This window comes from Dermacentor andersoni, chromosome 2 (genome assembly GCF_023375885.2).
Source record: "Dermacentor andersoni chromosome 2, qqDerAnde1_hic_scaffold, whole genome shotgun sequence".
In the NCBI taxonomy this organism is placed as follows: Eukaryota; Metazoa; Arthropoda; class Arachnida; order Ixodida; family Ixodidae; genus Dermacentor; species Dermacentor andersoni.
Window position 1 is genome coordinate 239,465,006 of NC_092815.1, and position 72,089 is coordinate 239,537,094.

Genomic DNA, 72,089 nt, shown 5'->3' on the forward strand with positions numbered 1-72,089 from the left:
ACCGATAAGATCAGGAAGAGACGTTCCCGTCGCTGACGCTCCTCAAGGAAGGTTGCTGCCTCTGCGATGCGCATGCCACTCCCTACAGCACCACCTCCTCCTCTGCCGCCCAGGCCAGGCACTGTGGAAAGGACCACGAAGAACAAGGCCACTGAGAAGACCGCATCTGCCGAATCTTGGCCGGCCCTATCCAAACGACAGCATTCACCAACAGAATCGCAGCAAACTTTTTCTGGAGAACCCCCGACATTTACTGTCAGTGATTTGTGCCACCAAGACAGGCAGGTGGCTCTAATGCTGCAATCACTAATTAATACAATCCGCATCGTACTTAAAAGCTGCAAACACCAGCAGCTCGAAGTGCTCTGCAAATACTGGATTCACTAAATCCAGTGCTTCCTAGCATTGTTTAAGCAACATGGCTTGAACAATAGTCCCCTTTCGCACTGAAGTTAAAAGTGCGTCAATCTTTCAATGGAAGGCCAAAGGTGTAACGACCCATATAGCAGACTTTTGCCAATTCACTTTTACAGATCACTTCCCCATACTGGTCATTTGCGAACCAAATACATCAACTCCACTCAGACTGTCCGGTTACGAATCCTTTGTCTCGTCCACATGCTGTGCGAGCACAAAAGAAATCATCTACATCCACACAGACTTTACATATGTCGCTAATGCGGTAGAGCTTCATGACGACAAACAATATGTCTGCCTGCATGTCAAAAAGAAGGCTGTGCTATTTACAATAATTGGAGCCTACATATTCCCAGCGGGTCTCTTTCACTGCAAACGACTTAATAAAATATTACTAATGACCAAGAAGAAGAAACTTTATTAAGAATATTCCGGCAGTTCTTGCTGTGGTGGCCTCAGGTGGCGGCTCGAAGTCCTTGGACTCGAGCGGCATCTTCGGCTTGCCGGACGGCTCAGAGCTGGTCTGCGAGCTCTGAACTTTTGATAGCCGACTCCCAGAGGCGGCGACGACTACGGAGAAGGTCCCCGGCGGCTCCCGCGTTCGGGGCGGCGTCGTGAAGAAGCGAGCTCGAGCCTTCCCGTACTCTGGCAACGGACGCGACTATGGACGCGTCGCGAACGGAGCTTGTTTGATTATCGTTGTTTCCGGCGCATTCCCAGATCATGTGTCGCAGCGTTGCTCTCTGCCCGCAAGTTTTACACGCGTCTGTTGGATATAAACACGGATAGCAGTGGTGTAAGATAGCGGGGCTAGGGTAGGTGTGTGTCTGGAGCAAGCGTAACGTTACGGCCTCGTTCCTCTTCAATTTATTGTGCGGTGTCGGGAATGTGCGTCTTTCGAGTCTGTAGTGTTAGGTGAGGTCTCTGAACATGGTTAGGCGATCGCCCCACGCCCAGTGGGTTTCTTGTTGCTGTATTTCTGTTGTAGTGTCCTGATCCGGCAGATCCGATGCCACGCTCTCGGGAGCGGAGGCGGCGGCCACATAATCAGCGGCGGCTCGGCGTGTGAGACCTCGGACCGTGGCGTGGGCCGTCTCATTGCCCGCGAGCGGAACATCGATGTGTGCCGGGGTCCAGAGGAGGAAGACCGTAAGAAAAGACGGCGGTTCCCGCCTCGGTTCGCGACCGCCTGATCATCCCGCCGCTTCCCAAGAACATGCACCCGACGCACCACGCCGAGAGACGCAACAAACGAGCAAGCGACCTTCACAAGAAGTTTGGTAACAGCAACGAGGCGGAGTATGTAGACGCTGCGCGATATGGAGGAGGCCTGGAGAAGCGCACACGTGGTCGCTGTTGTGGACCGCACGGATAAGTGCCTCGCGAGCGCCACGGTGACCACGGGACACACGGAGGCGGCCGAAGAAGCCGCGATAGCCCTAGCAATCGTCGCGGTGCCGAACGCTGTGATCGTGATCAGCGACTCGCAGGCGGCAATCCGCGGCTTCGCGTGCGGTCTTGTCTCGCGGGAAGCAGCCCGCATACTCCAAATTTTTGACGACGGTGACTCGTCATCGCCCTCGCAACCCCAAATTTCGCAACCCCCATGCTGAGTGTGGTACGTGATGCCGAGTGACTCGAGAATGCATCAACCTGCCTTTGACCTCGATTATCGCTTGTATTGCGCAACGTCGTGCGCCTCGATTAACTCGTTAAGTGAGTTGTGAACTCCGAGCTCTAGAAACTTGGTGCTCGCGTTGAGTGGAACGCCGACCGCCCTTTTGAAGCCTTTCTGATCATGCATTCGACCTTGCTTTCTTTTTGGCACCCTATCCACTTCAGGTAAGGGGCAACACATGTTATGCGGTTTATCATACCATTGCGTCTATTCGTGATGCGATGCAAGAGTCGGATCGTGTCATCTACCGAACGACGAAGTATTCGCACCGTCTCTCCGTTATGACCATTTGCCTGCAGGTGTAACCCTAGGATTCTAATTTTCTCTACGTGCGGTACGGGAGTACCATCTGCCAATGTAATGCGTATTTTGGAGTATTCCCGTTCCTCTTCGCGCAGGGTTTTACGACCATCTCCTTGTGGGTTTGTAGAGTAAGAGTTCGGACTTGGTAGCCGAGCACTCGAGGCCCGTTCCACGCAACTAATTCTGAACTGCATCTACTCCTGCCTGCAGCGTTCGCTCGACGTGACCGTCACATCCTCCCCCGGGAACCCAGAGGGTGATGTCATCCGCGTAGAGACTGTGATGTAATCCTTCTATTTCTGTTAATTTCTCGGGTAGACCGAGTAGAACTAAATTAAAGAGTAATGGTGATATGAAGGATCCTTGTGGCGTTCCGCACGGACCCGTCTCAAATTTCGGCGATTCCTCGTCGCCGACGACGACGCATGCGCGCCTGTCCGCGAGGAAATCTCTAACGTACTTATACATTCTTTGGCCTAGTCCTAATGTTCTAATTGTTTTTTAAGATCACTTCGTTGTCACGCCTAACGTTGTCAAAAGCCTTTTTAATATCCAAGCGTAGAATTGCCTTAGTGGAGTGGTAGTGTTGTCTACGATCTGGTGTTTAAGCTGAAGCAATACGTCCTGTGCGGAGAGGTTGCGGCGGAATCCTAGCATGGTGTGTGGGAACGCGTCATGATCTTCGAGAAACTCGGTCACGCGCGTGAGAACTGCGCGTTCCATGACTTTGCCGACGCAAGATTTAAGCGAAATCGGTCTTAGATTATCGAGCGTAACTTGCTTGCCAGGTTTAGAAATCATGATAACGCGGGCCCGTTTCCACGCTTCGGGAAGGGATCCCCCTTGCCAGCACTCATTGACGTAGGCCGCGAGTCGGGAGATTGACAAGTCGTCTAGGTTGCGGAGAGTCTTGTTGGTAACCCGGTCCTAATGACCAATGGCCCCTGGATTTCCACAGGTGACTTTAACGCGCATCACCAGCTATGGGTAAGAACTAAAATTGACTCCAGAGGCAGGAGTCTTGCCTCCTTTGCTGCCGACCATGACATGTGATGTGTCAATGACGGCAGCCCTACATTTCTGCGTGGCAAGACCTATAGTAGCGGCTCGAACTTTGGTGTCACGGCGCTTTGCCTCGAGCATGCAATGATTTGCGGACATAGAAACACATGGAAGCGACAGCATTCCAACATAAATAAAGATTAGTGGAGTTGAGCAACGCTCCTCTACAGTCTTGCGTGCAGTTGATTGGAGAAGGTTTAAGAAGCACATGGACGACGAATATCGGGAAGGCCTTTGACACGCTATCGAAGATGTAATCGCAGAAGCATTGAAAACATCCATCTGCTCGCTTAAAAGCATCACGTAACCGCGCAAACAACAAAGGACAAAGAAGGAAACACACAGGACAGGCGCGGATGTCCTGTGTGTTTCCTTCTTTGTCCTTTGCTGTTTGCGCGGTTACATGATGCATTCCAATATCGACCACCAACTAGCCCGCCTATCCCTGTTAAATATGTCGCTTACAAGGTCAGCAAGGCTAACAGAATTGGACGTAGAATTGGAGAGGCTGAGTGCGGCACGCCGACAGGCGGAGAGAAGGAATCGGCGCACGAAGTCCATTTTTGATCCGAGGGCTTCACGACGCATACAAAATAAAGTTCAGCGTCGTATGGATAAATTGGAAAACAAGCGATGGAAATCTTTCTGTCAGTAGCTCTCGCACATATTTTTTCCTGTCACAACTGCCAATGTCGTTAAATTGGTTCGAGAGCTTTGTCAAGCGGCCATATAGACTGCGTTTTCTTTCTTACCCCCAGTTTGTACTACACACTGTACTGCAAACTGAAACAAGGTTTTCATTGATTGATTGACATATGGAGAGCGGTTAGGGGTCTTCACTCATGCGCGCATCAAAGGAAGCGCTTTGCTGCTCTGGCCCTCTACAAACTCCGCTCGGAACTTTAAGTGGCTGAGGAGTTCTGTGCACAGGTTGCTGGGTCCGTGGTCATCATTACTGACGCAGCAGTGAATGACATCCCTGAGGCACGTTTACCAGAAATGAACGTGCTATTTTGCCTCGAAGAGCTCGACGCTGCGTTGGCGACCTGTAGGCGTTCTTCGTCACCAGAGCCAGATGGCATCATGTACGCTGCCCTATGCCTCTTTGGATATGAGGCACGTGGTGAGCTGCTCAACTACTACAGTGAATCTTGGTACAACGGCGTCTATCATAAACAACGGAAATAGAGCCGCTTGATCCCCATTTGTAAACGTGGAAAGTCTTCGCTTGATCTATCATCATACCGTCCGATTGTGATATCGAGCTGCGTCGGCAAAATGATGGAAAGAATGATTCTTGCTTGCTTGGAATGGTACCTAGAGCGATTCAACATCTATCGGGACGCCATGGCGGCCTTTCGTCGAGGTCGCTCGCCCATCTACAACGCCATTGACGTAGCAACCTGTGTCTGAGAACAAAAACGCCTCAAGCGCCTATGAGCGGCACTTTTTCTAGATATGAAATGGGCATACGACAACATCGTCCATGAGGCCATACTGAACTCACGTGAGGCTGTGGGTGTTTGTGGCCGGATGTAACCATGGATTCCGGACTATTTGACTGAGAGGTACTTTTTCTTACATACCGAAGATGGCTCAACTTCGGAAGATTACATCTGACGTGGTGTGCCGCAGGGTGGAGTGTTGAGCCCCATTCTGTTCAACCTCTTCGTGGTACGACTAGCGGAGTACTTACCGCGGACATTTCATGTCTCAATATGCGCCGACGACATTTGCATCTGGACCTCTGCGGTGACTGGCCCTCAGGTACGAGCCAGGCTTCAGCGGGCAGCAACCATGACGGTGTCTTACCTCCGTGAACAAGGCCTCAATAGGTCTACTGAAAAGTGCGCATTGGTTGGATTTATGCGCAAACAAACGTCATTGTATCCTGTTTCAATCAACGGTCAAGCTTTGTCCTACCTTAAGACGCATCGCTTTCTGGGTATCATCATTGACCGCAACATCTCGTGGAGGCCTCATTGCGTCTATCTGAACAAATTAGCTGCCATTGCTCAGGTCGTCAAATTTCTCTGTGGGAAAAACTGGGGTACACCAGTCCATTCTATGTTGCAGCTGCACAGGGTACTGTTTCTCGGACTACTACGTTACAGTCTACCAGTTTTGTCAAACACATGCAAGACGAACATCCGAGCTTTGGAGAGCATATAAGGTCAAGCCCTACGCACGTGTTTAGGACAGCCTCGGTGCGCCTCAACAGCAGCAACAATTGTCATCGTGGAAGACCATATGATCCAGACACACGTAGCTGACTACTCTCTCAGAGCGCGCATTCGGCATCTGTCAAGGATCCCCGAACACCACTTAGCGTTCCTACCAGCCAAGACACCTCAAGCGACCTTTTCAAGAGTGATTAGCGCTCATCAAGAGTGAATACCGTCATCTTATGCACCGGTGGCGAAGCCTTCATCTCCCCTGTGATGCCTGCAACAGCCTCAAGTTAATTTTGCTACTCCCGGAATTACAAAGAAGGCCAATCATCCATCACCGGCTCTGAAGCAATTGACAATCCAATTACTGCACCAGGCGTATCACGACCGCATACATATATGTACCGACGGTTCGACCTCACCTGCCAGCTCAACTGCCGCATTCATCGTTCCAGCTAAGCAGGTTACAGTTAGACTTAAATTGTCACACATGAATACATCTACGTCGGCAGAACTTGCAGCTCTCCATACCGCTATGACGTACGTCACCGAAGAGCCGACAGAGAAATGGGTCGTATTTGGTGACTCTGAGGCAGCTCTTCACAGTATCAACTCTGCATTACATCACAGAACCTACGTGCAGATATCTGACATCAGGGAAGTACACCACCATGCCCTGGAAACAGGGCACAACATTATCTTTCAATGGATTTCTGCTCATTGTAGCATCGTCGGCAAACACCTTGCTTACAAGCCTGCCCGGTCTGCCCACGACGACACCCAGACACGTCCAACACCTTTGGCGAGGTCAGACGCTGCCAGGGAACTTCGCCTACTTGCACACAAAAAGTCTCAAGATTTCTGGAGTTCAAGTGCCTTCAATTGCCGATTGTTTAAACTGGACCCCACGCTACGGCTACAACTGCTGTCTAGCCTTTCCCACGGCGATCGAAACAACCTTGCTGTGCCGCTTGTGGCTGGGAGTGGCGTTCACGAACACCTACTCCTATTGTATGGGAATGGCCGAGAGCCCGGTGTGCGACTCCTGTGGATGCGAGGAAACCATCGAGCACCTATGGTGTACTTGCCCTCGCTACGACGTATAACGCCTCTTTCGGCGGACAACTTTAAACCGACTGGGCTCAAGACCGTCCTGCGAGTCAAAGATACTCGGACCGTGGCCACACCCGTCACTGGAACGAAAAGTGATTCGTGCACTAGTACTCTACATGAAGTGCACGGGCTTAAGAGAACGTTTATAGTGTCCCTGTGAATCCTCCCACACGCACTTAGTGCTTACTCTCTACCCTTTTTCCTCTTTCTATTTTTCTATTCCCCTTGCCCTCACGGCCAGTGTAGGATAGTAAACCGGGTGCTTGTCTGGTTGACCTCCCTGCATTTCCTGTCCTTGCTCTCTCTCTCTCTCTCTGGACATTCAGTGCCACAACTTGGAAATGTGCTTGCAATTCCGCTGCCGCAAGCAAACGGGTAGCCACCAAATGCATACTTTGCACATCACCGGGTGTTGCTTTGTGTCGTTGAGTTTTGTACCATATTGCCGTCCTCAGCTATTAAAATAATCGCCAAGCAATTTGATCGGTTGAAACAATTCTTCAGAGACGCATTGCAACTTTTATTAACTGAGGTCACTGCCAGAATCTTCATTGACAACGTGATGGTACCCGGCGTTTTCTATTCGGAGTCGTCAGGATGGTCATCTTTGGATGGAGTCGAGCTGCCTTCGTTTTGTGGGCTTAGCAACTTCTCTGGCGAAAGGAGGGCGGTGAGGTCGCTCGTCGGCGCCGCCTTTTGTAGCTCGGTGAGTGGGTTGGTGAGGCCCATGGAACTCAGCGGGCCTCCATCCGCGCGGCATAGGACACCTGCGGAGTCGACGAGCCGGTCACTCATACATGTTCGACAGTTTTAAAAGGTCGTCCAATCGCTTCGCTAACGAAAAATTGCAGATTGCTGCTCCACATTTGCAAAACTCAAATCCAATTCTGCGTATTCCCTAGCATCGCAGAGCTGTGCGTTTCCGTCTCACATTTAGCATGCAGGACGGGTCGGATATAGCGCACGCATCCTAAGTCGTCAGAATCGCGTAATGTACCGCTGCTCGCCTAGTTCAACATGGTTTCGGTTGTAAGGCCAGGCCGAATAAAACGACAGCGCGAAAAATTTGGAATTCTCGCTTCGTGTTAATAATTTGGTATCTCCCTACAATCTCCTAGCGTTATGACTAACCGAGACGCTAGAGTGGCAGCGCCTAAACGGCGTGGGCCCCAGTTCAAATCAACTGGTCAGGGCAAATTTCTGTACATGCCTGAAGCTTATTTTCTGAGAAACCCGCATGGGGTTCTTTTGTAGATTCGTGCTACTAGCGGGAGTATAACATGTTTCGTCGCCAAAAACTTCACCCACCTTGCGACTTTAGGCGGAACTCATTTGGCACTAACAGTAGCATAGTACAGGGTGTTATACTGGGCAGAACATCTAAAGACCCAGGACGCGCAGTGGGCGAGAGAGGAAATATTGTCACGGGCTGGTGACTGCATCCAGGTAAACTCGCAACACAAGACACTCCAGAAAACTCGCCTCGGCCGAGCATTTGCGCACGACATGCAGGACATCTTTGCTTCAGCTGCAGTCAGTCAATGCAGAGGTCGCGCCGGACGCGGCAGCTTACAGGCGTTGCCATTCAACCCGTATATGCATGGTCCCTGTGGACACAGGACGCCAGAACAACGCCGTTGATGTTTGGCATTAAGGCACATAATCAAAATTCACGCTGGTGCCGAGTACTTGGAGACGACAATCCATGAAGCACAGCAACACGCGCACAACATGGTTAGTTTACAGCAAATTAAGTGCAGCTTTGTTGGCAAGCGGTAACATATTGATAATGAGATGCAATTATTTCAGTGCTACAAGCTGCTTCTCTGCATGGCAGTGAAGTGTCGCTGACATTTCTGTTGTTTTCACTTTGAGACTTTTTTAAATACAATATGCCTGGTATAATACAATCGCTATTATTGCGATATTCATGGCCCACAAGTAAATGCAAGGTTATCGTACCGCTCATCTGGCTGTGAAACAAACGGCTTGAATGGGCAAACCGGAGAAAGTGACGTAAAAAATGTGAAAAATATTACAATAAACACTATGGGTATGTTTTCGTCCGCCTCCCGGATGCGGGGAAACAACAAAATAGAGCTACAAGGGGTGGTCGGCCGTTTCGTCAGAGGACTGAACGACAAATTGTATTTGTGATAAAGAAGTTGCATTCTTGAACTGCAGCGCTCACAAGGGACGAAACACACAGGCAGAGTTAATAAATAAGCACTGTTTAAGATGTGAAGCACGATGAGAGAAAGCCAGAGGATGAAAAAAGCACACTCGTCTTCATTCCTGTGTCTTCGTCCTCGCTCCGTACATCTCAATCATAAATCTAGACCAACTAGGTCGACAACATGCGTGACAAGTCTAGTATGTCTGAAACCGTGAAACTGCTTTTTCAAAATCTGCAGTCTGATTCCATGACCATTACAATACTAAAATAAGGAGCACACAAACAGCACGACAGCCAAAACATTGTTGTTGCGAAAAGGCGACATATAAAAATTAGGCCTACAACTCAAAGTTCTAAAATGCTTCAGCCAAGAGCTAGGCTACCAAGTGCTTTAACCCAATGATAGATTTAGTTTGGCTTAGGCGTGCGGGAAAACCTTTGCTTTATTAGGCTGCCATCTGGCGGCTTCTGTGCTAAGTTATTGCCCAACATGTTAAGATCGAGAAATGCTCTATTTAGATCACGACGTATGTTTTTTTTTTTTGTAAATCAAGACTAGTATCACTCATGAGCTCAACGGAAAAATGAAAGCACTGGAAACAACCGTCTCCTTGTGTGTGCCTCTTGGAGAAATTAAGATAGTGATGTTGGTGCCTAAAATATTTTATGATGAAGACGGACATTATAATAAACAAGAAAGCTTACCGTATGCGATTGCGACGACAAGGAAAACAAGCAGCGAGGGCTTCACCATCTTGTTCTGGTAGAAAAGAAAATATTAAGAAATGCTACATAAAGCATGCGTCGTGTGTGGTGTAGTGTGTCAGTTTATAAACTATGCATAAGTAGTCGCACATTTGTGATATAAGTGAATACTTTCATTTACATAATAACACACACGAGGCGAACAATTATCTGTCTGGCATTGAGCGCTGGGTTTAAGGGAAAGTACGCACCGATTTCTCTACAGCCTTAATGTATGCAATCAAGACATCAGGAGAATCAGCTGACATTTGCTTATGTGCGTCATTTCACCTAAGGAATGCAATACTTCGGCCCTCCATAATTACAACGGTCATTCGAAACTGTAGTATATAAAACACACCATCGTGCGTGTAAAGAGTTCTCAACTTTATTTCCACAAATCTTCCATGCACAGTTACATTGGCCCTCCTAAAATTTGCAGTGACCATTCCATGCTTAACATTTTGGCGATATTTTTAATAATTTCCTAGTGTTAAAGATTGCGTCCTGTAGGAAATACCAACCGCATACATATATTCTCAACTTGTCCTAAGTGGTGTTGCTTTAGCTCCAGCAACGATAAATTAGTATGAGATAGTCCTTTAATACAGGCAATGAACAGGAATGTATAGGAGCGGATGGTTCGTTTATTTCCATCACTGTTTCAGGCACAACCTGGTCTCGAATGACAGAGCTAGAGGCAGATAATACCTGACTCACTACGGCCCTGTCACGTATACACTGGTTACGGGGCAATGGCACATGTATGCATGCAACATCTTATCCACTTATACACTTTCAAGTTTACACGATATTTACATTTACGTTGATATAGACAAAAATTTAAAAAAAACGTAAAATTTCACAGGTTACACTGGAACAATAGTGCATTATGCCTGCTTCGAATACGCTCTTTCCTTTTATTTTGTCGGACAGCTCAGGAGATAGGACTTCACTGCTTCTTTAAAACTGTCGAATGATATAAACTGCCTCACTTTTTATATCAAAGCCGGGTGCGTATATTTAATGTTTGTTAATATATAATTAGGCTGTTGGGGTGCATAGTAGATCGTGTGTTGTGATATCTCGAAGCGAACATGCCGCAGAATACATGCTGTATTACTGAAAATGTATGCTTCATAAAATAAAAACTAATCTCTTGCAATTTCACACCATATGTGCGAAATGAAGATTGAATAATTGAGTCATCTTTATAATAATCTGCACCCGCTGTGATTGCTTAGTGGCAATGGTGTTGGGCTACTAAGCATGAGGTCGCGGGAATGAATCCCTGCCACGGCGGCCGCATTTCGATTTGGTCGAAATACAAAAACACCCGTGCATTTACATTTAGGTGCACGTTAAAGAACTCCAGGTGGTCCAAATTTCCGGAGTTCCCCACTACGGCTTGCCTCATAATCGATCGTGGTTATGGCACGTAAAACCCCATAATTTAATTTTTAAATCATCTACGTTAGAAATAATGTCGCCGCATGATATTCGCGGCTGATGTTTCCACTTGAAAGCGCGGCTCGTTTCTGAGAATTATTCACACATCAATGTTTGTTTTGCCTCTTAAACTGTATAATAATAAGCAGTAATAAAATAAAGCTGATTTTAATTGTCATGATACGGAAAGAAAGACTGAAAAAGTTGTTTTAAGCAGCATGAATAGTTCACAGCCGTGTAGAAAAATTTCGGAGCGCTAACAGCTGTACGTTAACTAAAGAAGGAAAGTCGACGATGAAGATGAGATTGAATGAGCGAGACACGAAACTGTCTTTTCAGCCATGGTTGAACCAGAAATCTAAGTTTAACTTGGTTATTGCTACATTGCTTATTGCTACACCGCTGTGATTATGAGAGATTTGTTTAAGAGACGAATATACAAACAAGTTTATCTTCAAGACACAATAGACAACCTTAGTAAGCCGTTAAGAATAGTAAAATTGTGATAAACGTGCCATCCTTAACCAGTCAAGGGCCAGAGCTCTTACCTTTGATGCGCTTTGATGCGTTGTTTGGTCGCCAGAGGCGTTGTCAATTCTGCTCGCTCGAAAGGGCTGTATACGCTTTTATAGAGCAAGTAACGTCATAATGTGTGACGAGTAGCTTGCGCGCTGTTAAGTACGACGATGCATACACGCCGTTATTGCCGCCCCCCCCCCCATTTTGCAGCTGATGTGAGATCCATAAACGCTGCGAAGAATGTCAGTGGCAGTGCACCGACGGGCACACATACTGCCTTGAACCCGCGTTATCTTCGGTCGTGTCTACCGAAATTTATAAGCTTTGAGAAACCCCCCGGACGAGCAGCTCCATTGTGTGAGATGACGTAACAGTCCTTCTTCCAAGTGCGCTTTATAGATGCGCACAGGCAGCCTGTGAATGACAGCGGTAAATATAACCACGCGTCGGATAAAGTGGTGTGCGGCGGAAGCGTGTTACGCAGTCGAGTGCAAAGCTGACGCTCTCGACGCTGTCATCGTGATAAGACGTTTATGTCCGTCATTACACGTTGGTTCTAGATGCATATATGGGTAGTAGAATTTGAGAAGCGGCCTCTAAGGACACTTTCTGCAGCAGTTCGTGGATCTCATGGTAATGCGCGCATGGATGTAGCTTTTCCTTTAATAAGAATCATTCCTTGCCCCATTCCAGGAAATTCGCGGTAGCTCAATAAGCTCTGGCCTCGCATCGTTTCGGTCCTCTTCAACAAAAAGGAATTCAGTTGTTCGATGGTGCACACAGCACAAGAACTCCATGCTCGAACCATTAGTGCACGATGGCAAGCATAATTTTACATTGCCAACGCAAACTACCCCTTTCACATGTCTGGCCCCGGGGAAAAATCGCTTAGCATGAGCAACAGCACGTGTACATGCAGAAATTTTCATTAGGACACAGGCGCGCGACTGAAACGCGCGAGTGATCGTCAATATTACTGCTGTCTTTCGCCTGCGTCACGTCAAGTAAGAACAAGTTGCTTAATAAAGGGGGAGCTTTGTACCGTTAAGGGTACTTCTGGTTTGCTTCAAGGCTGACGCCCTTACGGTGACAGGCCAACACTCAAAAATATTTCGTGTTGCGATTGCACCTTTAAAGAAAGGGTATGTGGTCGCACTAGGCGGAAAGTGAACCATTTTATTTGTCACGACATCATTACGTATATATTCAAAGCCCAAAAAATTCATTCGTGGATTGCTTTCCCAATAAAGTTCATCTAGGCAGGTTCGAACTCAAGAAGTTAACACGGATTACAGGCATGTTGCAGCTTTTGTGTTGTTGGTATCGGAACACATGAAACAATCAAGCCTTTAAATAATAACACTGCTGTTGGTAGTAAGGGCCGGCCTAGAAATGGAACAAGGAAATTTAATTACCACTAATAATTCGTCATGTAGGAGTAGTAAAGCAGCCTGTGAACATTAGTGGGGCTTAAAAAAGCAGCCATGCGAAATAACAAATGTACGGAGGTGCGGAAATATTCCATATCATTGTTATTAACAAAGAGAAACATTGTATCATCAACGAACTTAATTTCATAAGAAATCTCGTATAAGATTCCATCTTGGCATTGTACATCCCAGAAAACACGTTGGTTACGCTTGTAACATGTCCCTGATTTCAACAAGGACAATGACAGAAATTTCAACATTAGTGAACACGCTACTCGGTGTAAGAATAGCTTTTTATAGAGAACTCATAAACACGCTACATATGGGTCGTATGCGACTGTCATAAAAACGCACCACGTGTGATTCGCAAAGGGTGCAGATTGCAGATGTTCAAACGCCCATTCAGCACCCTTACGTGCGTTAGTTTTTATTGTTTTTGTTTGTTCGGACATAATCGATTCAGGTTTTATCCGTATACACGAATGTTAAATATGTGCCGATAGAGGGTGTAAACACGAAAAACGTCTTTTTAGCAACCTTAAGGGTGCAAGATTCTTTACTGCGTTCTTCGCCAGCAGCTGCTGGCGCTTTAAGGCGGTATGTTAGACGGCACTGCTTGAGGTTCGGTCCAAACCGCAAAGGGAAAATACGTCCATGTTTTTTTTGTCGAAGTATAAAGATCACTCATCATGCCATCGCCTTCGCACCAACGTCGTCGCCGTTGTCTGGTTGCTATGGCGACGTACGCGCGCGCGTAACACACGCACCATTTCTTGACTTGCAGAAAAATATCAGCTCATCTAGTAAGCACTGAAAAAAAAAAAACGTTGTTGGACCGCTAGCTAACCGCACTATGATTGCGGAGCATTGATTCACACAATTTGTGGGTATTGCATGTTTCCTTAGAACAAACTAGTCAAGCAAAGATGTGATGCCTCTAGTGAACGATCCTGACCCAAAATTCCAGCTTGCTGCCAAATTTGAGCATAAAGAACGCCTAGGTAACTACCTAAACATGTATTTAAAATTTCTAGAAGAAGAATCGCGACCAAGATTCATAGCTGTGGCGGCATTTGCTATAAAGTACCACGATTTTCTCGATAACCACCAATGTGATTACCAATAAGCACGTTTCGCTGGTTTGCTTTTTATTTATTCACCTTGCGGGTCATGCTGAAGTTGTACCAAGGAATTCGTTCAATACTCCAAGTGTACTGTTCCGCTGGAATCATTGTGCCTACCTCCAGTACCGAAACACACAGGCTAAAAATTCAACGCCAAATGCGTTTCTATTCTAAGTCTATGTACTGAATTTTCCTTCAGTAAGTCAACATATTGTTGATTGGTGTTACTGCACACTGCCGGCAGGTGAAGCGAAATATTTAGCTCCAATCATTCTATAAAATTAAATGAAATAACGAAATAAATTTTTTTGACAGGCGCAGCTTTAATACGCCCCCAACTTCACTTTATATGGTGACATACGGCAGTACAGGAAGGAATATTATATAATAAGAGACACAGAATAACGTTAGAACATATCAAATTACACGGCAATGCAAGGAAAAAAATGTCACGGCAAAATACGGAGTATAGTATGGATAGCCGCGAGATCTTGCCGTCGAATGATATGTGGGTTCTAGCTACTCTTGGCTTGAACTCTGGGCCGGGTTGGTTAAGTACGGGGTTAAGTTTGGTTAAGTTTGTTATCATTCTTTACTTCATTTTTTCAGTTTATGTTCAAGCAGCCCATTTTTCTTATTTTGGTGTATATGAGGCCGCACTGATGGCCAAGAATTCTACTAGAATGAGGAGTTCCCCATAAACATCCTCTCTTCAATATGATCAGCTACCTTTTGAGTTCTTTCTCCACAGCGCAGTGAGCAGCATTGCCTTCGCACTGGTGCCTTTGGGTGGGTCTCTATCAGGCTGAACAACCCCTGAAGCGATACAAGAACAACTACATGCGATGACTCTTCACTACCACAGTGTCACTGATGTCAGGCAGTTTGGTCGAGGTCGGATAGTGTGCAGGTCCCCAGACCAGGCATGTGTAGCGGACCTGCTCAAGTTTTCCTCATTTGCATCCGTGCCGATGAGTGCATATATTTCACCACACCTCGCACACACAAGGTGCATCGTGCGTTGCATCGACTTGCAACTAAGTCCTTCTGAGAATTCCTTAGAGAAGCTTTCTATGGCATGTGTTGTAGCTGTTTACCGCTGCAATCGCGTTGTGGACAATAAGAGAGTCCCCACTAAGTCAGTGACTGTGACTTTTGCCAGAATTTCTCGTCCATCGGAAATAAAAGAGTGGCCTTTACTGTTCAGAGTCGATCCGCTGGCGTCACGTCCCCTACAATGCCGGAATAGTTGGAGCTATGGCCATAGTGCTGGCGATTGTAAATCTGCTTCACGCTGCTTCACATGTGGTGAGAGTCACTCTAACTCTAGGGTGATTGTATGGCCTGAGATGAGAAGTGTTGCCTTTATTGCGGATCACATCCTGGTTACTATTCAAACTGCCCAACTGGAGTGCAATAAACGCAGTTGTTGGAAATAATTGACGACAGAACGTGTTCTAGGAGAGAAGCTATTGCCATTGTTAAGGTGAGGGCTCACGGGTACGCTGGCGTAACAGCACGTCAGTATTCTTTCACAGGCCCGATCATTGCGCAGACAATTGACTCTGCAGTTGAACAAGCAATCGCAAACACAATGGAGCGTTTAGTAGTCAGCATATCAGACTCCATATCTGAAATGTTCAGTACCCAGATTGCTAACCTTTTACAGACAACTTCCACTGCCACTTAATAGAGAAGTAAAGATAAAAATACTGGTTGCACGTTTCCCTCGGAAAACATCCACGAGACCTCCGAATCTTCGTCTATGTCTTCTCAGAATAAGTCCAAAAGGTGCCCGCCCAGTAAGGGTCTCAAGAAGAATATTTTGGAGAAGGTAGTTGCTACTGCAAAACTATCCTCAAAATAGTATCCTTGAGAGTAATGGAATGGAACCGTTGTTCGATATTTGCTGCTTACACAGATTTACATTATCTTGCCCGTTCAAATAAAGCCTGATATAATCTTATTACAAAAAACATGGCTCACCCGAGATATAAATTTTCATTTCAAAAGTTATTGTTCATCACGATTAGATCGATCTTCGAGAGGAAGTGGTTTACTCCCACTGATATCTACAATTTGTCATAAATCAAAGGTAGCCCTAGAGCTCCTATCCCTCGAGCTTGAAATTTTAGTGTTAAACATAAGACGTCCGGCCTGTCGGACGTATTTTATAGCAAATGCTTGCTTTAATCCTTCAGGTGTTCGTGACACGCGCCATCTGAATACCATAATTACTACTTGCGGAAAGAGATATTCTACTAGCAGGGGACTTTAACTCCCACCATGTTACGTGTGGCTTAAAAACAGACCAGAGTGACTCTCGTTTGTGCAATTCATTCCAGGACAACAATCTTAACTGCGTAAATTCAGGACGCACTAATTTCGTCAGAGGTCGGGCTACTTCTGCCCTAGACCTAACTTTCGCGAGCTCCACCCCTTCTCTGTTCGCCTAGTCGACTGTTGCTTATGCCACAAATAGCGACCCCTTACCAGTAGTTTTTGAAGTTAAGCGTCCAGTCACCCTCCTCAGTTTCTAATGAGTTCTCTCTTTCATATTTTACAGAAAATTTTAAAATTCCTTGTGATCCTCATTGGCTTCTCTGACTGATGCTAGTCTCAAATCGAAAGCATTGAGCATTTATTCTGTTTTAAAGGTTTCTCTGGGAAAATCTGAATTCGTGGTACGATCAGCTAAATCGAATGCTTCTCCTTGGTGGAATGATGACTGTTTCGGTGACTACAGGCGAAGAAAGGCAGCTTGGAAAAAATTGTTGCATAATCAAACCGCTCAAAACTGGGTGGATTATAAATTGTATACTGGTACTTTGAAACACATTCTGTTGAAGGAAAAAGGTGAGTGTGACATCGCGCATTTTGAATTTCTTTCTAAATCAAATAATAAACGCGGACTGTATAACTTTCTGTGCGCCAAGAAAATGATTCCGCGGCCGATAAATGCAAAATCCACAGTTTTGTCTCACGAAGAAATAAAGAATTCATTGCAAGTAATTGCTTGGGGGTTACTTGTTTACAAAAAAAAAGACATCCCATACAGAAAATCGAAGGAAAAATCCTTTTAATCTCCCTTTAAATGAGTGATGCAAAAAATGCAGCAGTACGTTGACCCTACTATTAAGGCAAGCGAAACGGTATTACTATGAACAAGTAATAATTCAAGCCGGTAGGAACACAGGAAAGTGGTGGCGTATACTAAATTCATTTCTAAATAAATCTAACTCTGTAACTGGTATTACGGATATCTGCCATGATGGAAACACCTTTCACACTTTTGATACCATTAGAAATGTCTTCAGGGAATATTTTTCTAGTCTCACCACACAATCCGAGAAGTCTTACTCTAGTGACAGTCGTCGTTGTTTGCAATCCTTTTGTCTTTTTCCAACCACTACCACTGAGGTCGGCAATACAATCTTGAATCTTAAAGCTACTGGCGCGGGACTTGACAACATACAACACCTCCAATTATTGTATACAGACTCTCTTAGATCAATGTAACATCCAAATTCATGAGTTGACTCGTGTTTGTTGCAACACTAATTCCATTAAAGTTTAGTTCGATGATACTTTCCCTAAAAATACAAAGGCGCTATCTTACGTCATGCTAATCTCTATCTTAAACGATTACTTTCTGCATATACCGATCAAGAGAGTTGTTGCTACTGACGCTTACCAAAATGAAGAGAAGTGGGAAATCGGAATATTTTCTCCTATCCTCGATTGGTCGTTCTCTTTTCACCCCCCAGACATCGCACCGATTTTCTAGCAGAATTGTTCGCTGTGATTCTAGCCCTTCGTAAACTAAATACCTCAACGCGTGCCACAGTAGTCGTAACGGATTCTCTGTCTCTGTGCTCGTCCCTGTCTGCTTCTGATGACTCCCAGGTTTTACGAACTTTCAAATCGCTAGTGCCCCCTCATTTAGCTTTGACTAGATTGGTTTCGGTACCTGGACGTAAGGGCCTATTTCTGAACGAAACGGCAAACTTGTTGGCGAAAGCGTCCCTTAATGGCCCAGTCTTTGAAATCCTACCGGCACCAGCTATCATCATAGGGGCAAAATTTCGGAGGCAAACGACGCTGCGTGAATTTCTTTCCCCTTCTTTAAGAAACTCTACAGATTTTCAGCACTTGTCAGATGCTGAAGTAGCGATCAGTTGACTACGCTGCAGTCTTATATTTCTAAATTTGTACCTATAGAGAGCTGGTCTGGCTCCCTTACCAAACTGCCCATGTTGCGGGGAACATGAAACAATAGATAATTTTCACATTGATTGCCAAATATATTCTGAACTGCCAAAAAGAACCTTAGAAACTCCGTTCCGCATTTTTAGATTAGACTTAAATGTTAAAATTTACTATTTTTCGGGGCAGCGACCCTCCGGCACAGCGATAGGAAGGTTGACAACGCCACCCAGAATTTTATTTAATGGTCAGAAAGGTTGCGACTATAACATCGGAACTTAACGTTTTGGTATAATTATTCAAAATCCATTATATTAGGTGTATTTTTGTTTTCATTTATTCCTATTTTTTATTAACATCATAACCTAGAATATATCTATTACTTCCCATATACCTATTCACCAATTGTTTCCAGTTATTTTATTCTTCTTTTTTCATAATGTTGTATGAAACTACCCCCATCGTGGGTAGTTCCCAAGAGTGGACATGTGCGACTAACGTCTAAGCTCTACATCCACATCTACTATGGAGTACAGCTATAGCGGACGAGCCTGTTCGTTCCGTGCCCCTGTTTAGGATGTGACGTATAGCATTAGTTGGTATTTATATAGGAAGTTTAGCTCTTTAAACTTGACGAACAGCTCCGAAGTGTGTGCGCTATACCCCTGGTCTGCAACGGAACGGATCGCGTTTTTCTTGTAAGATATGTAAAATATGTCTCGACTGTTTGGCTCCGTTGCTGCCAATTAAATGACAGTAGCGCAAACGTGATTCAAAGAGCGTATTTTATAACAAGATCTTCTGAGAATGTGGTCATGCTCGTTGACATTTTCTCTATGCACCTAGAAGTTTACAATGTTTGATGCGTAAAAAATTCAGATGCCGGTCTAATTTCATATATTCGTGAAATATAACACCTAAAGCTTTTACGGTAAGAAAGAATTCAATTTTATGCTTGGGTTCAACGTTAAATATGAGAATGAGTGTCATATGTAAGAGGCATGCGGCGCAAAAAGACAGGAAGATGACGATGTGCGCGGATCCGTCCGAACGGCACAAGCCCTCGAGGCGCGTGACCCAAGTTGTGACCGGGAGAGAAGCGGCTCGGAGCTGGCATTATCGGCGTGGCTCTGGGCCAAGAAGATTGGAGCGTCGCATCGAACTCGAGACGGGAGCCAAGGAGGTTCGGTCAAGCCTGTGACGCTGGTGATCCAGGGTGTGGCCGTTGACCTCGGCTACGTTAGAGCGAGGCTCCTTGGACCTGCTGCAGCCTCTCACGGCGGTGCCTGGCACTCCAGGAAGGATCACCCTTCAGAGGCAGACCAGCACGTACGATAGTCCCCGGGGCGTCTCGTCGGCACTCGATGAAGTAGCGGCGGAACCCGGCGTTAGGCCTAGCCAGTGAGGCTGGAGTGCTGCTACGTCACCGACGGAGTTCGGGACACCGGCATCAAAGACGGACAGATTGACTGGCCGACATCAAGGCATGAACTTCTACCGCGTCGGCGATGAGGAAGATCCGGCAGGCATCGGACTCAGAGATACGTGAGACGACCGAAGTTTGTAAGAACACTCATTTCTGACGACACCGCAACCACAGGCTAGGGTTTGCTGACTTTCGCTTAGGAACCATTAAGGACTAACGTAGACGAGGATTATGACATATGTAGGCTATGCAAGTGTTACTATTTCTTAGTGGAGTTTTATTTTTAGTCAATTGACCTTTGAGTTCCTTTTTTCATTCTGAGTTTGGGTTAATTAAAATCTGTTTGCTGTGTTGCCCTGCGTCTCCCGACTCCATCTCTTCTAACATCCGCACGCCCCCGAGATAAGGGGCACGCGACACAGTTCGCGACATTGAGTAAGTTCGCAAAATGACGATTTGGAGCGAAAAATATCGGATTTAGTTTTGTAAGAGTTTACTATTAGGGGGTTCCTAAGTGTTCAGAGGTATATAGTTTTATAATTGTGTTTGCTTGTTTCACACGATGATGTATATTTGTAGTGTTGAAGCGAAGGTTACGTACGGCAGGATGGGATCCCACGTCTGGTGTTCGACGTCGACGTACATTGCGAGCATGTCGGCGAGGGTCTTGTTCAGCCGCTCCGTAAGACTATTTGTTTGCAGGTGGTAGGCAGTTGTGCTCTTGTGGGTTGTCTGGCTGTACTGCAAAATGTTTTGGGTGAGCTCCGCAGTGAAGGCCGTTCCTCTATTGGTGATGAGGACTTCTGGGGCACTATGTCGCAGCAGAATGTTCTCCAAGACCAAACTCATCGACTTCGGCCGCACTGCCTTTAGGCAGAGCTTTCGTTTCGGCGTAGCTGGTAAGGTAGTCGGCATCCACGACGATCCACTTGTTTCCCGATGTTGACGGCAGAAACGGCCCCAACAAATTCATCCCACATGGCTGAAACGGCCGGCAAGAACACTCGATCGGCTGTAATAATTCCGCTGGCCTTGGCAGTGGTGTCTTGCGTCGCTGTTGATGATGTGTGGTGTTTTATGGCGCAAGGGGTCTGTGGCTGGGATGGGGACATCACCGTCTGTCGCTAAAATTCACTGACGTAGTGGTTTGGTCAGAAGCTACATTGCGTTTTATACTTATATGGCCAGGTACCCAGCATAAGACAATCACTTGGTTGCACATGTATGCAGAGCACAACGTGCTGTACAGTTCACTAAAAACGTCGTTGTTGTGTCTTGGAAGACTGATTATGGCTCTCGCGACACTTAATGAGTCTGAAAAGAGAACAGCCTTAGTGACATTTGTGAGCCTTGTGTGTTTAATAGCCGAGAGTATAGCGTATGCTTCCGCTATAAAGATACTGGTGTGTGGGTTTAGTGCCCGAGCTGTTGCAAATGAGGGTCCTAGAGCTGTGTATGATCCCCAGAAGGAGACTTAGAAGCATCTGTGTAAAATTGAGCACACGAATACTTCTCCCAAAGTTCAAGAAAATGTGAAGGTATTGTGCCTCAGGTACCCGTTTTGATATTTCTACGAAAGACACGTCACACTGGATAGTCTGCTTCTCCCAAGGTGGTGGAAACCGAGTAGGAGCCATTAGGACATTCTCTAGACAAGAAACACCTGATTCTTCTGACAATGCTTGCATCCGCAGGAACAGAGGAGGTCTAGTGACTGTGCGGTTACGGAACAGCCTGGCCGTGGATAAGTCACGAATAAATGAATGGCATGGATGATGGATATCTGATTTCACCTTCAGGGCGTAGGAGAAACTTACATATATCCTTTAGAGATGTAGAGACCATTCGTTGGATTCAACGTGCAGGCTTTCTACATGGCTAGTCTTGAACGCACCAGTAGCAAGACAGATACCGAAGTGGTGAATCGAACCTAGCATCTTGAAGGCACTAGGCATAGCAGTTATAGAATACGGCTCCGTAGTCAAGGCGTGACCTTATCACACTTTTATACAAGCTCAAGAGGCACCTTCTGTCCCTTCCCTAGGATGTGCGGGACAAGAGCTTCAGTAGACTCATTGTCTTGCACTTCGCTTTGAGATATTTCAGTCTAAAATGAGGCCCAAAAATTTATGTTCGTGGTTCACATGGAGATTAAGATAAATAGCGGCGTCCGGTAAAATACCTCTCTTGTTCGAGAACACACGTGCTTTTTTTGCGGGTTTAATCTAAACTTATTCACGTCAGCCTACTTTGACAATTTGTTTAGCCCAAGCTGTACATGTCGCTCACAGATCGAAATACTACATGATTAAAAACCTCTTTGTACGTCATCCACATACACAGAATAAAACATTGTACGTGATATGATAGTACGGAGCGAGTTCATTTTCACAATGAAAAGGGTGCAGCTAAGCACACCACCTTGTGGTTCACCCTTTTCCTGTTTAAATAGACGGGACAGCACATTACCAACTCTAACAAGGAATGTGCGCTTCGACAGGTAACTTTGGATGACATTCCGCCAATATATTGCTTTGGATTCCCATTTCAGCCAGGTCACGGCGAATTTCGAAGCGCCACGTGGTGTCATCTGCCTTCTCTATATGAATAAATACTGACAAGAACTACTTATGCACAAAAGCATCACAAATGTTCGTCTCAATGCGGACAAGGCGATCAGTTGTAGATCTACGTACGTTCCCTGAAACTATATTGTAGGGGGTCTAATAGTTTATTACTTTCGAGGAAATGAAGGAGGCGCCGGTTCACTATTAGCTCGAACACTTTACATAGGCTACTTGTCAAGGCTATAGGCCTATAACTGTATGACCAAAGTTGGGCCCTTGTCATCTTGTAGTGTTGGAATGAATAGTTCTTTTTTCCAGGCGGACGGAATTCAGCCGACAGAGAACGCGGAGTTAAATAGTGACAGTAGTGTTTTGTGGGTTTGAGGGTTAGGCGTTTGGTCACTTCATACAGTATTCTGCCGCTTCCTGGAGCTGACTTGTTATAACCATTTAGTGCAGCCTGAAATTCCGCCGTGTTGAATGGACGGTTGTAAGGCTTCTTTTCATTTCTTTTCCGACCCAGACGCAGTCGCTCGGCTTGTTGCCGGCATCTCAGAAACGAGTCTGAGTAGTGGGTTGAACTAGAGATCTTTTCAAAATGTGCCCCTAGATAATCAGCTTGGTCAATAAGTATGACGCATTGTGCGTTTACTAGTGGTAGAGGATGAGTTTCTCGCCATTTTATTTTGTTTACCCTGTTCCAGTCTTTTCTTTCGTCTGTATAAAAAATTAATGCCGGAGATGTATTTTTGCCAGCGGTCCCTTTTGCACGGCGGCGCGTTCTTCTACCTCATGACTTTATTTTCTTGAAGCTAATGAAGTTCCGAGTCTTTTTTTTTAGTGCAATATCCAATATGGCCGCTTTATACCTGTGGCGTACGCTGGGTACGCGCCGTGCTCGCCTCGCTGGCTTTGCGGCATGCCTCAGCTGCCACGTTTTAATAGCCAGGAGACTAAAGAGCCTCTACTGACGCCCATACAAACAACCCACAAGTGAGTGAACAGGACGTGCGACTTTATTGGCGGAAGAAAGGCAGTGCACCTTCTCATACAAGAGCAGAAATAAAATTTTTATCTCGAGATGCGCTGAGAAGCTCACTTACGTCTTCGCAGAAGGCGGTCTGGTAACAAGCGACAATAGGCAGCGCAAGTAAATTGGACAGTGCCCCACCTGTTTGCATCGACAGTCGCCGAATATGCATTGCGAAGCAATCAGGTGATGCAGGAATCTGCTGCCGCAGCCAACAGAGCAACATGGTCTACCCAGCATTTTAGCGTTACCTCCTTTCCGACCTGCACATTTGTTTTTGTTCTTTCGCATGCCATTAATGTGTAACTCGCACATGGTGCCTCACATTCTCAATATGTACATGGTCAGTTTTGTGGGCATCACCATTTTGCAGCCACTTTTGCAGAGGCCTTACCACCCATGTGGCTATCAACTTCATACACTTCGGATCATCTAATCACGTATGCAATCACGTATGCTCCGTTCACGCCACATCACGTCTCATGAAGGCCCACAAGCATAATTTGCCCACTGCTGCACCATGAAAGGTCGAAGGGGAGCACTAATTACGGTGTGTGTAAATTGGAAGTCATTGTCGCTCTGTTGTCTGTAGGAGCAAAGGACTTTTGCCCAATGCAGCTAACCAGGTCGCCACATCTAAGAAAGATAACACGGCAACTATGAGCAAATGAGACTCGGCAATCAATCACCGCCCAATGTTCAGACAATACAATGTACATTAGCTAAGATCCACATGACAACAGTGAGCATTCACGCACTACGGGTCGCTTTCAGAAGATTCAGCTGTCCGAGCTCAGGCACAGTGCTTGCCTTCGTTGCACATAGCGGTCTAGTAACGAGGGACAACCAGCGGCGCAAGCAGATTGCACAGTGTCCCATCTGTTTGCATCGACAGTCGCTGTACTTTGCCTTGCGAATCAATTGGGTGATGCACGCATCTGCTTCCATAGCCAACGCAGCGACACGAACTAACTGGCACTTTAGCGCTACCTCCTTATCAACCTGCACGTTTCTTTTTGTTCTTTCGATGGCCTCTAAAGTGTTGCTCACACTTGGCGCACCACCTGCTCTCACTATGGAAATGGTCTGTTTTGTGTGAATCGCCATTTTGCAGGCCTTTCCGCCCATGGGGATATCAACCTCATACACTTCGGACTATGTAATCACGTATGATAGCCTCCGTTGACGCCAAATAATGGCCCAGGAAGGCCACAAGCAAAATTTGCACACGGCTGCAGCAGGAAAGTACGGAACAGGGAGCAACAATCACGGTGCGTATAAATTCGGAGTCTATGTCGCTGTACAGACTGCAGGAGCAGGTGCTTGCCTCGAGACACCGTTTCCCAATGCAATTGACCAGGCGCCCACATACGAGAAACGTTACGCGGTGACGAGCACCAAGTCGGACAGCAGCGAAACAAGATTCCGCAACAGGTCACTTCATTGTAGCTTGCGCAAAAACACAGGCTGTCGAGCAAGAATAGCAATTCTGAACGAGACTAGGAATTAAATATGGGAATGAGAAAGCTTGCATTCAAGAAAGAAGCCACTCTTCCTTGCAAGCAATGAAAGCCAAAAACATTAAGGAAAGTTTAATGCTACATGGCACACAGAGCAATTGTTAATGCAAGACACACGCCAATGCCGCGTCAGCTATTTCAGGAGAGGAATTACATAAGGCAACGTACAAATACTGCTGCACATATGTTATGCTACTATAGACAGTGACTGGTGTTAAGTATGAGCAAAGAATTCGTTGACCTTTAATGTTTGGATGAGGAAGAGGAATGATCTTTAACAAGAATGTGGAATGAAAAAGCTTGCATTCATTGAAAAAAAGATGTATTTGGCACAACTGGTATTTGACAAGGCCAGGAAGCTCATTAAAGAACGGCAAGCTGACAGAACTCTTTTGGCCAGCGTCGTCTGTGCTTGTTCAGAGGTTGCAGTACATCTGAAGTCAGATTTTTTGTTGTTGGGGTACCTGGATGACTCGACCAATATCCGTGCTGGTATAATGATGGCAGAGGCTCTTTTCACTCTTGACACAGTCGTATGTAGACTTCATATCTCATCCAAATACTTCTGGAACGACATGTGTGTTCGTGGTGTAGAGCCTTGCGAATTCGGCTCCAGCCTCTTCCTGTTGGTGTAGATGGAGGCTCCCGTGATGATCAAGATGTGCTTGGCCCAGACTGTTGGAGCAGAACAGTGACACATGAGACACAGCTAAGATTATCCAAACTCATGTAATGTTTTCTTTTATGTTCGAACCAATTGTGCTGAACTGTAAATACGAACAAACGTTCATGTCATCTGTTACAAACAAACTACATGTATCTCAAGATTAGCAAGCCAATACAGCATATATCAAGCATATTTATTTCTGAACCAGGTGTTGTTTACCTTGTAGTAGCAGCCAAAGTCCACACAATGACCTTGTTGTAGCAGGCAGCAACTTCTCTTTAGTGCGTGGAGTTTGTTGCTTTATACTGGTGCCGTCCTCATCACTGCATGTCTGGAACAGAAATTTTGGCTGCATCAGAAATTGAATAAGCACAATTTTGCAGTATGAAATGCGAAAAGGTGTGACATATACATTGTAATGGTTTGTGACTACAGAACAAATGCAAATGTACACTATTTTTTCTAGGGTGCTTAGCAGCATGGTAAATAAATATTGCTACTCTCCGTAAAATTGATGTCTGCCTAACTACAATACATGTCAACAGCTTAAGTATTACTAAGTTCAAAAATAAGAACATTTATGCGTTCGTCTATACACTAGAAGAGGTCACACTGCTGGTTTCACAAGCAAATGCATTAAAGACATGAAGCTATTAGAAATGATGCATTCTTTTTATGCACGAACGCTATGCACTGCTTCACTACTACAAAAATAAACGTCCTCAGGTAACCTAAACTGAACAGCAAGAACATTTGGAACCAACAGGTACGAAATATGGGTGAATTATCCTCCGTGAAACTGTATGATGCATTAAATTCAGTACTTTAGCTTCATTTTATCAAAGGGTTATTTGGTTCTGTGGACGAAAGAACTTGCAGGCGGACTCGGAAAAATATACATTGATAAGGCTACTCTGTCACCCATGGCTACGGCTACAACGAGATAAAAAATGTGACACGCGTTCCGATATCGCTTTCTCTTTCGTGAATTCGGAACTAACAGTTTATTTCGGAAACAGAAACGGAGGGTCCTGACTGTCCATATGTAATGCAGCATATAGTTCGTTAACTTGTCTCCGCCTGTAAGTTAACGAGAGCATTATTACATAAGGATTCCGGCAGCGATATTAAACGACTCACCAGTACTGCTGTCCTCAGTCGCAGAATACGGTTCTCGTTTCGATGCGGATGCACTGCTCACGACCGAAACGTAGCTTTCGGACTTACATGCCCGCTTGCAAACACGTCACTTCACCGCAAGTTAAATAACGGGAGACATTGAAGCGCAATAAACTAGTTTTAGCAAAGAAGAAGCCACCAGTCTGAGTGCACGCACGAATGATTCCGTGCCGCCATGCACTCGAAAATAACGGGAAAATTTTGAATCCAGGCCAGAGGTCACGTGGAAGATCGATGATGGTGAACGCTGTTTGCGTTTATAATGACAAAAAACAGTAAACTTGCTAATGAAAAGTACAGTATCTAATTGGTAATGATAATGATATCTAATTGGCAATGATAATAAACATGTTTCGGTAATTGTAGGAAAAAGATTGTAAAAAAATGGCGTTTATTACAGCGCCCCTAGCAGGAGATATTAAAGCTAACTTGGGCATCCCTTGTGTGCTTCTACTATGCTTCATTTATTAGCAGCGGCGCGCGGTCGATTTTTTCGTCCTCTGTGGACATTTCTTGAACTTGAAAGTATGCGGCGCCTGGCGCGGAGCGCATCAACCAAGCAACCTTCAGGCCTTCAGGCATTCCGAGCTAGCAGAGAAGGGCGAAGAGATCCAATAAGACGGCGGCGTTAAGTCATGTGACCGACTACGCGCAAATCAGCGCAAAGCGTGCGCGTGCATGCAACAGACAGTGGTGATTCGACTGGGTAAAGGAAGTCACTGCTCTGTTCTACGACAGAGGTTGCAGCCGTTGCAGAGGTCGCTGTACTTGGCTTTGTCGGCATGTTCGGCGAGCGTAGGGCACGATTGATTCAGTTACGCCTTGCGGTAGGTGGTAATGCGCAGCTGTTCCAGTGGTCTGTCTATAGCTTTGCGACGTTTCCTCCCGATATGATTGCGCAGTTTCGGTCGTTCATTGCAACTTCTCCATTTGCCGTCTGGATTGAAAGTCTTATTCTGAGTGCAGCAGCTTCACATTGCTGGCTGACATGTCTTTTCGGAAAAGCTTGCGCTGAAAGCTGCCGTACAAGAGATTCAACATTAAGTGAAGTATGGTCACATAGTACGTGTTAGGTTGTGTGTATTGGTCCCACATGTGGCCGGTATGGGACATCCGGTTGAAAATATTGTTCGGACATCGATAGGATTAAAGTTTTCGGACTTCGTTTAGATCCCAGAAGTTCAATCGTGTGGATGCCCGAAGGATGTCTTAATAGGACATCCCAAAATTAGAAAGATTTAGAATAGGGGCCCCAAAGAAATAGCGTCGAAGCCACTGGGCATGCGCGAGACGCAAACTGCATTTGGGTTTGCATCGGGCACGCTATTTCACTGATTTAGCGGGAGCCCGAAAAGTTGCCCCGAAAGATTCGCGTTAACAAACATGGCGGCACCCATCGAAGCGACGGCTGAAACCTAGCACCGAATTCGGTTCGATTCGTGGTAACGCGTGAAGTTCGCAAGCTAGGAGAAGTGACTGCGGTTATCGCTTTCTATCAACCAGTGTGTGTTATGAAGATGGATTCATTAGACGCCGCTGATCCCGAATTCAAGTGTGGATTTTATGGCTCTTAGGCCTAACACGGCTTGGCTTGGCTGGTGAAGGCACGTAAGGTTGGTTACTCAAAACTAAGGGCAACTATTTGTTTGCCGCGTACAGAATGACCTCTAAATAACCTCTAAATTGTAATTCAACGTGAATACATGAAAGTCAAAATTACTATTCTTATCATAAAAGGGCATGTTTCATTTAATTATTTCTAGTAGCTCTTCTTTGACGCCGTCGTGGCGCTGTCAGCGCAAGACGCTATCCGCAAACGCAAAACCCTATTCTAAAGCTCTTCACTCCTGCGTGCCCCAACGCTAATACCCGCAAAGCTCTTTGGGGCCTCAAATTAAAAAAAAAAAACTAAAACTCTCTATTATTGTCCGCATGTTATCTAATGGACGTCCTGATCGGGACTTGGACGTTCGGATCTAATTGGGATGTCCAGAGGATATTCGTGGTCCAATGGGTTGCCTGAACTACAGTCAGCAGTACGTCTCATCTAGTGCTATCTTGTGCCTGCGTTTGACTGTTGTTATGCTTAAATAAAAGCTCTGTTTCCTATTTTTGTTCACGTATATCAGACATAAAAAGAAATGCGCGTGTTTACCTGGTATAAAAATGTTTAGTGCACGGAATGCCAGCAGTCCATTTGACAGGCTAATTTATTTACTTACTGTCATATCCTCGGGGCCCAATGGGCATTATGAGGGGATGGGTACATGGTTTACAAACAATCAAGAACATTAAAACCTATGAAGACAACAATAAGATAAACAGGCAGAAACAACAACAAATAAAAAGAAAAACAAACAACAGCAAAATTCGAGTCAATTTTAAAAGATGATCGGTTAAAGCGTTCTTGAATGTGTATTATTATAGCATTAATAGAACAATAATACAACCTTAGCATTCGTTTACTTTATTACAATAAAAACGTAACCTAAAACTTACCTTTAAAAACATTACGCTGCAATCATCGCTAGAATAAAATACGGGTGGCCTTAGCTATTGTGCCTAAGAGACGCGAAGGCGAACGCCATGTAAAGCCTACTGTAATTCGCCTTAATCCACCCTATTCCACCTTAATCACCCCTGATTCAACCTAATTCACCTTAATGCAATCACTAATCAATCATTCATTAAATTTTCTAATCGTAAATCATTTCTTATACACGGCTGGACATGCTTCGGTTCGCTTCTGGCATTCCTTGGGTCGCGTGATATGTTCTGTAGATCACAACACCACCTTGAAACGCGGAAATATAAGGCTCTTGCCTTAAAAACTGCGTTTTCCTTTCGCCAGCATAGAAACACTGGAGGTTCCACGCTCGCAGCCGAGCTGAGGTAGCATAACATTTTCACGCAAGTGACAAGCGCTAAAGGAGCCTGTTGTAATCAAAAGGAGCCCTAATCAGTAATCAGCCGCCCACATTTGAACTTTGCTACTGCTACGGCTTATAAAAACAAAAAGCGTAGCAGCAAGCTTGCCGATGCTGTGGAAACACGGCCGGCTACGAAAACCCTGTGGTGCGAGGGTATGGATGGATGGATGGACGGATGGATGGATGGATGGATGGATGGATGGATATTATGAGCGTCCCCTTTGGAACGGGGCGGTGGGTTGCGCCACCAAGCTCTTGCTGCTATACTGCCTAATATCCTACCTAGGTTAAACAATGAAAAAAGAAAAAAAAAAACACTATGAACTACAACGCCCAAATTTTCTGATCCCCTATTGCGAACTGTGCTTCTGTCCGTCTCCGTCTTTTGTCGTTCCCCTACTTTTCTTCCACCAATCCTCCAATCGCCTCTTACTAATGTCTATTGCGGACCTGTTTGCATTACCACTGCTCCCGCTGAACCCAAGGGCTTCAAGGAGGCCAGTGGTGCCTAAATCGACCGCTGGGTAGACGTCTTCACATTTTAATAAAATATGCTCCGTCGTTTCCCTAGCTTTACCGCAGCAAGCACATGCTTCTTCTTCCTTCCTATATCTCGCTTTATAAGTGCGTGTTCTAAGGCATCGCGATCTCGTTTGGAAAAGTAATGAGTTTCCCTTTGAGTTATCATAAATTGTTTCTTTCCTGATTCCGTTTTTTCCTCTTAAGTAGTTAGTAATGGAAAGTTTCTTTTCCATCGCCGCCACCCATGAGATTATTGCAGCCTCTCTGACTTTCCGCTTGACGTTCTTTGTTGCTGTGTTGCCCACCCTGCAGGCCGCATACTTGCTGGTAAGGTTCCTAGTTATTTTCCTCCACTGGGAATCAGTGTTTTTTCCTGTACAAATTCCTGAAAACTCTCCCAGCCAATTTAGTTTCTTCCATATTCCTCAGTCGTTCTTCAGAATCAATTTTACTGTGAGCTTGTCTCACTTCAACGCTTGTCCAGCCCATGTCAGCCTGCACAGCATCATTTGAAGTCCTCCCATGAGCGTCCAGTGCAAGGGGCCCCACTGACCATTGTTTGCCATCGAGTCCTGATTGTAACCCTGACTTCAAGCAAACAACCGCATTTCCAGTCCTCTAAGTCCTGGAACCATTACACCTTTCCACATACCTCGGAGGACCTCGTACCTACTGTATCCCCATAGTGCTCTTTGCTTCATTACGGCTGCATTTCTATTCCCTTTTGCTGTTATTGTTTTTCCCTGTTTCTATATATCTATTGCCTTTGTTTATCCATATACCAAGGTATTTATATTCTCTTACCCGAGGTATTTCCTGGCCTTGTATTGCCAGCGTCTGTTCACTGTTTTCATTAAATACCATAACACCTGATTTTCTAACACTAAACTTCAAACCTAAATTCTTGCCTTCCTGTCCACAGATATTAGCCAGACGTTGCAAATCACTTTGCTTGTTAGCTAGCAACACAATGCCGTCCGCATAAAATAAACCTGGGAGCTGCTGCTCTACTACTGTACCCGCGTGTTTGTATGATAGATTAAACCCGATATTACTTCCTTCTAGCGCCCTCTCCATCCTCACCATGTACATCATAAACAGCAGCGGGATAAAGGGCACCCCTGCCGCAGTCCCTTGTTGATATCAACTTTATCCTTGCTTCTCATCCCTTCCCATTCAACGGAAGTGGTATTTTCTAGGTAAATTTCTTTCAAAAGCTGTAGACAATCGTCACCGAGGCCTTCCCCTTCCAAAATATCCCACAAGATGTTGCGCTCTGCGTTGTCATACGCTCCTGCAATGTTTAAAAAGGCACCCAGCTGCACTGCAGCGCTCCTAGCGGCAGCCGCCCGCATTCATTGTATCCGGTGCTTCCCGGGAGGCCGCGAGCGGCACACTAGCCAATATATTCGAGGCACTATAGCGGGATGGCGGGAAGATCTAAGAATGGCGCCACTTTTGGAAAATTGCGGGGCTTTATCTGCACGTCCCTCGGACCACCTCCTAGCACCGCTAAGTAGCAACGTTCTTTTTCTCCGCCTTCACTCCTGCGCGTTTCTCCTTTCGTTCGCACTCGCTCGTCGAACGTGGCGCCGCCTACAGCGTTCCCACTTAGCAGACGACTTTTCGCAGAATGAATGCACGCATAGCAAGTCGTTGCGCTTTAAGGGTTCGCGTTGGCTTTATAGCTCCGAGTAAATTCGTATATAGCAAGTAGTTTCGATACGGAGGGTTATAGAAGTTCAGTGACGACCGCTTTTTTTTTCTTGTTTTGATAACTATTCTTTTAAAGTATCTAACGAGCTCTAACGCCGTACAATGACGACTCTGAATGTATCACGTGCGCTAGGATTAGGTACGCAACATTTGCCAAGCCTGTTTGGCAAAATATTGTAGCGAATGGTTTTAAATAACACGTTTACGATCGAATGCCAGCATCCTGGCCTCCAGCAAGCCCTCAGTAACTTCAATAATGCGTGCTGTCCTTAGCCTTTGGACTGGCGGTGCGTGGCAGCTATGACGCACAAAGGCCGGCAGAGAGCACGAACAATCGCTGCTCAGAAGGTTTGATAAAGTATTACAAGCTACAGTGCCGCCAACGTGCTAGCCTTCGTGCGTACCTGCCAATCTTCTAAGCACGCCCAAGAGCTCTCCGGGGCGGGCGCTGGTGTTATTGTGTTTGTTGTTCCTCAAAGTAGACAGAAATACACGCGGCCGATCATCAAATCGGGACTCTGCGTACATATATAACGAAATCAGTTTTTAGTGTTCGCGAAGCGGGCAGGCGATAACAGCGCTTCATTCATGCTCTAAAAGCATAGTGAGATAACGTAGAGTAAATTATTTTCTCAGGTGAGCGTTGTGCACACCCTCGAGGAACTTGTGGAAGCGCACCGTATATCTCAATACGAAAAGCTAGCTGAGAGTACCGCCGGGCCAAAGATTCTCCAGAATCTCGGCATCAACTACGAGTCGATGCAAAGCACTAAAGTAGACATTCCTCACAATCAGAGGCGCCACCTCAAGATTAATTCACTCCCTAAAAACATGCACCCCGAATTCCACAAGGAAAGGAGGGCCGAGCGGTCCAAAGCCCTACATCAGAAATTCCACGCCTTCCAAGACGTAGTCTATGTCGACGCAGCAGAATGAACGCAACTGCATGTCCCTCGCAGTGGACTGTTCAGGTCAAGTGCGCGCTTCTGGTGCAATCCGAACCAAAAGCACTGAAACAGCGGAAGAGGCGGCTATCACTCTGGAAATAGCCTCCACACGTTGTCATTACATTATTAGCGATTCCAGAGCAGCAGTACGCAATTTTGTGAAAGGTTGGGTCTCGGCTCCTGCAAAACACATACTTGACACCAACCGACACCCATGAAAAATCCAGATCATTTGGGCACCAGCACACTCCACCCTATCCGGCAGCGACGCCGCCCACACATCCGCTCGAGGACTCGCCAACCGAGCACCCGGAAGGCTCACGCTAGGATCAGATAAGGATCGCATGGTCAGTTTCCAGGCAATAACTCAGCACTACAGGTTAGCCAAGGCAGCGTACTCGACAGCACACAAATCGCTTCACAAGCGACAAGAAGTCGCTTGGAGGTGACTTCATACGAGCACCTACCCCAAACCCGTAGCCTATCACTACTACTACCCGGACCAATACCCTAATACATGTAACCATTGTAAGAAAAAAGCGAATCTGTTCCACATTATGTGGTCGTGCCCAGCGGAAAATCACTCAAATCACGAAATAAGTAATACTTAGCAGTGGGAGGCCGTGTTGCTCAGCTCCGACCCGGACCTGCAGGCCAAGGTCATCGAGAGAGCTGAAGATGCCGCCCGGGCCCAGGGGCTCGTGGCTGCCTAACAACAAGGTCCCCCGTCCATACCTTGTTTTCAAATAAACTCTTTACTCACTCACTTACTTCAGGTTAGTGACCGATCACAAATAGCATTTCATCGTGCGTTAGCTCGTCCGTTCACAAGGTGACGTATTTATCGCGAACCGAGTTGAACTAAGGTGAATACATTGGGGAAGGTCGTGTTCGCTCCGAAATAATTTTGGGAAATATGACTTTAGTGAAGTGATGACCACGCAAAAAATTACCGCACTATGACGCGGCTGAAATTGCGGTAAATGAAATGATACAGTCGTTCATATTTAGGCCCCATTTGTCGCCTCATTACGTAATTAAACGCACCAGCCTAAGTGCCCTACAAGTGCGTCTCAGAGACATAGTGGCCGAAAGAACTCATAGTTGAACGAACGAACACACGACTTAGCGTACGCGCAAACGAAGAGTAAACGGAGGGCGGGCGACCGCACGTTTGCGAGTGCTCCACCGCTGGATCTCAACCTTCACACACTTCTAAGTTCACGCATTGCCACGTTTGTCTCAAAGACCTATGATTCAGTCGTTCGGCGACGAACGCACCCCGTAACTCGCTTTAGGGAGAGCACGCACGCTTTACCTTTGTATCGCAAATCCATCGGGCGATCGCCAACGACGAACACAAACAAAAGAGGCGAACAAAGCTATTTGCTCTAAAAATGCCTACTAAGTACACCCTTAGCTGGGTAACCCTTAGTATAGGTGCACAAATTCGCATTTATAAGGTACATTGTAACTAATATATTAAAAGTTACATTGTAACTAATACAAAATATAAGGTACATTGTAACCAATATAAAATAAAAGTTACATTGTTACCCTTGAAAAATATGCACCTTTAGAGGTTACGCTGTACACCCTTAGCTGGGTAACCCTTAGTATAGGTGCACAAATTCGCATTTATAAGGTACATTGTAACTAATATATTATAAGTTACATTGTAACTAATACAAAATATAAGGTACGTTGTAACCATTATATTACAAGGTACATTGTAACCAATATAAAATAAAAGGTACATTGTTACCCTTGAAAAATATGCAGTTTAGAGGTTACGCTGTAGTCCTTTATTTTCTTAAAGCAAATGTAACCTCTAAAGATGTTAAATTTAGGGGTTACTTCAGTAACTTATACGGATATTTTCTTCTTGATTGCATTCTATTTTTATAGCCAAACTAGAAAATTTGCACTGTTCCACTACAAGATATTGCCATATCGAATTGGGGCGATATTGTCATGCCTGCCAGCTGGCTATGTTCTCACCTCAGATTATAGTTATGCTGGTGTTTAAACTGTGGGACTATAAAAGAAGAGACTTTCACTGTCAATGCATTTCATTAAAGCTTTAAAGATAGCATGTAATTTGCTCGGGTTGGTATCGACCCAAACATTTTTCTTTCAGTCCCATAATTCAAACTTCTACATGACAATCTGTGGCGAGAAGAAATCAGAGGCAACTGACAGGCATCACAATGTTGGCCCCATTCGAGATGCACAACATTTTCAATCATGACGCCATGGTAGATTTTATAGATTAGCTATAACAATACAGCGCAATCACAATAAAGACATCTGAATAAATAGCCGAAGTAACCCCTAAATTTAACATAGCCTTTGGGGGTCAGTTCCTGCTTGACTGCCAATATAACTTAGCTGTAAGTTTCTAACATATACTGCCTCTGAGTTAATGTCCCTCTAAAATATGTGGAAGCCAAAAATACCTTCAGTTCCTAGAGTTTTACATACTTGTGCAGAAAAGCCACTATTTATTAAAAATCCATCTTCCAAAGGCACAAAATTACTTGAAGTACACTCAATGAAGAAAAACACTTGGGGAAGCGACATATGCATGAGTATTGTAGATTGGCCATAATAATTTAGTTCAGGTGAGCAAAAGCATACTGCAAAGCGCTGCTGGCAATAATATTGTGACAATGAGTTGTTTTAATGTAGCTGAAGGCAACGTCATTATTTCACTTCCTAACTATGCACCTAGCCTTTGTAATAAGCTGTTCCGTTTAATATTCTGTGAATGTTCTCAAAAAATAAGTTGGAGTACTCTCTCTGGTACGAAATTCTTTATTACAAGTTTATTGTTCAACAAGGTCTGATACAAAAATACCATCCATGAGACCTCCCATATACAGTCATTGAAGCACAACTGTGTGAAATGACAAACATCAGAATTGATGCTATTTAATAACTGCAATACTAGATTTCTGCACAGGCACAGAGATATATACCGATCTGCTCATTGAGCAAAGGGCAAATAGAGTGCATTACATTTTGCAAAACAACCATCTACGTGGGTGAGTTAAATGCTTAAGCTATGTTTATAAGAAATTCTGAGGCCTATGAATACACAAATGAAATAAAATTAACCAGCCTTCACCACAAGGGAGAGGAACAAATGACTAGAGCAAGTAAATGCACTTCTTGTGACTAGAAGTAAACAATGTATGACGTGAAAAAGACAGCTGCTTATGGTGTAAGCCTCTCCCACCTTTGGAGCTAACCAACCGCATTGAAGTAAATCACACACTATGTTGTTTTTTTTCTTTCACTTCAGAGTTGGTGAAAAACATGGAAAGCAGCGCGAACAGCACTACTCCCTAGATTACATTTTTACTGCTTAGGAGCGCAAAGAGACGTTTCAGACGGGTAGAAAGCAGTCCTTTCACTAGCTTGTCTCCTGGCAGCACAATCTTTTTGCACGAGAGCAAGCATTTGGTAAAATGCAAATGGATATTCTAGGTACTTAACATAATATGCCAAAAGGCAAAAAATAAGTGCCCGTTGTATTTCAGACGTGGAGACAGTGATGACTTCGGCTTGGCTGCCAGCAAAAATACATATCTTGTCAGGAGCGTTGTAAATGTGAGGTGCTGTTACTTGGAGCTCATCAGCTGGCAATGCCATCTATGAAAAGAAATTAAAGATGACATAAACCACTGCCCGAAATTTATTAATGTAGTTTAGAGCACGGCATGCATGTCGCATTTTCCCACATAATAAAACAAAGAGACGTACGAACAAGGGCAAAAGGAGAGAAGTCAGCTAGGAAAGCTGGCACTAGTAAACCGGGCAGGTGTGTTACTCACAGTCAACATGGATTGACTGTGCCTTAGTAGTTTGGATTTCCTAACTCACTGAAAACAACTAACGCTCAAAACTGGCATCTCTAGCCTAGTGTAGGTTGAGCCAGTTCCCCTGCGTTGTTTTCTTAATTGTTCGCATCTCTTACCAAAGTTTTCGTGGAAGAAATATCTCCACAAAAAGAATGAATAAATTGCCCTCCTATCTGTTTAAAAAATTTTATTCAGCCCAGGATATAAGCAGAACTTATTTATCGTCTGACATCTGTAGCCCATTATTTTAATGCTCGTAAATGAAAGGCAAGAAGAGGTCGCACAACAAGCAAGACAATGCACAAGATCTTCTCCCACAGCATAGATGTAAACCACATATCGGCACCATCAATGGCATATTAACCAATATATATATATATATATATCGGGTTGGTACTGGTAGTATAAAAAAGAAAAAAGATGGTACGCCACACACTGTTATTGCACAGTACATTTTCCGAACGTTTCGCTTTGACAAAGGCTAGTCCACCAGTCAAAATGTACGTCGCACTTTTTTTTTTCTTTATACGCACTCATGTTCACTATACTGACGTCACTACATATAAACGATCTGTCCAGACCAACATTACTTGCAAGAAAACCTAAGCAACAACTATTACTACTGGAGCCAATTAGATCAATTTCATTTTATACACATTAGGACACATGATTGTATATGAAAGTTGATGAGAATCGTCGTAAAAAAGCAGGGCTGTTCAAGCAGCAGTACTTTCATATCGAATTCAAATATAATAGAAAGATGAGCCCTGAATATAGAATCAAATCCATTATATATGCATGAACTAAAGTACAGTGCGTAAGTTGAGATTTTCTGTCATTTGGTTTCAAAGTTGTTGCAGTTGTCAGGATGACAAGCAACTTCAGAGAGAGGCACTAACTCAAATTCCTTTCATTTCTCCGGACACCTGCACTGTACCAGCATACCTCAGCTTATTCTGGAATATTGTGGTCACTTTGGTCTACATCTGCATTCTTTTCAGCAAAGATGCATCCCAACGACACCACACTAGCGGTAAATATCCCTGAACGGCAAACCGGCCTCCAGTGACGTAGAACGTCTACCGCGCGAGAGGTGTCTAATGTAGACGGAAATTCGGCCGGCGCACCGCCCGCCGCCAAAGCCACCTTGCCGCCTCACGTCCGACGGGCCAATCGACGACCGCGAAGCTGCGCGCCTCCGCCACCGGCAACGCAAACATCGGCTGCAGCTTCTGTTCCACGCAAATCCCCGCAAAATAATTTCCACTACATAAAGTGATGCGTACATTGTACATGTTACGCAAAACAATATCCACTGTCAAACGTTAAACACGAACGAGAGCACGGATACCTGTCCAGCTCCGCTGCACTGCATGGTTCCCGACGGCAGACGACGGGCGCGGCTGTGCTCGCATCACTGCCAACGGCGCCGCTCATATTAGCGTATTTTCTGCATTGTGTATAATCATTGCGAAGAGCGACAGCAACGGTATGAAATATTGCGGCTTGTGAGCGTCGGTGATTCATTCCGAAGCGCCATAAGCCTTCGCTTCGACGTGAACCGGAAAAGGCCTAGCGACGATATCGGCGCCGCCGATATCGATGAGGGGCGGTAAGGCTGCCGACGTTGCCAGAACGACTACTCCTCGGTCGCTACTTCGCTGTACGGATGCGACACAAATGGGTCCCGGCAACATCATATTATCACATCCTATCTACGGCAAGTAAATCTCGCCGTTCGCGAGGAAAGCCGCCGTCGAACGGCGGCCCGCGAACGGCGCGCGGCGGCTTGCCGTGCCGGTAACGTGGACGTGTGTCGTTTTTGAGCGTGGAAGAAACACGGATGCATTTCCGCGCATATCGCTGCTTACCCCTTTGCTTTCTCTCTCTCTCTTTTTTCTGCACTTCCCTGACCTATAATGAAAGAAAAGCTGCAGCCTAGCTATATGCTGAATACAGACAAACCAGTACAATGCAAGTACACTTACCAAGTTCGTCTATTTTCCCATGCGATCCGGGGCTGTCGTCGCAGTAGTCACAGCGAAGGTTCGCCGAAATGAGGACACTGAAGCGCTCACAGTCACAAAATGGCTCTTTGCAGCGGCCGCGCATTATCCCAAACAAGTCTCTGTTCGTCACTGCCATTGCCACTGACAAAATTGGCGCCGAGACTATAGCAACAAAACACACATACACAATGAGAGCAGCATTCCGGGCAAGTTGGTAATCCATTGCTTAAATGATATTGCGCGACATAAAAAACGACACGGACGTGAGAGAAGACGACACACCAAGCGCAATATCATTTAAGCAACACTTACACAACTCACAACGCCATGTTTGCAACTACTTCCCGTCATGCAATGCTAAAAATATATACGGAAACGCGGAGAGATGACATAACAACATGGCCGCTGCTTCTGTACTGAAGTACAGTAACTGAAGCACGATTCGGACATTCTGATCCGGCTGCACATATTCAAACGAAAACATGTTCGTTGAGAGTAAAACGAAAACACAAACTTAAGGACATAGTGCGCTCTTGGAAACAATGCTGCTGCATTGAACAGAATTATTCTTTATAGCTATCATGGTGGTAGAACTTCAGCCAACTGTACTTTTCATCTGTCTACACGGCTCCGTGGTAATGGAGTGGCTGTATGCGGCTTTTCCGTGCTGGGTTTGCTGCGCTGACATGCATTGGCGCGTTGCATCAACCGTGTTGCTGCTGTACAATATAGGGAAATGTGGCGTGTTGCAGACGTTGACTCGTACCGTTGCTGAGTGCACAAAAAATAATGGGAGAAACGTGCCAAGCGTTTTAATGATTGCATTTTGTTTGCTCCGAATTCGCACCTCGGCTGCAGAGATACTTTGCTAAAATGCTCATTTAATATATCTTCCGTTGGGGCAACACTCATTAATTTCTTTGGACGCTTTCTAGGCAACGACGCATTGCGCTGGATGGCTGTAATATGAGGAAAATGTTCGTACATCAGTCTGCGATTGAGCTTGTTCCATGAATGCACCCAACCAAATTCTCACTGAGTAAACACGGCAAAAGGCCCTTCCAGGTTCCTACCATATAATAATAATAACCATGCTTCTTTTTTCTCGCCTCATGAAGAAGGCAGAAGTGCGAGAGGAGCATTATTTTATGATGTTATAAGCTAAACGTATGTCAAAAGGGCTCCCCAATCCGTGAATGTGAGACCCATAAGAAACAACAAAAACACTTGCGGCGGCATGTGTCGGCAGCGGCATGCGACGGCAACGAGATAGATTTCTGCAGGACACATGTAGGGTCTGTGAAAAGCGCTAATTGTATATAATATTTGCTCAGTCGATGGTTGTACTTCCGGCAAGAATCGTCATTAGTCTTGCAGAGCGTTCTTTTCCCGTGGCCTACTTCCGATATGCGGCTCTGCCGGTTCGATGAGTAATTTGCTCTCAGTCAAAATTTGCGACTGAACACCCGCACAAGTGCTCATCAAGTGGATCAACCATGTGTGCACGCAGGTAACTTATCCTTCGCTTTGTTAATGTGTAAATTGCGAACTTCCCCTCCCTATATAATGTCTGCGTGGGGTCTCGGTTAAAGGTTACTAAAATTCTATAGGTTACAATATAGAGGTTACATGCTGGCAGCAGATCAATGTAACTAATAAGCAGCACCCGTCTCACTCAGCTTCGTCATTGTAACCCTTAGCATGAGTAATATAATGAAAACATCAAAAGGACGGGCGAAGTAACCGTTATTTTATTCGTTACTCACGTTTATAGGTATACTTATAGGTTACCAAGATTAGAGTGTAACCTCAAATAGAGGGAGAGCTGCTTTCCTAAGATGAGTTTTCACCCTCGAGCGTGAAATTGTGTCAAAAAGACCGGGCTGAATCTTAAAGGTTTCGTAATCAAGTTTTCGCACGCAGCCTCGCGTGCCTGCTGGCGCACAAAACGATCAAGCGCGCAACATACGACCACGTGCTGCTTATATAAACAAGGTACACGTCGCATAGGAATCGTGTGAAAGCGCGCTGACGAATGGCCACATACTCAGTGAACTGTGAAATCTCTACTACGTTATGACCCGTAACAAATAAAGCAATCATGACGCATACGATACACATATGAGAGACTCGTAACTACTTCGTATATTCGCGTGGAGGGCAGCTTGAAGTTCTCCCTCCCAATTCGATGAATGCATGTCTTTCTCCTTAACCCGCCGCCCTTACCGGATGCTACCGAGAAGAGCTGCTTGGCTTTGCTGAAAGTTACTTCTACTTCTTCTTCAACTTCAACTTCATCATCATCATCATCATCATCAGCCTAGTTACGCCCACTGCAGGGCAAAGGCCTCTCCCATACTTCTCCAACTACCCCGGTCATGTACTAATTGTGGCCATGTTGTCCCTGCAAACGTCTTAATGTCATCTGCCCACCTAACTTTCTGCCGCCCCCTGCTACGCTTATATTCTCTTGGAATCCAGTCCGTAGCTCTTAGTGACCATCGGTTATCTTCCCTCCTCATTACATGTCCGGCCCATGCCCATTTCTTTTTCTTGATTTCAACTAAGATGTCGTTTACCCGCGTTTGTTGCCTCACCCAATCTGCTCTTTTCTTATCCCTTAACGTTACACCCATCATTCTTCTTTCCATAGCTCGTTGCGTCGTTCTCAATTTCAGCAGAACCCTTTTCGTAAGCCTCCAGGTTTCTGCCCCATATGTGAGTACTGGTAACACACAGCTGTTGTACACTTTCCTTTTGAGGGATAGTGGCAACCTACTGTTCATGATTTGAGAATGCCTGCCAAACGCACCCCAACCCATTCTTATTCTTCTGGTTATTTCAGTCTCATGATCCGGATCCGTGGTCACTACCTGCCCTAAGTAGATGTATTCCCTTACCACTTCCAGTGTTTCGCTACCTATCGTAAACTGTTGTTCTCTTCCGAGACTGTTAAACAGTACTTTAGTTTTCTGCAGATTAATTTTCAGACCCACCCTTCTGCTTTGCCTCTCCAGGTCAGTGAGCATGCATTGCAATTGGTCTCCTGAGTTACTAAGCAAGGCAATATCATCAGCGAATCGCAAGTTGCTAAGGTATTCTCCATCAACTTTTATCCCCAATTCTTCCCACTCCAGGCCTCTGAATACCTCCTGTAAACATGCTGTGAATAGCATTGGAGATATCGTATCTCCCTGTCTGACGCCTTTCTTTATAGGGATTTTGTTGCTTTCTTTGTGGAGGACTACGGTGGCTGTGGAGCCGCTATAGATATCTTCCAGTATATTTACATATGGCTCATCTACACCCTGATTCCGTAATGCCTCCATGACTGCTGAGGTTTCGACTGAATCAAACGCTTTCTCGTAATCAATGAAAGCTATATATAAGGGTTGGTTATATTCTGCACATTTCTCTATCACTTGATTGATAGTGTGAATATGGTCTATTGTTGAGTAGCCTTTACGGAATCCTGCCTGGTCCTTTGGTTGACAGAAGTCTAAGGTGTTCCTGATTCTATTTGCGATTACCTTAGTAAATACTTTGTAGGCAACGGACAGTAAGCTGATCGGTCTATAAATTTTTCAAGTCTTTGGCGTCCCCTTTCTTATGGATTAGGATTATGTTAGCGTTCTTCCAAGATTCCGGTACGCTCGAGGTTATGAGGCATTGCGTATACAGGGTGGCCAGTTTCTCTAGAACAATCTGACCACCATCCTTCAACAAATCTGCTGTTACCTGATCCTCCCCAGCTGCCTTCCCCCTTTGCATAGCTCCTAAGGCTTTCTTTACTTCTTCTGGCGTTACCTGTGGGATTTCGAATTTCTCTAGGCTATTCTCTCTTCCACTATCGTCGTGGGTGCCACTGGTACTGTATAAATCTCTATAGAACTCCTCAGCCACTTGAACTATCTCGTCCATATTAGTAACGATATTGCCGGCTTTGTCTCTTAACGCACACATCTGATTCTTGCCTATTCCTAGTTTCTTCTTCACTGTTTTTAGGCTTCCTCCGTTCCTGAGAGCCTGTTCAATTCTATCCATATTATAGTTCCTGATGTCCGCTGTCTTACGCTTGTTGATTAACTTAGAAAGTTCTGCCAGTTCTATTCTAGCTGTAGTATTAGAGGCTTTCATACATTGGCGTTTCTTGATCAGATCTTTCGTCTCCTGCGATAGCTTACTGGTTTCCTGTCTAACGGCGTTACCACCGACTTCTATTGCGCACTCCTTAATGATGCCCATGAGATTGTCGTTCATTGCTTCAACACTAAGGTCCTCTTCCTGAGTTAAAGCCGAATACCTGTTCTGTAGTTTGATCCGGAATTCCTCTAGTTTCCCTCTTACCGCTAACTCGTTGATTGGCTTCTTGTGTACCAGTTTCTTTCGTTCCCTCCTCAAGTCTAGGCTAATTCGAGTTCTTACCATCCTGTGGTCACTGCAGCGTACCTTGCCGAGCACGTCTACATCTTGAATGATGCCAGGGTTCGCGCAGAGTATGAAGTCGATTTCATTTCTAGTCTCACCATTCGGGCTCCTCCACGTCCACTTTCAGCTAACCCGCTTGCGGAAAAAGGTATTCATTATACGCATATTATTCTGTTCTGCAAACTCTACTAATAATTCTCCTCTGCTATTCCTAGAGCCTATGCCATATTCCCCCACTGACTTGTCTCCAGCCTGCTTCTTGCCTACCCTGGCATTGAAGTCGCCCATCAGTATAGTGTATTTTGTTTTGACTTTACCCATCGCCGATTCTACGTCTTCATAAAAGCTTTCGACTTCCTGGTCATCATGACTAGATGTAGGAGCGTAGACCTGTACAACCTTCATTTTGTACCTCTTATTAAGTTTCACAACAAGACATGCCACCCTCTCGTTAATGCTATAGAATTCCTGTATGTTACCAGCTATTTCCTTATTAATCAGGAATCCGACTCCTAGTTCTCGTCTCTCCGCTAAGCCCCGGTAACACAGTACATGCCCGCTTTTTAGCACTGTATATGCTTCTTTTGTCCTCCTAACCTCACTGAGCCCTATTATATCCCATTTACTACCCTCTAATTCCTCCAATAACACTGCTGGACTCGCCTCACTAGATAGCGTTCTAACGTTAAACGTTGCCAGGTTCAGATTCAACTTACTTCTACTTAATTCTCTCCACCTTGCGGGTTTCCGCAGAACTACTACGTCAAACACTTGTCTTTCCTTCGTCTGTTGTCGACAAATTCGACTTCGCCCTGCCATCTGCTAGCCGCCTGGTTAGCTAAGATGGCAGAGCGGCTGCCTCGGAAAGGCGGGGGTCCCGGGTTCGACTCCCGGACCAGGTCGAATTTTTCTTCAACTCTGAGGCTTTTCTTTCGAGGAACCCGTATGGGTTTCCTTTGTAGCAATTGCCACGAATGGGTGGATGTCTTATTTTTCCCTTCATTAGCAGGTTATGGGGGTGGGAAATGCCTTGAAGCGGCGTCGAACTTGCCAAAACTAAGTTCAAGGCGTTCGCAAACCAAAACACGGAAGGGCATCAGTGCCAACATGCGCTCCTCGCTGAGGGAGCGCGACTGTACACGAACGAAGCCGGCGTGAGGACCCACGCGATGCCTATAGCGACGCGGTTTAGCCCAGGGCGCGCGAGGAGGAGGTGACATTCTTCAAACCGCTATTCACCGAGTGCCATCACTTGCTGAAGACCGGCTCCAACCTGTTGCGGAGAAGCCAAGACTCCGCAGAAACCCGCGGACAAAACACTATTGACAGTGGCATTGTTAAAATTCTGGTTACTTGTGCATCGGTGCTGTTGGCATTAAATTATATGTTCACGTGATCAAATTGCGGAATCAGGCACACGACAAGCTGAGAGCTCTAGCAGTTGCGTAAACAAAAAGTGATTCTTATTTAAATTCTAAGCAGGGCGCTGTAGATATTGCTCAATTCAATATACCCAGTAGAACTTTACTCGTGCAGTAATCACGTAACGTATGCAGCCTTAGCGTGTGTGTCTGCAACATATGAGACACATAAAACGGCTAAATTTGTCCGTGATGAGTAAACGGTACAAAAATGCGCTGAAATCGTTACAATCAACATAGTGTTGCCGGAAGGGGCAATACAAACACTGTAAGAGTGCATGCAATTTTTAATATCACTTATCTGAATCTTATTTACCTTTCATACTTTGCACGCAAGGCCTGTTGCACGGAAGAGCGCTGTTCCTCGAATACGCGCATTAACGTCTTTTAGTTGCTGCGAGCCGTGATCACATGCATGCCTGCTGAGAATTATCGCTAATCTATGTAAGCCTTATATTATAATTGACGCTTCGCATGGAAATTACAAAGGCTTACAGTGGTTGTCACCATGCGCCGCTGTACGGATTCTTCGAACGCTCCATCTTCTGTAATTAGTAAATAATAAAGCACGCAAGCATAACATCTAGGCTCGTAATCATGAGTTGAGCGATCGACTTTTACTCGCCAAATATTAAATTGTATAAAGAAAGCGGAAAAAGAAAAACTATGCGTGGCTCTGCTATCGCAACCACCAGAGAAGAGCGGAACTGGGGCAAGGGCAGTAAAGTGGTGCCAAACCGCGCACAAGACACACGAGCGCCGGCAAAGCGTCCCTACGGCGTCCGCCAAAGGCGTCTACTCGCGGACTACAGTGTCCGCGATTCGCGAGGCCAACACCGTAGTAGACACCGCGGTTGTCTCCACGCTGGACTAAGGGGCGGGCGAGGAGGACATCAGGCACCCTAGCAGCCGCTAGAGTAGAACGTCCCTCCTCCCTCGCCTGAGCCCCCAGCCTCGCGCGCCACAGGAGAAGGCACACATCCAGGCCGCGTTCCTGGCTCGCGTACGCGCCGCTCCTTCTCCCCCGCTAGGCTCCACTCACCCTCGCCACGTCGCTACGCTGCGCTATGCTAGTTTTGTACTCTGCTTTCACTCTCTCTCAGCTCTCTCTCCCCCAGCTCGGCGAAGCTGCGGACGTCAAGAGAAACCCGGCGAGGTTCTAACAGCTCCACTATAAAAGCGCTACTGGCACTGTCGCGATAACGTGGCTCAAGCGCTTACGCGGACTATAGTCTGATACAACTTTAGAAAAAAGGGGAGGCCCGACCCACACGACCGAAGCGCGACAGCCCATTGCCTCCGCGACTAAACTAGCCCCGCTCGAAAAATCAAGCTCCTGAACGCGCAATTCTCGGTATAAATAAAGATTTCTGCATTTTGATGAGTGGTTTAGTAGAGCTCGATGTGCTACAGCACATGCCGGATAGCGACAGAAAAATAACCCCGTGCCTTCTACAACGCTGCCCGTCGTCTGCTCTTTAGCTTCATTGCAAGTGACAAAAGTAGAAAGAGCAGCTCTGCATGGCTCTTGCGCTTGTTCGCATGTACACGGCGTATCTACTATTCGTTTTCCAAGCTTAAAATGAAACAGTTGCTATTGAAAAAGTACTTATAAAAACAATGCATTTATCGCTGCAGCACCCAGCTGACGCGACTTGGCCCAGTTCGAAGCGCGGGCGGCCATCTTCTCCGTTGGCGGAGTCACCGGCCGTCCGGCTCATGACGTGAGTCCAGAGTGCGCGCCCATTGGTGGATGCTCGTGTGCATCCGCGGCGGAGGAGTAAACGCCCCCGTTTTTCTAAAGTTGGATCCGACTATAGTTTGGCCACATAAGTTTAGATCCCAAGATGGACAGTGCCTTGGAATAATTTTGGCTTCCTAAAGCCAGCCTATACAGCAACTGTAGCTGAGGGCACTGCGGCTCAAGTCAAACACCACGGTGGCTCATTGGCTATGGTGTTCGGCTGCTAAGCACGAGGTCGCGGGATCGAATCCCGGCCGCGGCAGCCGCGTTTCGATGAGGGCTAAATACTAAAACAACCGTGTACTTAGATTTAGGTGCAAGAGAAATCCAAGTGGTCTAAATTATTCCGGAGGCTGCCATTATGGCGTGCTTCATAATCAGCAAGTGGCTTTGGCACGTAAAACCCCATATTCCTTTTTGCGGCTCCTGTCGTAGGTGCCAAAATATGAAAATATTCCACATGAACATCCAAAATCAAATTTAGACTGCGCGCCCCGGTGACGTTCTCTGGGTGGAGTCTTGTGGGCACACTCCGCTCCGCCGCAGCTTTTCAGTGCAAATAATTGAAGGAGCGGAAGCACCGCACACGATGTGTTTCATTGCCAATAACTCCGCTTCTGCTGAACGCATTGAAGAACTTTTTAGCGGCAATGAGTTACTGAAATAGTCTAATTTAACTTCAAGTGCATTTCTTGACTTCGATAAAAAGTGGTTCAGGGCACCACAAAGAGAGCATGTCGACTGTCATTAGCCACGTTCAGCTCCTCCGTAAAGAACTCGCTGTTTGTATGCTCGCAGAGGGTGCGGGATATTTTGGCGGTCACCCGCACTTCAGAACCTTATCTTTTGCGTTTCCATAAAGGATGTCTAGAAAACATGTAACAATACTGGTGACTTTCTAAAAACGTAGGCCCGAAGTGTGCAAATCCGTCACGGAACTAACTACGTTTACGGACGTGCGGAAAGTGACAGAAGAATGTCGATAATGGAATGGCTCTAATGAAGTACATAGGCTTGATGGAGAAGAAACAAGCTACGAAACTATACCGAAGAGCAAACAAGGAAATCAAAATGAGATAAGCCACAATATTTCAAAGCGCTGAGCACTGTGGTTCGAACATGTATAAGGGCATGTCATTCTCTTAACGTGGTGCTATCATGGAGGATTTGCCGATAACTATTTTTCTGTAGCGTCCGAAAATAGCGCACAAACAAATCAGCATGCATGTTTCGTTATGTAAAAAGACCCTTATTGAGGTAACTAAGGAGCGATACCGTATTTTCTCGTGTAAGGTGCACACTTTTTCTTTCGGAGTTTTTACGGGGTGCGTGACTTACACCAAGCAGACTTACATGTAGTCATTGAAGCATCGAACTGCGCTCAGACGGCTGTGCACAATAGGGCAACCAGTTGTGGCCGGCTATGAACACACTTACAGTAACGTACAGATTTCTTAGACATGCACAGCGTCGCGAAAATGTCCGTGTAATCAGGTATTGCGAGAACGCAAATTGCAATGGTGAAATAAGCTTCACTGCTTTTACGAGTGGCCAAACAGTGGAAAATAGGTTCACAGACCATTGCTCAGTGTTGTGCTCCATGAAAATAAAGTTTACTTGAAAGTCCGTTTCGCGTTCACCAATCGCGCAGCCCGATGGGCGTCACGGGTCATCGCGAGGTCCAGATACTGCTCGCGCGACCTAAATTCTCGTCCCTGACAGCGCAGTTTATGCCGCTAAAAATGAATTTCGAGCTCTACTGGATTTATGCCCACACGCGAGCTTACGCCGCTCCGGCCAGAAAACGCACATACGGAATTGGCATCTATTAGACATGGTCAGCCTTCGCGGTAGCTGCCGGCTGATCGCCGCGAACCGGCTGCTGCATTCACTACCTACCTCTAGACGTCATCGCCGTCACCATAACATACCCTTCAAGTCTCAACACGCACTCCTTGACATTACCTGGACTGGGTAGCAGCTCACGCCATTGGCTTCATTTACGAGACCTACTCCTCCCGCCCCATCGTGTGGCCATCTTGCCGGGTCCTGCTACTCACCTGATTGACTCCGGCCTACCCCGGGCAGCGACCGTTACGACCTGCAGCATCACCGACCTGCCATGTCGGCTACTTGGACTACCGTGGGCCAGGCATGCGGAAGCTCACTTGCTGTATTCAATAAAACTCGCCCGTGCTGCGGATGGCAGCCGGAGCGGTGGGTGGGTGGTTGGGGGGGGGGGGGGGTTTGTTGGATTTCTCACTAGGAGCGCAATTTCCAACCTGCGCTTAACTACTTCTCTTCTTCTTCATACTCAATTTTTCTTCTAAACTTCTACAGGCTTGCCTCCGTTTTTTTCTTTTAATAATTGGCTTTTCTATAAATTTTATTTGGGATCGCATAAGCTTCCCCTATTCATTTATTTTGATTGGTTTACGCCTGCCATACCTAGCTGGTGATGCGGGCTTCCCCACTTTATTTTTCTTTATTTTTCTTTTATGGGAACACACAAAGCTATAACGTAAAGCTATTCCAAACTTTTTCTATTCCAATTCTGCAATCAACCCTCCACAGTGGGTCAAAAATCTTTAGGGCCACCCCCACTTCGCCTGTCAGTCACGCGACGTGACGCAAGCCGCCATAACTCCCCATTTGATATGATATGATATGACTCTGATTATGCATGATTGGACTGAACAAAAGAAAAATTGTTATTTCTGTTTCGACGCCTTTTCGCGATTAGCCCTCGGCTATCGGTCCAAGTTTTCGCGCTGCACCCACTTCACCTGCCTGTCACGCGACGTCACAAACACGCGAAAACTCAGCGCGTCAAAGTGATGTGCACGCGTCAAATATGCACTAATATGCCGAACAAAACTGAATCTTTCTCTGAATAGCCCTGCTCCGTTCCGAAAGGAATAGAAGATGGCTGCCACGGATCGCTCAGGCACTGGCTACTCGCACCTGCCAGAGAGCATGGGTTTATTTGCGTCCATAAAACTTTTTGCGTGGCCATGTAACGTTTTCGAGAACTTTCGGCATGTTTAGGTCCTCGATCAGCCAACTTTTCTTTGCTGAGGATCCTTTTTAGCGGCATTCTTAACCTTCCGTTGCATGCCGCCGCGATTGTCGACGAGCCAGCGTAAGCTAAGTAAGGGAAAGCGGACCAATCGCAGACGCCGGCACCACCCTCTTCATCCCGTTGTCGATTTTCAGTGCACTGGCTTGGCCCCATCGAATCCCTCTCTACTTGAGCGTGCGCCTCGCCTGTTATCAGCCAATTAGATAAGGCAAGCCACTCAATGTAAGGATTGTTATTCGTTTTTAAAGCAAACAAAAGTTACCTCTTATAACCGAGGAGAGCGTTTTATTGGTCTGTTCAGACAACGCCGCGGGTTACCGCCCGATGCTTGCGTAGGCTGTCACGCAAGTTTGACGTCAGAGGATTGGAATAGAAACATATTGGAATAGTTTTACGTTATAGGGCCCTAGACTCCACTTTTCGCAGGAAACCGTCAGTCCTGCCCATGCGCGTAATCTTACTCCTGTTCGCTGATGGGGCCTCCTGGTGCAAACACTTTCAGGCCGAATTTCCTACAGTGAATCGTCGCCCGCCGCAGCTACACTCTTAAGCAAAATTACGCCCTTTTGTCACACAACGATAATCGTCATCTGTCTTGCCCGCATTTCCTTTCTTTAACGCGGCGAGCCCGGTACTTCCCAGTAGCGAACGCCATGCGCATTATCAGCATGACATAGCATTCCCGACAGGAAAGTAGCGGGCGTGGCTTTTCAAGAAAAGAAACGCAAGCAAGGCAGATGACGATTATTGCTGTGTGGCCGCGATACACCCCAAAGGGTGTAACTTTGACTAAGAGTGTACAGGCTATATGCTATAAGCAGCGCCACTTGGCTGCTTTGTTGGAGACCAAAGTAGCGGTTCTATCACGAGCGCGGGATGCGGTCGTGATAATTCCATTGTTGACACGGCAACTAGTGCAATCCAGCAGCGGTTCGTGAAAATTAACCACCGTGCGGGTATACGCGTGACGCATAGTGCAACATTTTTTCTTCGAGATTTTCGCACTCTAAAATGTGGGTGCAGGTCTTGCAGGAGGGCAGGAGACATGTATAAATACATTAGTGTGCGCACTGTAGTGTGTGAAGGATTGCGCTGAAGGGTTGCGAAATTTCAACACTCTTGGATGATTGCCATCACATGTTGCGCAGAAATTTCACGCACAACTGTCCTGTGTACCTCCCGATTTACGGAGTTGAATTTTTCTCGCGGACTACGTGGGGAAGGTGGCACTTGAGTGCTCAACAGACGCGTACATCTTGCCACATCCCTGACCTCTTGCAGAAATCTCACACCGCATCCTGAACGACGCCATCTTTTAGTAAAATTTTACCGACCGGCCGATTGACTGTTGGACAGATATTCTAAATACGTACAGTCATGTTCATAATTTCATCAAAAAAAGAAAACAAACGTTCTTTACGAGCATGGAAGATATAATATCACATTTAATTCAAATCAACCTCCTTTAAGACCCTTTATTGAATAAATATGCTTTGGGAGCACGTGAAGCAAAATTCCCACCGGGACTCATTTGTGGTTCAGTGCTCAGGCATGGCTTTGATGGTGTGTGAAGTTCCCAGATTTGGCCTCCGTAACTTGTTTACATGCAGAATTCTGGCGCGTTTGGCTGAAAGATCACGGCTCTCATAAAAGTATGCTGTTTAGTCAATAGTGAAATGATGACTTTCTTCTCGTCACTGCAGCAAATTTAATTTTCCTCTGCAGCTATTGCATTGGTATACTGCCGAACGAATCTCCATTTTATTCAAGCAAGAGTAACATTGCGCTATCCTGTGTGAATCGTGCCGAATTGGGCACGCCCTCGCGAATATGCTCACTGAAGACATTTTAGCCGCCGAAAACACTCGGAGCGGACTCGTTATTACCATTGTTCATTATTTTGTTGGCGTGGATCACGCATCACAATAACAGTTTCGTTATAGATGCCACCGTCATCGGTGATAGTCAACTCATCGTTTTGTCGTTCTTTAGAGCTCACGCCAGTCGTAGGCAATGCTTGGTCCTCACGCAGAACGAGCGTCGTTGGGGGAACCAGAGCCATGGCGCTTTTTTCGACCACAGTGTGAGGACCGTAGCTGGAGTGCACCATGTGTAGGACCACGATGAGGGTGAGTGTGACCAACAGGGCGAGGTAGACGACCATGCAGCGGATCCACAACACGCTGTAGTCGAAACCGTCGTGGGCCCGGCGCTTGTCTCGCCCAGTGGTCCTGTCCGTCGCACTGTCGCCCGAAAGTGACGACTCGCCCGGGAGCGGTGGTGCCGCTGGCCGGCCGTCCTTACCGATAGACGACAATGGTGCGGTGGCTATCGCGCCATAGGTGCCACGGTGCAATCCCTGCACTGGTGCCGCACTAACGCCGCGTTGGCTGGACGCTAGTATGTGTTGCTCGTTCGCTGACCTTGCCGCTTGCTTCGTTCTGGCCGGTGAACTGGGCGCCGTGAAGAAGGCGCTCTCCGGAGGGTTGCTGGTGCCCTGTGTCAGCATGCTACCACTCTTCTTCCTCTTTTTGAGAAGCGCCGGTGAACAACGGCCAAATCTTTCCTCGTGGATACGGGGCAAATTTAAATGGCAACGACAACAGTTTATGAGGATTAGATACTGCTTGCGTTGGAACGAATATGACCTTTAAATTAGGTATCTTGGTGCGCCATAAGGCGGATACCGAACTACGTTTGTATGATGTAGTGCATAGTGGGTGTCCCCTGCAATAACCGGCAAAGGGATAAGGCTTCGTTTCAGAATGTGAACACCAGCGCTCTTTCAGTCTGAGATTGACACGTTGCACTGTCGGTTCACCGCATCCTGACGGTGCTTTGTAAACAGTACGGAAAATGTACCTTACGTATCTCGTACCACATTTTGCATGTCGCTTCAGCATTCTTAAGATTACAAAAATGTTTCAGCTTCACCCATAATGCAAAGCAGTGATGCCATTAGCTGTCAAAGTATTACAATGACCAAGTCTTGCACTCTTTCCTGCAGTACCGGTTGGAGTAAACATTGGCAGCTGCGCTCGGAGCAATGTTCTGTCATGCAGAAGAATAAAAAGAGGTGCTGCTCAACGGTGGCGGTGTTGTTGTGACCTAAACAAGGGTTCCATACCGTGGGCAGAGGCAGGAAATGTCCTCCTTCTGTTTCCTTTCCTTACCTTTCACTTTATACCACCGGTTTAATTTGCATTTTTTTTAGTTCGGCGCTGATGTATATAGAGAGCTAGGGGAATTGACTCTTTGTTTTCCTCTGATTCAATCTAATTTTTCTTTCAGTTCTTGTCCTCACCCAAATACTTAGGTGTCACCGGTGAATATATACTGCAAAATAAACGTTCCCTGTCTTTTTTCTAGCTATTTTAGGTATATAGTTCTTAGTGGGAACCCGAGCGTATCTTTTTCGGTAGGTGTCCGGTTCACTTACCACATGACGCTGAATCATGTATGACTGCAGATTCTGCTCCTCGACAGTGTAGTTTCATCGTATGCACAGAACAAAGCTTTCCAGTGGTACGCAGGAAGATGGAGGCTTCAAGTGATTATTCATGGTAGAACGAGGAATGTCGCCGAAGTGGAAGTCCTCCGAGAAGTTTTCCAGTAACAATATAGCAAGTGAACAACGCCATAGAGCGATAGTCATTGACTATGACGCATGAAGACTGGGCGCATTTGACATTCAATCACAAAGAGAAGTATACTCTACTTGTAAAATATATGAGTGTATAGCTTCAGCAAATCGTGCCGGGAAAAATATGGTTTCGCTGAAGCGACTTCGCTTTACCATTGGTGGACTTGCCTATTTTATCGGGCGCAGTATCTTCAGCGCGATATCTCCAATGAATCGGGCTATGGCTGCTCTGACCTCTCTGCGTAAAGCCACCAGCTCCCGCTCTGTATTATTCGTTGCAGTTCATACGAAAAAAGGAGAGAAAATGAAGAAGAATGCTTGGCCGGCAGGCTCACGCATCAACTGTACCTTGTTAGGCTCCTAGCATTGCAGCACAGGTACTCTTGCAGTTGCGCAACAGTCGCTGTCGCTGAAAAACCATTTCCCGTTAAAACCGAACGCTAGAAAAATATTAGCGCTCTTTTTTCCGTCGGGCTTGGTTTATATATTTCTCTGGTGTGTCCCATACAAATATCCTTCATTTACATCTTTCTTGATGCAGTTTCGTCGTAGATCTTGCACTGCATATATGGTTCATATTTAACCTTCTGTCATTTATAGTTCAAAGGCTATTTCGCATGCTGGCGTAAATAGTACCTACGTGCCGGCCCTGTATGGTGTGCGCTTGAGCTTGTTTTCTGGGCCCCAGATGTCCTCAGCCTACTCTATTGTAGCGTTTTGCTTGTTCATTTCCCAATTGACTGGAATAAAGCGAGGCTATAAATTTTAAATATATTATTATTATTAACTAATTCATTCACATAGGCAACACAGCGTGGCTTTAGCGAGGTATAGCAGTTAGCGGCAATGATGGCGCTCTTTGGGCGCAGTGTTTTTCCTTGTTCCAGCAACGGGTGAAGTGGCTGGGAGGTCAAATTTGAGATTACCACTCCGTGGGAGAGGGGTCCTAAGTTATATTAGAGTATAGCTCTGGAAGGTTGAATTTACGTGTAGCTTGCATCATCCTCGTCCTTTTCATGTTTGCCTGAGGCACCGCACACATTTAAAACAAATATAGCTTTCTTTGGTTTTTTTCGCCCGTTTTCATGATCGTTGGCGCAGGGTTTCTGGCGGCTGGACATTTACAGGACGATACAAAAGCATCAATGCAAAATGCGCGTGCTCTGGACCTACTGAGTTGCTGGGTGCGTTCGTCGCAGAAAGCCAACAGTTACTACATCTGATGATAAAATCACCGATGCGAAGATCATTCTCACAAACTTATGCGTTTGAGCTATGACAGCTCCAATGGTAAAACAAGTACTTCGTCCAATTTCATTACGCATCGGGAAGTATTGCAGATGTTGAGAAAATGGGCACGACAGTGTGAAGGCAGAAGTAACCTCCACTGAACACGTGCCTTGGTGACATGGTGTCTAAAGTGTAAGCGAATAGACGGGCCTGCCGCGCATACTTTTAAGCCAGAGCTTTAAGGTGCCTGAAGGTTTAGATGCTGCAGTGGAGTGCTTGGGACGGACAGCCCTCCCCTTCATCTCCCTTTGTGGTGGCTGCAGGAGAGGGCTCCAGTGCTGCTAAAAGCAACAAATATGCGCTTGCAGTAATTCTTGTATTAAAGTGAATAGCTTTCTGGAAGCTTTCATTGTCGTCTGTGGTTTATTTATTTATTTATTTATTTATTTATTTATTTATTTATTTATTTATTTATTTATTTATTTATTTATTTATTCACATATACTGCCATCTTTCATAGCAAGATATTGCAGGAGTGAGTGCATATATGTCAATCAATTGAAGAATACATTTTAGAAGCAAAAAAGAAAACAAACAGCGTACAAAATCAGGAAGAGCTAGTAGATTAATGAACATAATTAGGCAATAGGTTGGCAAATTAATCACTCGATAACTCTCGCAAGGACCCCTTAAGACCATTCCAAATCGCAATTGTAAGTGGAAAAAAGGAAAACCTAAAACAACCAATCGATGAATTCAAAGGAACAACGTTAAGACGATGACTTCTTTTGGTGGGCCGAGAAGAAGGGTTAGTGAATACAATAGGTGCATAATTGACATAAGTACTTCCCATGAGCAATTTTATGTAGCAGAACAACACGGTCACAGGTACGTCTATGGGCCAAAGGTTTTAGTAGCAGATTACTAGCATGTGATGTTGGTGAGAAATGGCGGTCATAACCATTATGTATAAACCTTACGGCTTTTTTTCTGAATTGACTCAAGCATGTCTATGTCATTGGAACGATGTGGCGACCACACTACCGACGCGTATTCAAGTAGAGGCCTTATTCGCGATCTGTATGCCGTTCATTTACATTCTTACATTCATTCGTAAGCTTCTTTTAAGAAAAACCAATTTTCTCACGCCTTGTCGGTTATACATTTAATGTGAGCATGCTATTTCAGATCACGGGAGAATGTAAAAGCAAGGTATTTGAACGTGTGAACGCTTGCAAGCTTGTGCGCTTCATTAAAATATGTAAATTGTTATGGTTGTTTTTCATTCGAAAAAGTGATTGATATGGTTTTCTTAAAATGAAGTGACATTTTCCATTGTTGTGCTCCATTCGCAAAAACGGGCGATGAGTTCATTCAGCTCCAACTGATCATCATTACTAGTTATAGTAGAAGAAAGGACGCAGTCATCAGCATATAGCCTTATTTTGACAGAAGTGCCCGCAATTACTTCAACGTCATCATTTACATATACAACAAACAGAAAAGGACCCAAGACAGACTCCTTTGGTACACCGGATGTAACATTGACACGAGATGAGCGAACATGGTTAAATGCAACAAACTGGGTACTTGTACTTAGGTAGTCCTGTATCCAACCTAGTAGTTATAATCATGAATTATTGCCTTGAGTTTAATGAGAAGCTTTTTCTTACACACTGTATCAAAAGCTTTACTGTAATCAATGAAAATGGCATCAAGCTGTCCTCTAAGGTTAAGCGCGGATGCAATATCATGGGAGAATTCTAGAAGTTGTGTTACCATCGAGAATCCAGAACGGAAGCCATGTTGAGCATGCGAAAGAACATTAGGTTCAGATAAGTACTCAATGATATATTTATGAATAATGTGTTCCAATAGTTTGCAAGATGTTGATATTAAAGAAATAGGTCTATAGTTAGACATTACCTGCTTATTACCGTCTTTGTCAATGGGAACAACCTTAGCACATTTCCAGAGTATTGGAACAGTAGATGATTCTACAGACTTTGAAAAAAATTTGGGATTAATACCGAGAACTCCATTCAGAACATCGGCGGAAAAATATATCTGGTATATTCTCTGGCCCAGTACTATTCATAATATTGATCTTGAGTATAAGATTATGTACACCAGCTGAAGAAATTAGCGTACTAGGAAAAGGTGATGACGAAGGAACAATGCAAAACGTGGGGGCGCGTCCATCATCATAGGTGAACACTGATTTAAAGTAATTATGAAAGGCTTCAGTAATGCTAAGATTATCTAAGCATGGTTGATTGGCAATAATGAATGAAGGAGAGCTCTGACTTGGTGAACTGATGGTTCGCCAGAACTTTGATGGTTTGTTTTTAATGAAGGGTGACGAAGTGCTGTTAAAATAGAAACTTTTCGCATTTGACGTAGCAGATTTTAAGTCGTTTTTAAGTGTGGACATGACTGAAGCTCTCATTGGATTGTTTGCATAGGGTTGTTTGCGGAGACGCCTGGTGCGACGAATTAGGTGTATAATTTCACGTGTGTTCCACGGGTGCTTGGGATTGCGCTTTACACACTTGGTTGGAATATAATCGGTTATACATTGATTGACAATTGAGCAAAAATGCTTCACTAACATCGCAATGGAGGAATGGTTCGCACAGCTCGAAAACTCATCAAAAGAGCATGCGAGTAACTCAGTTATGGAGTTGTCATCGGCACGCTCAAGGTTCAATACAGTCTGATGCGAGGAAGCTTAGGCATAGTTGCTAAATTCAAATAAACAATGACCCTCTTATGGTCCGACAGGTCTCCAACAATGTTACAATCGTAACCATTTTGTCTAAGTTGCTCATTTATGAAAACAAGATCTAAAATTGAGCTTTCGCGGGTTGCGGAATTCACAATTTGCGTCAGATCGAAAGAAATAGTAATGTTAATCAAGTAATCTCGATGACTTTGTGAGGGCTATTTGCAGATAGATTTGGCCGATCTATTCCAGGGGTGTTGAAATTGCCAGCAACTAACATTTTACAACAGTTAAGTTTGTGTTTGGTTATACAATCGGTATGATCAGAAAAGACCCTAAAATCCGTGTCAGGGAGTCGATAAACAGCCCCTACAGCCAAAGTGAAACCACAAAGCCTGATTTTGCACCATACAGATTCGCAGTTAGGAACGTCAGGCAATATTGTAAACTCAAAATCTTGGTTCACAAAGAGCGCCAGACCGCGACAGCGCCGCAACCGTTCACTATTTTATTTTGTCTTTATGGATTGTTTGCAAAACTCATTGGGATTCCTGTGATGGGCAACGAACAACAAAACGACTATGGGAGTGACTTTATAGAATCTATTGTTTTAAAAAAAAATTGTTTGCGAGCTTGCGTGTTCCTAATCGTCCAGAAAATACACTTGACTGAGAGTGTTGGATTGCTGGAGGAGCTCACTGATTACGCGGCTTTTGTCTGTGCCACTAGGACTGCGGAGAGCTGTCGTAGAAAACTATAACTGTGGTAGTAGAAACTCTTTGCTGTAGTTTTCATTATGCTACCTCATATTGCTACGTGAAGAAAGTGGCAAGGAAAGTGAACACAGAACATACTTTAATTGGCTTTGTGTATAAGTGCTATGTCGTGGCTGTGAAGGAATCCGTTTTTAGTTGGTGTACATAGGTGTAGAAATTGCACCGATTTCGTAGGACATTTCACATTCAAGTCGCAGTCAACTCCTCTGTACATTTGACCTAAATTCACGTATTTTGGGATATGTGGAACTAATAGTGCAAACAGTGGAAACTCTACTTTCATTTATGATTTGACTTGGCAACGATGCAAGATTTCCTTTTCTTCTTTTTGGCGTCAAGCAGGAACAATACATTTGGGGAAAGCCATTTCTCACTTTATGTATGTTTACCCTCAGGGCTTTAGAACATTACTGAGCGGAGCAGGCACGAGGAAATAGCAAAGAAAAAAAAAAACTAAGAAATGCACTTACAAATACACAGACAGATATGCAATGCACTACCAAAACAATCGAGCAGAGGAAAAAAGCGAGGCACTCTAGCAGCCACCGGTAAAGAGCGCCCCTCCTCTCTCGCTGACCCCCCTGCCTCGCGCGCGACAGGAGAGGGCACGCTTCCGGCCGGCGTTCCTCGCTCGCGCACGAGAGATTGAACCGCGTTCCGCAGCTCAACCTCGCAAGCTTTCACTCGCAGATACAGTATACGGAGCGCGGCAACGGTTTAATCGCCCTTGAACTTTATACGGAAATTCACGGCGACGGTGACGCCGATGGCAGAAGTGCGCCTGGAGTGTCCATATAACTGCTATCCCAATAAAGCGCGCAGACTTATGCCTAAAAAAACTTAAGTGATACGCATCTCACGAGGTCTGGTCGGTAGACCTTCCACTTTTGGCTCCACAAGTTGCAAAACGTTGACACGTCAGTTAACACAACGTTTCGCCAATCATCTGCCGTCCAGTGAAGATAGGCTCGAGAGAAAGCGAGCCTCTTTGCTCTCGTCTCATTGGAATGAAATGGCTTTTTGGCAGCCCTCCGGTTCTTGAAACCTGCTTCGAGAAGCCGTTGCAGCACCGGTTCTGTGCTGAAGTCGAGGCCCACCCACATCTCTGACCTGACCAGCTGTCATGAAAAGATTACCGCCAGCAACGGCAACCAAAGCAGCGTCCTCTTCTTCGGTAGTCTTCCGTACACAATTTCTTGCTGCATTACCCACGCGCCCCTAATCTCTGAACGGCTGCACGGTTCTGTTACCAGTGGCTTGCGTTGTATCTAACGTCTTTGCAATGTCTCTCTGAGACGCACCCTGCAGCGATCTATATATCGCAGCCTCTCTGATTTTCGTTCCGAAACAACAACGAAAGTCACTCACAGTTGAAAAAATTGAGTGTAGCACGGAAGTGGGAGGGGTCTGTTAGTAGTACAGTGTTTTCAGGGAGGTGGTTCCACTCTATACAAGATTTCGACAAGATTGATTCAGAGTGTGTTACGGTTTTCCATGTTTGCACGCATACTTTCTGTGCACGATCAACACATGAAGAGATGTATGGTGGTGATTTGGTCAAAGGCGTTTGGAAGGAAGTGATTGTGATGAAATGCGTTGTGGAACAAACAGGTGAAAAAGCTGCCGGCGTGTTGCAATTAAATAGGGAAAGGTTAAGCTCTTCCTTGATGCAGGATTCACTGGATGTGCGGTTGCAGTCTGATGATATTGTTACGATGAAAGGTGCTTACATATGCGATGATGAATAATGATAACAAGAGGCTTAGCCGGGGGAGCCACTCAGAGGCCTAAACTAATCATCTTTTTATTTCTTTTACTCGTCGGGGGCTGTAACGTAGCAATCACCCCGTTGTGGACGACGCATACTGGCCGAGTCATTCGGATTTCCATTGATGGTAACGCTTCAAACGGTCGGATTGAACCACATGAGCCTTGTCTTGAGCATACGATTCAACTACACTGTCGAAGAGATGAATATGCAGTCATGCAACACGTGAACCGAATACCTACCGAAAAAAATACGATGTGGTTGGCACTAAAAATTATCTACCTAAAATATCTAGAAAAAAGCCAGTGAAGGTTTATTTGCAGCAATATATTCGCCGCAGAAACCCACATATTTGTGTGGGATTAAGAAGAAAAAATATGCACCGAGATAGAGGAAAATAAAGACCGAATTCCATAACTCTACATATATGAGCGCCGAAGAAGAACGTAAATTAAGCAAGTGGTAAAAAGTGAAAGGCGGCCGGAAGAAAGGAAACAGAATGCAGACACTTTCAAACCTACGCCTACGGTATGAAACTTGTGTTTAGGCCACAACAAGAACATCACCACCGTTGAGCCCCACCTCTTCTTACTCTTCTTCTTCATGACAGAACGTTGCTCCGTGCACAGCTGCTATTGTTCACTCCAACCGATACTGCGCAAAAGATTGCAAGACTTGATTCTTCTAATACTTTGACAGCTAATGGCATCCCTGCTTCGCATTAACGGCGAAGCTGGAACATTTTTCTAGTCGTAGGAATGCTGAAGCCACATGTAAACTGTGACAACAGACACGTACAATATAATTTCTGTACTGTTTACAAAAGACCGTTAGGATCCGGTGAAACAGGCAGTACAATGTGTCAATCTCGGACTGAAAGAGCGCCTGAGTTCACATTTTGAAGCGATGTCTTATCCCTTTGCCGGTTATTGCAGTGAATACCCAGTATACACCACACCTTATAATCGTAGTTTGGTATCCGCCTTACGGCGCTACCAACAGACCTAACTTAAAGTTCATAATCTGCCCAACGCTAGCAGTACTTAGACCTCACAAACTGTATTTGCCGTTTATATTTTGCACGTATGAAGGAGAGAAGAGCATGCAGGAGGGAAGAGTATCCAGGAGGGAAGAATGAGGAGTTAACGGTTACAGATGACGGTGACATGTATAACGAAGCCGTAATTGGGATGCGTGATCCGCGGCAACAAAATAATGAACAATCGGAGTAGCGAGTCCGCTCCGTGTGCTTTAGGCGGATAAAATGTGTCGAGTGAGCATATTGGCGAGTGCGTGCACAATACAACACGATTCACACAGGATAGCACAATGTTAGGCTTGCTTAAATGGAGATTCGTTTCGCAGTATACGAATCCAATAGCTGCAAAGCAAAATTAAATTTTCTACAGTTATGAGAATAAAGTTATGATTTCACTCCTGACTAAACTGCACAGTTTTGTGAGAGCCGTGATCTCTCAGCCACACGCGCCAGAGTTCTCTATGGAAACAACTTAGGAAGGCCAAATCTCGGAACTTCACACACCGTGAAAGTCGTGCGCGAGCATTGAACCACAAATGAGTCCTAATGTGAACTTTGCTTGACGTGCTCCGAAAGTGGCATTATTAAGTGAAGCGCCGTAAAAAAAAGTTTTCAATTATATGTGATATTTTGTCTCCTACGCTCGTAAAGAACGTTTCTTTTCTTTTTTAGATGAAATTATGACCAGGACTATAAGTACGGAATGCATTTCTAAAAGCCAGTCGGCCGGTCGGCTAAATTTTATTAAAGGATAGCGTCCTCCAAGATGCCGTGTGAGATTTCTGCAAGAGGTTACGAAAGTGGCAAGATATACGCCTCTTTTTGGCACTGAAGCGCCACCTTCCCCACATAGTCCATGATAAACATTCAAATCCGCGAATCTGGAGGTGGACAGGACAATTGCCTATTCAAATTTTACGCACCATCTGATGACAGTCATCCAAGAGTTTTGAAGCATCGCAACTCTTTAGCACAATCCTCAACACGCTACAGTGCGCTACTCGCTGTTACGAAGCCTCGAATACCAGTCAGAGAAGTGTCCCATTTGCATCGTATGCCACGTCAACGTGAACCATTATTTCATTGCACGAATAAAAAATCATTCGTTTCGAGTTTTATAAAAGCGAAACGTATTACCTCTTCCTCCTATAGTACGGGTGCTTAAGAGCATCGTGCGGTGTGAAACACGTGTTCATGAGCGTGAGAGAGGGCAAACAATGACGTTAGTGTGTTGAAAGGGCCCCGATGCCAACAGTGAACATTTCCTGCAGAAACGTGAAACATGTGCATCATCAGTACTCAGCGAAGCATGGCTTGGAACGCGAATGCAGACTTGCACAATTAATACGCTGTCATGAGGCGGTGTAGCATGTGAATGAACCACGTCGTTTACAGATGCAAACAAGGTGCCACAGAAAGACTTCGTACAGGACACGTTCAATTTGGTCGGTTGTGTGTGTGTTAGACTCTGGCTTCGGTCAGTGTGAGGTGTTTCAGCGCCATACAGTGAGGTTGAACCCGGCGTTTCCCAGTAAAGGCACATGATTGAGCGAGCTTCGCAACTAGTATGACTGCAAAATAATTCGCACGGTTTGTGCACCCTGGACTTTATGTCTGGGGTGCACAAACCGTGGGAATTAACCGTGGGAACGTAGACTAGAGCGGGCGTAGTTAAGCAAAGGGTTCATTGTGATATAAATGACAACGTGACATAAATGTGGCGTGAGACGTGTCCGAATCTGTAGAATGTACGCTTGATGTGGCACACCAAATACTGTTATCATGCGACCAAACCTCTATGTGAGAGGTAGAACGATGTCTCAATCTCAGACTCAAAGAGCACCAGCGTTCGCTGTCCGTAGAGAAAGCTTCCTCCCTTGTCGTTCATTGCAGTACTTGACACTTGTACCTCCAGATACAAGACACACTGGTAGGAAAATCCCCCAAGACACGCAGAACCACTGGGTCAAGCAATTGACGATAAGTAATGTTAATTATAAGAGGCGACAGTTTTGGGTAACTCATTCTTGTAATAATTAGGCACAACTGAGAAAATATGATGCTCTGCAGCACTAGTATTAACAACCAATACAATTTTACTATACATATATTTAATTATAATCGCAGGCAAAAGTACACTAAATGCTGACCACAGGACCATTCAGCTGTTTTCATGTAGCCGCCATCTTTCGTGCGCACACCAAACGGGATTGCATGCGGACGCATGTGTGGCTATGGCTCTAAAATTGCTAATACATGGATTTACTTTGAAGTGCGCTTCAACAAACTTTGCGTCGAAAGATTAGAAAACCAGTTTCATTTCAGTAGCACACAATTGTCTTATTATTAAGCGTCTTTATCTAAAATGAAGTTCCTATATGGTCCCTTTAGAAGTAAAAAAAAAAACATGCAAGAGATGCTTCCGGCAAAAATAAAGGCTCTTGATTGGGCTAATTGAAAAAATACGCGGGTAACCGCCCCATTCGTATAATTAGCTCACGTCATTTTGATGCCCGCACTTTGGAAAAATTTAAGTTTAGAATAGCCTTACGTTATCGTGTCCCTGCTCTTCATTCCAGTCATATGGTATATCTTTTCGTGTGAAGTTGAGAGTATGACGGAAGCCCGTCTGGTCGGGATGATGCATACTTAAAAGAAAGAGGTCTGGACACCGACCAAAATGGTTTAAAATAGTTATTTACGTTTCGGCTCCCCCACGGGAGCCTTGTTCACAATGAAAGAAGCGGCAGAGCTGGCGCCCCTCTTTATGTGTCTGAAAACATGACTAAGGCACCTGGCATACATGGGCGGCAGATTGCCTTCGTTACGATTAAGAGTGTGCGCCGTGGTTTGTAAGATTAGGGTCTCAAGATAACGACACGAAGTATGATTTCGTTCCTTGGCAATCACGCGAGATTTCTCTCAGTTAATCTTATGTGATGTGCTCGCGCAGTGTTCGGCCAAGGCATTCGATGCAACGTGTTGTTTCTGGACGTCATTCATGTGCTGCTTAAGTCTTGTTTTGAAGTTGCCGGTTTCACCAACGTAGACATACCGACAGTCCACACACGGAAGGACATACACCACGCCTGGGAACTTGTCCTTTTCCAAAGGGTCTTTCACATGCACGAGCTCGTGTCCAAGTTTCCGGGTGGGCACGGGCGCAGCCTGCACGTCATGTGACCGCAGGACGCGTGCAAGAGTCTCGCTTATGCCGGGGACGTACGGAATCGAAGCCCGTCTTTTGGAGGGTTCAGGCTGGGTGGGTACTGTGCGAGCCAGCTGGCGTCCTACTGAGTAAATGAAGTACTCAGGGTATCCACAAGCCATTAATTCCCTCCGCATAAGTGCATCGTCCGCCATGCGGTCTTCCGCTGTTGTGCGCACGTTTTTCGCCCGACGAAGAAGAGAGCCGACAACAGACCTCTTTTGCGAAGCAGGGTGCACCTATGTGTAGTTAGGTAGCGGCCAGTGTGAGTGTGCTTTCTAAACCTCTTGAATAACAGGTTTGGTCCTTCTCACTGCACAAGGGTGTCCAAGAACGGCAGTTGGCCTTCAGATTCCACTTCAACGGTGAACTTGATTGCTGCTTGTATATTGTTTAGGTGAGCCGTGAAAGGGTCAAGGTTTTTTCTTTGCAAAATACTTCTTTGCGCACAATATCACAATAGCACGGTATCATATGCACAAAAATTACGCATAACTTAAAAACGTAGGTGGCAGATATGGTCCACGAGTAGTTTTTTCAGCACCTAACAAACTCTGAAAAATATGTGCCGGACTGGATCGTAGAGTTTCAACAAAAATAAAAGTAAACGGTCGTAAGAGCACGATCAAGCATAAGGAAAAACTTGTCAAGTGCAGGTCGTCCGTTGTCTACTGTTTGCCCATATCGTGTGGAAAAGTATGCATCGGCCAAACGGGTTGGTGTGTAAACACTAGACTTTTGGAGCACAAAAGGTCCACTGGGGGGAAACATTCATTCCCACATTAAGGGGCACTGTTCACAACATGAGTGCTGGCCGCTGTACAATGATACGACAGTTTTATCGCACCATAAGGATCAGCTCACCAGGAAATAATCGAAGCGTTTCACATTCACAAGAGGGGAGAGGGTTGTATCAGTCAGCCATCTGTGCACTAATTTATGGTGAGGGTGCCTTTTTGGAAGTACACTAAAGGAAGAAAAAACTGTAATAAAATGTTTGTTAGGGGTGAAGAAATACGATAGGATTGCACACCATGATAGGTGCCATATCTTTGACGCCTGATTTAAAAAAAAAGATGCCTTTATTCTTGCCTTGATCATCTTTGACGCCTGAGGGTGTGCAGGTATATAAATATAAAGTATGTGTTCTGAAATATAATAGTTGCGAGTGCAGCGAATGTCGTCTTTTCTTGTGTGTCTTCACTGTGTCCGTGTCAGTGCGTTGCTTCACCAGCAAGGTACAATGAAGAAAGAAGTAGTTTTTGGGTCGGCCATCTTGACGGCTTGCGCTCGTCTCTAGCGGTGCAGCACTTCTAGTCATGAAGACCTTTTATAGCACGTGAAAATATTTGAAGATAAAGGGCATCTCGATGGACATGTTCAGGTGATTTTCGCAGTGTGTTGGTTTATTAGGGGCTGAATGAAAATTTTTAGACGATTGTTCTGTGCTTATGTAAAAGCGTTATATGAAACGACTACAAAGTTTGAGCGCTGCCATAGGAAAATCAGAGCCTGTGGCATTGATATAATTAGAAATATGGGGTCCATGGTATAGGTGACGCACACCGAAAGTTTCAAAGTGCGTGTTAATTATCTGTCTTCAAATAATTACGGAATACTAGCCTTCCCTGTATTTTTCTTTGTGTAACATGATGCGCGTAGTTACTTTCCCAGTGGTCTCGGTGAACTAAAAGAGACCGGTTGCTTTAATTCAGTTACGATAGGGAAGGGTGTTCTTGGTCATGTACAATAAATGTTTATTCATTTTAGCTTTGTTAAACCCTTTCCAGAAATTTACTTATACAAGCATTCCACAACTTGGTTAGTGTACTTTATGGACAGGCTATAGAAAGTTTTCACAATCTACTGAATGAAGTTGACAAGCCACAACAATGATATGATGAAATAGCGAGCAAATTGGGGATATCCTATGACTAATCTGCGGGAAAATTTCAAGAGTGTAATGTAATTATGGCTTTTGTGGAACATAACTAAAGGAAGTGTTTGAAATCGTTATACGTCCGTGTTATTTGCAATGTTTCCAGAGTCCTATGAGAACTGTAGCTGAAAATTAGTTCATATTAACTCTAAATGGCGGCCATTTTAAGGCTTAATGATTTGGTGGGCAGCGAAACCAAAATAGTGTAGACAGAGAAGTGAAAAGAGCTCTGAAACTCTTGTGAACTCAATCTTAGGGGTGATTTTTGAAGAAAGCTTAACGTTCGCGACTTATTCATAACCATTGTAAATGTATACAGAATGGCGCAATACCCTTCTCGCGCACCCTCATATTATGCGGATTGCACGATTGGAAAATATTGCGGAATTTTAGGAACTCGAGAAAATTTTAGGAAGAAATATAAACGCTATGCTATACACTAATGATTAATTAATTTTATCGGCTAGTTCTGCTGTCTATGGCCTGAAAGCTAACACTTTTGATATATTTCGTTGCGCAAACTTTGGCTATGCAAGTCTTCTGAAATGCTGCACGCGGAATCTCCGGTCTCGCATAGTGTGAATGCCATACTTCGACGACCTCAACGAAGAACTTGATGTGGCTCAAGAGCTACGTATATAAAGGGCTAAATAGCCTGCACAATTGCGAACAGACAGAAGTGGCAGAAAAACAAACTTTGAGCCGTACGTACGGCCACCTGTGTGAGTCGTACGGCTCGAAACAGAAATACTGAACTTTAGTAGATGCCAATATAGACGCGTGTACTTGTTTATCTTTATTGGGTGACCACGTTTCACCGTCTAACAAATGTTATCGTTCAGTGCAGGACGCACGTGCATGTATCGGAAATTTCTCGAATGTTATCGATAGTTCTATTCGCTGCTTGCTGTCAGCGAACCTTTGTAATCTGATTGCATGTGTGCGCGACGCGAATGGTGTACAACCATAGAGAAAGAAGTTCAACAAGAGGGGACACTCGGCAAAAACTGGTAACAGGAAACACGTCATGCCTAGTGTCAACCCCATCCGTTTCTTGACACGAGCGTCAGGAAAAAAGAATGTGAAATGAACTTACAGACAACGTTTTATTTTTTTATTCTTTCCCACTAAAACTAAACGTTTTACGTGTAAATAAACTTATACTTTGCGACTTATTTTTCTTGCGTTCCTAGCAACAAGCCAGCGGCACGCCAGACGCACGTGCATACGTCATGCGCCAGACGTGCCACAGGAGCGAGCGAGGCCGGCGGCGCATGCGAAGCTCGCGTGCTTGGCGACCCGTCCGTTTTGGATGTAGCCCGTTTTTGGGGCTCCCGGCGTTCTCTTGTGTTCCGTCTGCATTTCGACATGACACCGCTGCACCTCTGGACTACAGCAAGGTGAGGAATTTCGTCTGACAGTCTGCGACGCACCTCAAGCACATTTAGGCTTACTGCACAAAACTGAACCTATGTAGTGACGACGCAGTTATCAAAAAAGAACAGCTCCGCCGGCCAAGCCTAGTTAATTACTCGTACTGGGAAATGTTTGCAACGCTTTCTATGAGCCCAATGATTATTATAACTTATTTCGGTAGTTTTCGGGCACGCTCGCCGCACCTGGCTTTTTGACGAAAAGCACCTTGGCCGTGTGACGCAGTTTCGCGTCTATTGAATCTTACCGGGACAGGTTTTGGCGCTTTCTCTGACCCCAGACATTACTGTAACTAATTTCGCAACTTTTTGGGGTACTTTTGAAGCACAGCGGCCGCGCTCGGCGTAGTGGCGCACTTAGCGAAAAGCAGCTCGGCTGTGTGCCGCATTTAATTTCGCGTGTACTGAATTTTACAGGGACAAGTTCGTGACGCATACTCCAACCCCCAAAATCATTGTAATTGATTTCTTTCTGGGATACTTTTGAGGCTGTTGGGGTCTCGGTGCTGACGCCCGTTATTGCCAATGGGTCGCAAGCCCCAAGGGTAGCGTTGGCCTGGCGGCCTGGGGCACTGGAAGCATCCGAAGGTCCCGGCAAAGCAAGAGAAGACTGGTAACAGAACAACTTGTTTATTCTAACATAGCAAAAGAGCGGCCGGTCAGTTCGACCGAAGTGGAGAGACGGGAGAGCACGTAACTCAGCAGTACAAATCGGAGCCTCTCCTCTGGCGTCCGGGGGCAGCTGCTCTTATACCCTCGGCGTCGCGGTCCAAAAGGGAAGGTCACGGGAAGAAGGTCACGGGATGAAGGTCACGGGACGGCGGAGCATGAGCCCACGACGGCGCGCACGGTCGAGCCGAGAGACCTGCTGAACCGAGTGTAGTGACGCATCGCCAACCCTCACTTGGGGAGCTCCGCTCCCCGGCTGCCGCGCTTTGACAAGCGTGGGCACACACACACACACGCACATACGAAGACACGTGGCACTGAAACACGCCTGGACACGCTTGGCGGGTAGGCGTTGCGGCGGCGTCGAACGGACCAAAATGTCCGCCGCTTTGAACAAAGCCCCGGCGTCCGTTGCATCCGCGCCGGCATTACCGCGCGTTGTAGGCGAAACGTAACAGACCGCCCCGCCGGGGGAAGGAGATCCCGATGGTCAGGGGACTGCATCCGCTGTCCGGAGGGATGTCGCTCGATGATGCTCATAACCGAAGTCGGGCGTCCGTTGGCGTTTCTTGAGCGCAGCGCACAGAGAAGGCCTCGTTCTCACGTTCAGGTTCACACAGGACACTGCAAAGTGACTTCGGGAGAGTTGACATTTTTGTTCTCGTTTCCGGCAAGCGTTAGAACCACGCCTGAAAGTCAACTGCTCAGTCAGCAAGCACGGCACAACCCTCACTAAGCCCTGCCAGGCTCTTTCCCCTTTTATACTGCTGCCTAGTTCCTTACAGTAGTTTAGCAGCACTCAGAACGCGTCCACAAATCGGAAAATTGCACTAGAAAGCACATCATCACTTTGAAACACTACACAAAAGCAATAAGTTAAAAAAAATCCTGCCTCAGGAAGAAAAACATCCGTAACAAGCAATTTAGAGGCTGATTCCCACGTTAGGGGCTTCGACTTAAGCCATCGGCGTTACCGTTGAGACTCCCCTTTTTGTAACGCACCTCAAAGGAATATTGTTGCAAAGCGAGGCTCCAGCGCAGGAGGCGGCCATTTTTGGGAGAGATGGTCTGCAGCCATTGGAGAGGGCAGTGATCCGTCTCAATGATAAACCTCGAGCCGGCTAGGTAACATGACAATTTCTGAACGGCCCACACGATACACGCACACTCTTTCTCGGTGGCGCTATACGCCTGCTCACGACTCGTCAGCTTACGACTAGCATACAGGACGGGGTGTTCTACTTCTCCATTTTCCCGTTGGCACAGTACAACGCCCATGCCCCGCTCACTAGCATCACACTGAACAACGAACCCTTTTGTGTAGTCGGGCGATCGTAGCACAGGCTGGCTTGTTAGGGCGCTCTTTAGGGCGCTAAAAGCTCTTTCCTTCGTCTCATCCCAGACGACTGTTTGCGGCTCTGTCTTTCTTAGAGCATCCGTCAAGGGAGCCGCGATATCAGAGTACCTGGGGATGTACCTCTGATAGTAGCCGGCGACACCTAAGAACGACCGAATATCGGTCTTCGTGCGCGGTTGCGGGAAGTCTCGCACAGCGGCCACCTTTATTTCAGAGGGGCGGCGACGACCCCGACCAATCACGTGTCCGAGGTAGACAACCTCGGCCTGTGCTAACTGGCACTTGGGAGCCTTGACTGTCAAGCCCGCATCGCGCAGGCGGGTTAGCACTGCCCGCAAGTGCGCCATATGCTCAGGCCAGGATGCGGAGAATATCGCTACGTCGTCTAGATACGGTAAAGCGAATTCTTGCTGTCCCCGCAACACTTTATCCATGAGGCTTGAAAAGCAGTATGGCGCGTTCTTCAAACCAAAACTCAAAACTTTAGGACGGAATGTCCCCATTGGTGAAATGAACGCCGCATACCTACTAGCCTCTTCTGTAAGTGGAACCTGCCAATAACCCCTGACAAGATCTAGGGTGGAAATAAACTGAGCGCTACTCACTCTCTCAAGGCGCTCCTCGATGTTAGGGATCGGATAAATTTGATCCTTAGTGATGGAATTAAGCCTGCGGTAGTCGACGCAAGGACGAGGTTCCTTGCCCGGTACCTCAACTAAAATCAAAGGGGAGGTATAATCACTCTCACCCGCTTCAATAACACCGAGCTGTAGCATTTTCTTTACCTCAGCCTCCATAATATCGCTCTGGCGGGGTGACACCCGGTACGCCTTGGATCGTACTGGCTCTGGGGAGGTAAGTTCTATGTCATGAGTAAGGACAGAAGTCCTACCAGGCCTCTCAGAGAACAGACCTTGAAACTCTTGTAAGAGCTGGTGTAGTTCGGTTTTCTGCTCAGGCGACAGCGATGCTTTACTTATTAAGTCACTAATGACTTGATCGGCGTCTTTCCTGTTCGTCACTGAGCCTAGTCCCGGAAGCTCGACCGGAAGCTCTTCGGGAACGTTTACCATCATGCACACCACTGCTTCCCGTTGCTTATAGGGTTTGAGCAGATTACAGTGGTAAACTTGCTGTGCTTTCCGCTTTCCTGGCAGACTCACCACGTAGTTAACGTCCGACAGTTTTTGAACAATCCGTGCTGGGCCCTCCCACTGCACGTCGAGTTTGTTCTTTAGCGATGTGCGCAATATCATGACCTCATCGCCCACCTCAAAACGACGGGCCCTGGCTGTCCGATCATAATAAACCTTGGCCCTCTGCTGGGCCTCTGCCATTGCTTCACCTGACAACTCCTGTGCCCTTCTTAAGCGTTCGAGGAGCTTAAGCACGTACTCTACCACGACTGGGTCGTCGCCCCTGCCTTCCCATGATTCTCGAAGCATGCGAAGCGGAGATCGCAGCGAGCGACCGTACACCAGCTCAGCTGGCGAAAACCCCGTAGCCGCATGCGGCGCGGTTCTTAAAGCAAACATCACTCCAGGCAGACACAGCTCCCAGTCAGTTTGATGTTCAAAACACAATGCTCTCAACACGCGCTTCATGACGGAGTGGAGCTTCTCAACGGAATTCGACTGGGGGTGGTGCACTGAGCTGTGTAACAGCCTTACCCCGCACCTTTCGAGAAAGGCTGTCGTCAAAGCGCTAGTAAACACTGTACCCTGATCTGACTGGATTTCTGCAGGAAAACCAACTCGCGCAAATATGGACAGTAGTGCATTGACTATCTCAACTGAGCTGAGTTCTTTAAGCGGCACTGCTTCAGGGAACTTTGTCGCTGGGCAGATCACAGTCAAAATGTGTCGGTACCCCGTGGCTGTTACCGGCAGAGGTCCCACTGTATCAATAACGAGCCGTCTAAAAGGCTCCGTAATGATAGGTACCAACTTCAACGGCGCCCTCGATTTGTCCCCTGGCTTGCCCACCCGCTGACAGGTGTCGCATGTCTTCACAAAGTGGTCTGCGTCCCGAAAACACCCTGGCCAATAGTACTCTTGCAAGAGACGGTCCTTAGTTTTCTTAACTCCTAGGTGTCCGGACCACGAACCCCCATGCGACAAACGCAACAGATCCTGACGATAGCATTGAGGCACGATCAGCTGATCGAACTCCACTCCCCTGCGGTCTAGATACTTCCGGTACAGGACCCCACCTCTTTCCACAAAGCGAGCATTTTTCTTGGCGATACCTTCCTTGACAATGCAGCGTATGTTTTCTAGGCTGCCATCCTTCTTTTGCTCGGCTATCAAAGCCGACCGGCTGACTTTTAGCAACCTGTTAAGTCCGTCTGACGTAGGCGCGATGAGCAAATCTGGAGACAGCTCTTCTAACTTTCCCGTGTCGGGATTTTCCTCTCCAGTATCTGGTGCCTTTAACGCTACAGGCTCAATTTTATTCAGCTCGGGCGTGCTCTGAATACCAGCTTGCTGCGCCTCTGACCCTTTCTCATCATTCAACAACGTCGGCCCCGCAACTACCGCCTTTGCAGCGAGCTCCCGAACCTTCGATCTGGTTAAGGCCTGAACGCTAGCCTCACCAAACAAAAGCCCCTTCTCGCGCAGGAGGTAATCGGACCTGTTCGAAAATAGGTACGGGTACTGGGGGGGCAGCATAGATGACACTGCGGCCTCCGTCTCAAGTGCTCCGAAAGGTCCTTCAATAAGCACTTTTGCTACCGGCAGACACACGCTATGAGCTTCCACTGCTTGCTTGATCCATGCGCACTCGCCCGTGAACATATCGGGTTCTACGTAAGAGGGGTGAACTACATCCATTGTAGCTGCGGAATCGCGAAGC

General features: G+C 45.8%; 2 long non-coding RNA genes across 2 annotated transcripts; both read right to left on the minus strand.

The window, feature by feature from the left end:
• Positions 1-7,246: 7,246 nt before the first annotated feature.
• On the minus strand, positions 7,247-11,724 carry LOC129387102 (uncharacterized). Its single transcript, XR_008614407.2, has 3 exons — positions 11,662-11,724; positions 9,626-9,680; positions 7,247-7,511 (listed from the first exon to the last, which is right to left on the minus strand). It is a non-coding gene; the product is annotated as an uncharacterized lncRNA (long non-coding RNA).
• Positions 11,725-35,697: 23,973 nt separating this feature from the next.
• LOC129387101 (uncharacterized) lies at positions 35,698-39,080 on the minus strand. The gene is made up of 2 exons (XR_008614406.2): positions 38,751-39,080; positions 35,698-36,553 (listed from the first exon to the last, which is right to left on the minus strand). It is a non-coding gene; the product is annotated as an uncharacterized lncRNA (long non-coding RNA).
• Positions 39,081-72,089: the final 33,009 nt, after the last annotated feature.